At 41.4% G+C, this 72,089-nt stretch overlaps 3 protein-coding genes across 3 annotated transcripts; all 3 read right to left on the bottom strand.

Moving 5' to 3' along the window:
* Positions 1–15,251: 15,251 nt before the first annotated feature.
* LOC121854588 lies at positions 15,252–63,523 on the bottom strand. The gene is made up of 4 exons (XM_042349283.1): positions 63,251–63,523; positions 21,515–21,541; positions 16,401–16,598; positions 15,252–15,296 (listed from the first exon to the last, which is right to left on the bottom strand). Exons 1-4 carry the CDS (start codon positions 63,521–63,523, stop codon positions 15,252–15,254), a joined length of 543 nt encoding a protein of 180 aa, XP_042205217.1.
* Positions 63,524–63,559: 36 nt separating this feature from the next.
* On the bottom strand, positions 63,560–63,988 carry LOC121854583 (protein FAM200B-like). Its single transcript, XM_042349269.1, has one exon. The coding sequence runs from the start codon at positions 63,986–63,988 to the stop codon at positions 63,560–63,562; it is 429 nt and encodes a 142-aa protein (XP_042205203.1).
* Positions 63,989–64,377: 389 nt separating this feature from the next.
* On the bottom strand, positions 64,378–64,791 carry LOC121854575 (zinc finger BED domain-containing protein 5-like). Its single transcript, XM_042349259.1, has one exon. The coding sequence runs from the start codon at positions 64,789–64,791 to the stop codon at positions 64,378–64,380; it is 414 nt and encodes a 137-aa protein (XP_042205193.1).
* Positions 64,792–72,089: the final 7,298 nt, after the last annotated feature.

The raw sequence follows: 72,089 nt of genomic DNA, 5'->3' as shown, positions 1-72,089 counted from the left end.
CTATACGCAGTGTGGACCCGAAGGCAAGGTATTTTACTACAGCAGATGCCTTATGTGGGTACTGGCAGATGGAACTTGCGGAAGAAGATCAGCACCTCACGACGTTCATCACACCGTATGGCCGATTTCAGCACTGCAGAGGACCTATGGGTTTCGCGGCTACTGGCGATGCTTTCTGCCTCCGTGGTGACATGGCCCTTCAGGGTGTGACGAACTGTGTCAAGGTCATCGACGACGTGCTCCTATATGACGAGGATTACTCCACGCATCTTGAGCGTATTCATCAGATGCTCACCAGGTGCCGCAAGTACGGGATCACCCTCAACAAGGATAAGTTTGTGGTCGCCGCACCTAGTGTGAACTTCTGTGGGTACACCCTCTCAGGCAAGGGCATCTCGGCTGATCCTGGAAAGGTCAGCGCGATCCGGGACTTCCCAACTCCTGCCAACCTGACCGACCTCCGCTCGTTCATGGGCCTGGTAAACCAGTTGGCTGAGTTCACCCCCGACATCGCCGCTGCAGCACAGCCCCTACGCCCCCTGATGAGCCCCAAGAGAACATTCACCTGGACAGCTGACCATGATGAGGCATTCCGTCGCGTCAAGACAGCTCTCCTTAGCCCACCTGTTCTCGCTTCTTTCGACCCGGCCCTGCCAGTTGTCCTCCAGACTGATGCCTCTCGCCTCTACGGGATTGGATACGCTCTGCTACAGGACCACGGCAATGGACGCCTTCGTCTGGTTCAGTGTGGCTCTCGGTTTCTCACTGACGCCGAGACTCGCTACGCCACCATCGAACTGGAGCTGTTAGCCGTCGTCTGGGCGATGTCCAAATGTAGGTTGTATCTGATAGGCCTACAACACTTCAACCTCATGACGGATCATCGGCCACTCATCCCGATCCTGAACCACTACTCCTTGGATGCGGTCGAGAATCCCCGCCTCCAACGCCTTAAGGAGAAGATCTCGCCCTACCTCTTCACAGCTGTGTGGCGTGCTGGCAAGCTGCTCTGCATCCCTGATGCTTTGTCACGAGCCCCAGTCAGCCACCCCACACCAGAGGACGAGATCGCATGTGCTGATGCTACTGCACACCTCAGGACTGTAGTGACCGTGAACGCCGCCATCTCAGAAGAGTCTCCACCGCAGGACGCCGACAGGACTCTTCAGGAACTCCGAGCCGCGGCAAGAGCGGACCCTTCGTACATCCGTCTACTGAACTGCGTGACCTCGGGATTTCCCTCCAACCGGTACGACTTACACAGCTCTTTACTCCCATACTGGAAGATGCGGGACGACCTCTATGCTGATGGCGACCTCGTCTTGTATGGAGCAAGAGTTGTGGTTCCTGCCGCACCCTAGCCCACCTGCACGACAGCCACAGGGGTGTGGAAGCTATGAAGCGCCGGGCGAGACAAGCTGTTTTTTGGCCAGGCATCGACTCCGACATCGCTAGTTCCGTTCAAGTCTGCGAGCCATGCCAGGTGCTGCAGCTTAGTCAGCAGCAGGAACCCCTCATGAACAACGACAACCCTACGAGGCCCTTTGAGTCCGTCTCTGCGGATTTCTTCGTTGTGGCGGGAAAATCCTTTCTCGTCATCGCCGACCGGCTCTCAGGTTGGCCTGTTGTCGTTCCCTGCGGAGGCAACACTACTGCCTCTCATACAGTACGTATGTTCTGTCGCTACTTCCGGGAAGTTGGTGTCCCTCTCCGCCTGAGGACTGACGGCGGGCCCCAGTTCACCAGCAACGACTTCCGTGACTGCATGGAGCGATGGGGAGTTTATCATGTGGTGTCCTCGCCACATTATCCCCAGTCCAATGGACATGCCGAGGCTGCTGTAAAGTCCGTCAAGCACCTCATCCTCAAGACGGCACCCTCAGGCAACATTGACTGTGAGAAGTTTGACTGGGGTTTATTGGAATTGCGGAATACCCCAACTTCACAGGTCGCTCCCCAGCACAGATGTTATACGGCCACCCACTACGGTCATGTGTCCCTGCCCATCCTGAGTCCTTCTCGAGGGAGTGGCAGGCCAAGACCGAGGACTGCGATCGTCGTGCAGCCGCCCGTGCTGACCAGGTAAAGGCACAGTACGATCAGCACGCCCGACCCCTTCCCAGGCTGAGTATCGGGCAAACAGTTCGGATTCAAGACCCGACGTCTCACCGCTGGGACAAGGTCGGGGTTGTCATGGGCTGCGGCAAGACCAGGGATTACGAGGTCCGTCTCCCTAGTGGTCGGGTATGGTGGCGGAATCGCCGCTTTCTTCGTTCAGTACCGTCCCCTAGTGGTGAACCCCTCCCCCATATCCCTGTGAACCCTTGCTTGGACGAGAAAAGTAAGTCCTCATTCAGTGACCCCCCAGTTTTCCCACGTCACTCTCAAAGGCTCATGGAAAAAGAGTCCGCTCGAGATTGCACTACGAGCGTGAGGGGGAGGGAGGTGTAGATATATGAGACGAATATGCTGTAATATGTAACTGTACTATTTACCATTATTGATTCAGGTCTCTGTATTATATGTTATAATCATACTCCCTTTTGTCACTGTGTTAGTTCAGACTTTGAGCACATGCGCGCTGTACGCGCATGCGCAGATAGAGATACCCAGAGAGATTCCAAGACAGGACGCTGTTTCCCCTGTCTTAACTCCTTTTGTGTGTTTGTCCCAGAAATGGAACTTACGAACTTGACATCAGTGTGTTTCCTTCACCCCTGATTGTAGGAGCACCTGGGTCTCTCCCACAAGTAACATTAAGCTGGATGGATGGTGGAGGTGTGGCTGAACCAGGGGCAGGCTGAAATAGAATCTGAGTCTTACGCACATTCACCTCAAGGCCGAAATGTGCATGCACATCTGCGTAGGTGTTCGGGATATCCTGTAGGTCGCTTTCATTTTTTTTTTTTTTTTTTTTTTTTTTATTGGGCACTCCCCTACATCCTTGTGTAAGGTGCAGCGCAGAAGCTGTTACGGCGCCCAACAGGGAAGCATGCTAAGTTCATGCTTGCCTTTATGTCTCATGAGTTAAGGGCGTAGAAGCTTGAAGCGTCAAGGGCGTAGAAGCCTGAAGAGTCAGTGGTTTATCAGTGGTTTATGTCATCAAGTTATTGGAAGCTCCAACAACTCCCTGAATACGAATTCGCAACTTTCCACTTACAACAGGTACCTACTTTATTGCTAGGTGAACAGGGACTAATGGGGGCTAGGAAGTAAGTCCAAAGAACTTCCACCGGCCTGGGAATCGAACCCGTGACATCTCGCTTGCGAGGCAAGAGCGGTACCGCTTCTACCACCGGTCCCCCCGTCACGTTCAGTGTGAGAGACAAGGGTGAGGTCGTCTGCATACTGAAGTTCAGCTTGGAAACTGCCGACACCTTTGTTCCTGCCTGGAATCGTCTTATTTTGAATAGATCCTTCATCATCTATGTCCACCCCGCCGACTAAATTGGCACTAGCACGAGTAAAGAAGGCAGAGAAGAAAATGGAAAAGAGAGTTGGCGCCAGTACACTTCCTTCTTTTACCCCAGTTTGGCTGGGGAAGAACTCAGACTGGTTTCCATTGCGCAGGGCACTGCCATTCATGCTGTCGTTGAGTTGCCTCACAATGGCCATGAAATTTGGTGGGCAGCCAACCCGGTTGCCCTGTTGACCGAGTCGAAGGCCTTGGTTATATCGATAAAGGCCATGTACAGGTCAAGACGCTGTTCTCTGCACTTTTTCTGTCTCTGGCGGACAGCAAAGATCATGTCAATGGTGCCACGTGACGGTCAAAAGCCACATTGAGATTCTGGGAGGAAGTTTTCCGCCTCAAATAGTAGTTTGGTTAGGAAGACTCGCGGGATAATCTTGCCATCTACGGACAGCAGCGAGATCCGCGGTAGTTGCCATAGTCTGACTGGTCTCCCTTATTTTTATAAATATTGATGATGAAGGCGTCTCTACGAGCTTGGGGGATTTCCTCTTTTTCCCATATATTCTCCAGGAGAGAGTGGAGACGGATAGTAAGCAGAGGTCCTCCTGCTTTATACACCTCGGCTGGGATTCCATCAGGCCCTGAGGCTTTGTTATTTTTTATCTGTTTGGTGGCAGTAGCTACCTGATCCAGAGATGGAGGATGCCTGAGATGGGTCAGACTGGATGCTGAGGGACCTGTTGGGTAGTTAGGACATCCACATCAGTGTTTCCGTTGGGCAGCGAATGGTAGTGCTTTTTCCAGCATTGACGGATTTTTTTTTTTTTTTACGGGAATTAGCCCAACCGGGTACAGGTCAAACGACCCACAACGGGGCCTAGGGGGCGAAAAAAATCCAGAAAGAAAATGAAAATAAAGAAGGAAATGGTTATACTGTGTTAATCTACACCACGAAAATGCTGGAAAACCAGCTTTTTAAAGTGAGACAGATTGTATAAGTATGGAAACACAGAAGAAGGCAGAGCATTCCACAGTTTGGCTGTGTGAGGAAAGAAGGAGGCACTATAACGGGTTATTCTATTGTGATCGACATCCACAGAGAAACGGTTGGCACCGTGGGCAAGACGTGTGTTACGAGCCCACGGCCTTGCCGGCGGTACACAGGATACCAAATCCACCAAACATTGCCTGTTAAAATACCTGTAAAAGAGAGAGAGTGAAGCAACATTGCGGCGAAGAGAAAGGGAAGAGAGAAAGATCGACTAAAGGAGGAGAGTTAATAAGACGAAATGCCTTTGATTCCACCCTTTCTAATAGTTGGACAGAAGAAGAGCCACCCCAGATATGAGAGCAGTACTCCAAGTTAGGACGAATGAATCCCTTATATACTTGGAGCAACTTCTCAGGAGTGAAGTAGCTACGGCATCTGTACAGCATTCCCAACTATCGGGAGGCAGCTTTAGCTATATTAAGGATGTGTGATTTCCAGGACATATTGGAGGAAATGGTGAGGCCAAACATATTTATTTCAGAATTTGGCAGGATGATAGCGTCCTAAAATGTAATTGGTTGGAGATCGTCTAATTTACAAAGTGTAATTGGTAAATATTGAGTTTTATTACTATTGAACTTAACCAAGTTTGTACCTCCCCATTCAGAGATGCTGCACACATCCGCATTGATAGAAGTAATGATATCAATTCTAGAAACAGATCTAGTTTGAGAGTTAGGAGGAAGGGGAAAATGTGAAGAAGTGTGAAGAGTAGAATCATCAGCGTAAGAATGGATAGAATTAGTTGTAGTGTGAAGTAAATCATTGATAAAAAGAAGGGAGAGAGTAGGTGAAAGAACAGAACCCTGTAGGACACCACAACTGGTAGAGAAAGAGCGAGAGATCGATCTCTTGACAACAACTGCAATGGATCGGTTCTCAAGGAAGCTAGAGATGAGAAAACAAAGTGCGGGAGAGAAACCCTGTCAAATGCTTTGGAGATGTAGTGGGCCACGACGAAAGTTTCCCCATAATCCCTAAGAGAGGATGACCAAAGATGGGTGCAATAGGAGAGCAGATCACCAGTAGATCTCGCCTGGCGAAAGCCATACTGGTGATTCGACAAAAATGAAATGCGTTTAAGGTGGCGGAGAAAATTGGAGTTCAAGATGGTTTCGAAAATCTTAGAGAGGGATAAAGTTAGGGCAATGGGTCACCCTTCTTCGGGATGGGCTGAACCAAGGCAAGCTTCCAAGAAGAAGGAAAAGTTTGGGTTTTCAGACAGAGGCGAAAGAGACAAGCAAGCACAGGGGCCAGGGCTTCAGCACACTTCCTCAGAACACGAGGGGGTATTCCGTCCGGTCCATGTCCCTTACTAACACACTTGCAACCCTGCGAGTGGAGATTTTAGGAAAGTGCGTAGGTTCAGTAGGTGGTGCAGGGGTAGGAGGGATAGAGTGGAAATCGTCTAAGGTGGACTTAGAGGAGAATAAGGTGCCAAAGAGGTTGGCTTTGTCAGGGGGAGAGTTGGCTATAGAGTTATCGGGTCGGAAGAGGGGAGGAAAAAAAGGCGTGTAGAAGTTGTTACAGATGATTTTAGTTGAGGACCAAAAGGATTTCCAAGAGGAAGAATTAGTTAGGACAGCGGTCTTTCTTTTAATAAAATTCCGATTGGCCCTACGAAGAATAGCATTACAACGATTCCTAGAAGTAATAAAAGAGGTGTGGGTAATAGGAGGAGATAGTTCATAGCTCGATATCCCCTTTCTCTCACCCTGCAAGCAAGAGAGCAGGGGCGATCAAATCATGATTGTAATGTGAAAGTTTTGGTAGAAAATGGGATAAATGCACTCATACCTCCCTGTATAACCCCAGCAATGCTGTCAGCACATACCGAGGCGTCCCGAGTGGAAAAGCAACATTCATCCCAAGGAAAGTCGGAGAAGAATTCTCGCAAGAATTGCCAGCTTGCCCGCCGATGGTGCCATAGTTGACATTTAGAGGGGGTTGGGGGAGGTGGTCGTGCCCAGTTTGATTTAATAGAAATAAGGTTGTGATCAGAAGACCCTAAGGGGGCAGAAATTGAGTATGAATAGTGTGAGGGGTTAGAGGAAAAACAAAGATCAAGAATGTTAGCAAGTTGATCGTGTCGATCAGGAACGCGTGTAGGGTGTTGGATTATTTGTCCCAAATCATTAAGTAGGAAAAAATAGAGTGCCTCAGCTCCACCTGGGTCATCCCTTGCAGAGCCAAGCCACTCTCTGTGATGTACATTGAAATCCCCTAGGTAGAGGATCTCGGTGTTGGGGTGTGTGGATAGCAATGGCTCATGGCAGGAAGTGAGATTGTCAAATAGTTCGAAATAGTTGGTAGAGTTGGGAGAAGAGTATAGGAAGCAAAGAAAAATAGTCACAGTTTGTCTAGATATTTTGAGCCAGATGACATCATAAAGGGAAGTTTCAAGATCTGTGAGTCGAGCTATAGGTGTACTTATGTTGCAGTAGGTGCATACACCTCCCTTAGAACGGAAGGAGGTATAAAGGTTGTAGTTGGTGACTTGAAAAGGTTTGGGTGAAGCTGCTTTGGTCAGTTGAAGTTCGGAAAGTAGTAAGAGGTCGGGGGAAGGGGTTAATAGATGGTGCTCCACAGAAGGAAAATTGTAAAAATGAAGTGTGAAAATAGCCGATCCTCCAGTAACCGCAGTGACGTCAGTTGAGGCCCTAGGAGCTTGAAGATGTTCAGGTCGGCCCTGGGGTCCATAACCTTCCCGACCAGTGGGACCCATCCGAGAAGGCCCCGCTTCAATATTAATATCAACTGACATAGGAGAATAAAATAGAATCAATAAAACAGATCAGCAATGAGTACGGTTATATTTGTGGTGTTGTCAATAGTAAGAGAGACAGTTGAGACCCTGCAATTGCGTGTAAATGAGGCAGAAAGATAGATCAGCAACCTGGGACTTGGTCACAATTTTCGTAATACCATAAGACAGCAGGGTCTAACATTAGACAATATTACTATAAGGCATTGGCCGGTAGGGTTAAGACCGAGATAAGAAAAGCCAAGAGGAATAATGAGCTGAAGATAGCAAGGGAGGCGAAGTCAAACCCCAAGGGATTCTATCAAATATATCAAACTAAAACACGAGAAAAGATTGGACCTATGCAGTCAGATACCGGCGAGCTAATTGATAACGATGGAGAAATGAGCAATAATCTGAATAACTATTTCTCAACAATTATCACCACCGAAAATTTAAACATGATACCCGAAGCTCCGACTAGTATTGACTAGTTATGATGTTAGAAAGCAAATAGACAAACTAAAGCCTAATAAGTCACCAGGTCTCGATGAGATATTTGCCAGAGTATTAAAGGAATGTAAGGAAGAGCATAGTATGCCCTTAGCAAAGTTGTTTAACATGTCCTTAAAAGTAGGTGTAGTACTAGAATCCTGGAGAATAGCGAATGGAGATAGATCACTATCCTCTAACAACCGTCCAATCAGTCTAACATCAATTGTAGGCAAATTACTGGAAGCAATCATTTCAAACTCTTTTGGAAATCACCTGGAGAAGCACAAGTTGATCAATGATTCCCAACATGGCTTCACAAGCGGGCGTTCATGTCTAACTAATCTATTAACATTCTTTTCATCAGTTTTCGAATCAGTGGACGAGGGGCACAATTATGATGTGATATATCTCGACTTTAGCAAAGCCTTTGACAGAGTCCCCCACGAAAGTCTAATAAGAAAAGTGGAGGCTCATGGCATCAAAGGTAATATCCTTAAATGGATTATGGCGTGGTTACAGGACAGAAAACAGAGAGTGAGCATTAACGGCATTAAATCCCACTGGAACAACGTCACCAGTGGAGCTTCGCAAGGCTCAGTACTTGGACCATTATTATTTATTATACACATAAGCGACATAGATATCAGTGTAGACAGCAACATAAGTAAGTTTGCTGATAACACTAAAATAGGACGTGTAATTAAATCTGACGAGGACGCCGCAAAATTACAGGAAGATCTAAACAAATTTTTCGAATGGTCTGAAAAATGACAGATGAAATTCAATGTGGACAAATGTAAAGTACTCAGATGTAAAGTACCAGATGAACAACGATGTTATTGAGAAACCCGACTGCGAGAGAGATTTAGGAGTACTGATAAGTAGGAATCATAAGCCAAGTAAACAATGTGTATTTGCTCGAAACAAAGCTAATTAAGTACTTGGGTTCATACAAAGGAGTGTTAGTTACAAGACGAGCGAGGTCCTCTGAAAACTATATCTTGAGCTTGTGAGACCTCACTTGTGTATAGATTATGTATGCGTTGGCATGTATATATCACACATGCCGCACACGGCCAAGTCGCTATCTAGCAGTATCCACCTCTGTGTGTACATACTCTTATCCAGTAATCCTACCACTGCGCCATGTTAGGTATTCTGGGTAATGTTCTATATACAGAGAGAGAACACAAACACCTGTATAGTTTTGTAGGTTCGGTTTACTGGATAAGAGTATGTACACAGAGGTGGATAGCATTGCTCCCTAGCTAAGGTCCTGGTCAACTACCATAGACGACGTATGGCAAGTGATACATTAGCAGCTTCCATACGTCGCCAGGCACATTAATTAAGCGTGTGGGATATGGTAATAACATTGCCACACGCTGCTAGCTAGGCTGAACAAATATAAATGGAGCACATACATAATATACATACATAATACATAATCCAGCATACATAATATACATACAACTTGGATTATGCTGTTCAATTCTGGTCACCGTATTACAGAATGGATATAGAATCCTTGGAAAGAATTCAGAGGAGAATGACAAGACTAATCCCGGGCATTAGGAACCTTGAGTACAGAGACAGGTTAAAGCATCTTAATTTGCACTCCCTGGGTAGACGTAGAGTGAGAGACGACATGATCAAGGTGTATAAATGGAAGTCAGGGTTAATCAAAGGGGACATTACAAAGGTGCTCAAACTATCCAACCAGGAGGGAACTCGTAACAATGGTTTTAAATTAGACAAATTTAGATTTAGGCGCTAAATAGGTAAACATTGGTTTGGAAATAGAGTAGTGGACGACTGGAACAAGTTACCAAATATCATCAATAACTAGAATACGCTGGATAGCTTCAAACATAGGTTGGATGGATATATGAGCAATAGGGGCTGGGTGTAAATGGGACTGCCCAGTATGGGTCAATAGGCCGGCTGCAGTTTCCTCCGTTCTTCTGTTCTTATGTTCTAATACATTATGCTTCCAATATCTTCCCAGGCGGTAGTTCCTCTTTGTTTGGTAGGTGCCTACTACCTACTACCTACCTACCTACCTACCTACTACCTATATGCCTTCTTTATCGTTAATTAAGGAGTTACCGTCGGATGAGCAGAGGGGAGCCTGTGCCATGAGTGATTAGCCCATAAAATGTTTTAGTGGAATTGAAAAATTCGTACATCTTGTGTTGATCTGCAAGTTTTTACGTTTCACATGCTTTGTTTTTAAGCCAGTCGTTCCTTAATTTACGGAGTTCACGCTGGGCCACTGCTTTCTTCTTATAGCATTAAAACCCTTTACTTATCAATATCTAAACGTGGCCAATTGTAATCATTTTATCATCTAAGGAAATATTTTTTTTAATCTAAAATAATCAAATATTATATTTTGACCCAAAATTATTCAGAACTCCGATTATTTGCCTAATTTTTTGCTGGCTTTTATACTGTATAGAACAATTTATTTGGTCTCAGCATTCACCAAATTGCTTAAAAAATCCCTCTAGCTCGGCCTCCTTGACGAATTTCTGGGTACGTCCATGGCCTCCAGGACCCCCCCCTTTACAGAATTTCTGGGTGCGCTACTGTAGTGGTCTGAGCCACGCATTGCTCGGGTGATAAGGACATCTCGACGATCTCTTTCTCTGATAATGATGTAGTCAATGAGATGCCAGTGTTTCGATCGTGGGTGTTGCCACGAACCCTGCTTAAACAAGGTATTGGTGATAGTGAGGAGGAGTAGGCATAATAGGCATCCTTGGTGTCATCCTCTGCATCCAGTGTTGGGGCGTATGCACTGATGAAAAAGGCATATATAGTGTGGTATCCCTCCTTGCTACCCACAACATTGAGGAAAACCAAAGTTGACAAGTATAAATACAGAGTGAATAATCTAGGCAACACTGTAATAATAGGGTGTGTCATAGGAGGGAAGATCAGGTAAAACTAATGGCCTATCACTTTTTTGGTAGATTTTAGTGTATATAAACAGAAAATAATTTCAGTTTCAATATTTTGCAACCTTTTGCTAGGTAAATTTTAGCGTGAAATTTATCGAAAATCTAACGTACAGCTGCATTAGTGCATTACAATTAAATAGTGAACATTGCTTTCTGACTTCATTCTTTAACAAACCAACAAACAATATTTTTTTCTGTTTCAGATTCTGATGCATTTATAAGTTGATAATATTTGCGATGGCTGCTTGTGTCAGGACGAGGAACCAAAAATCCAGCCATCTCAGTCACTATCTTGGGTCTGGGAGAGAGCTCCCTGAAGTCGGAGCGTTTACATTGAGAGATGCTTTTGAGATACGGTGTTTTAACTAGGCAAATCAGTGAAAAGAACCAAAGAACTTACACAAACAAAGACATTGCCAGTGATATGACCAAAGCTGTTCTTGGAGACAGTACACTCTTGCTAACGCCATTCAAGCCTCCAGTCATAACAAGTCGAAGAAGATTAGTGAGAGACTGCTAGCCAGTTGGGGAAAAGGCAAGAGATATCTCTCTTGGGGAGAGAAACGGCAGTTAAGGACAGCTTTGCCAAGCAACTGGACCAGTTATTTGACATAATTACTTGCAAGTGCCCAATTGTTCTCTGTCCTGAGTTTGGATGCGATCGTGACTGTAAATCCGAGACCCACATCTGCTGTATTTGCAAGCGTGAACTGAAGATTCCTGTGATCGAACTGGCATTTGTCAAAGCACAGAGAGAGAAGACTGGCAGTATAGGGGCTCTCATGATTTCTAGCCAAGATATTCCGGAGTCCAAGAGACAGGAAGCTGCCACAGAGAGACAGAAGAGGAGAAGAGTTGCCGAGGAAAAGAGACTTGAGAAGGCCCAGGGTGAGGTAAAAAAGGCCGATGATTGGAGTCAAGCTGATTCAGAGTTTAATGACTTTCCCATGGCTGATCCGAGTGCTGACCAGGAGAATGGTGACTTTGTCCCTAACCCAGAAAATAATGATCCCAAACCTTCCAGGCATAAGATTCGAAATAGGAAAGATATCCCGAGCATAGCTTCACAGCATGCGACACCACACCGGTCTCAGAGAAACTGCAGAGATAGCAACAGCTGCCTGGATTGACGGTGGTTTGATAACACCGATGATGTTCACCTGGTGATCATAACAAAGTATGAGAGCTCAGGAGAAACTTGTCAGTAACCTAGAAGAGGAGTTGATAAGGGATAAGAGAAATGGAATCAATTGTTTGTTCTTTGATGGGAGAAGGGAACACTAAAAGTGTTCATGAAAGCTGGAGATCTCTGGATGTTGTTCCCCTGCCATGCAGAAGGAGGAACACTACTCCCTGCTGCAGTGAACTGGTGAGGGAAGTATTTGTGTATTTCACTCCAGAGAAAGATGACATCAGGAAACCAGCTGAGATAGTAAGCAGATAACATTGTGAACTGGCTCAGAGAGAGAACGTAGACCAGACCCTGCAGGCCAGCTGAGGGACAGCACCAACACGAACACAGGGTGGCAAGGGGGCATACAGTGGATAGAGCGGAAGATTGGGAGGAAGCTGGTCTGGATTGTTTGTGACCTCCACACCAACGAGTTGCCACTCAGACATCTGATCCAGGAGCTGGATGGCAAGACTTTTTCAAACAACAGATGGTCTGGTCCTCTTGGCAAAATGCTGGACTCTGCCACTGAGTTAGAAATAAATCCGAGCTTTGAAAAAATCACAGTTGGCCCCCCACTCGTTGAGCTTGCACATACTGTCATTGACGACCTGAGTACTGACCAGTACTATGGTTACATGATTTGCAGCCATCAAACTGGGGTCATGCCTGATAGACTTGCTTTTACCCGCAGATAGGTCCAGTCTCACATTCTAGGTGGCTCACAACGGCTCTCAGGTTCTGCAGAATTTGGGTCGCTCATCATAAACTGGAAAGGAACCAGCTTCACAACCTGAGACCTTATTGTCCAATTCATCGTGAGTGTCTACTTCTGCCAATTTGGTTCAACACCAAGGTCAAGTCATCGTTCTCCGAAGGTCCGAGGCATGTTTTCTTCCAGCTTGAGCTCCTGAGGAGTCAGCCAAGGAAGGTTGTTCAGATTGTGGAGCAGACTGTGAGGAGATATTCCTGGTATGCTCATCCTGAGGCAGTTCTGCAGACAATGCTCTGCAGTAAGGATGAGGAGGAGAGAAGAGTGGCAGTCAAAAAGATCTTGGATATGAGACTTATGAGAGGATCTGGGCATGACGAATCAGTTGGTGACGATTCCTTCAGGGTCAGGAAGACCTACTGATCTCATAGATCTGGATAACATCCAGGCTGGCAGTGAGTTCCTCTACCTGCAGCCTCACCAATGTTCAAGCTGGGAGCTTTCTGACAACCCCATGCATGTCCCTGCCTGGCCCTCGCACACCCAGAGTATAGAGCGCTGTGTACAGCAAGTGAGCGAGGCCAGCAGTCACGTGTACAGCCAGGAGAGGAGGGAAGGCTACATCCGAGCTCAGGTGGTCAGCAGGGAGGTGATGAGTAGAAACAGAAGCAAGAAAGACATGTTCTCTATGGTGTGCAGCAACACCGGGTCGTAGTAGTAAAATCGGTTTTTGTATTTGATGATTTTGTTTTCTAAAGGAATAATAAATTTAATAAATGTGTCAAGATCATTCGTTTCACTATTCTGGATCATTTTCATCCTAATAAATTAACCTGATACATTTACTTTACTTTAAATAAGCTATTTAGTGGTGTTGGTAAAAGGGTGGGAATACTGAATTTTCATAAGATTTCAAGTTAAAATTTACCTAGCAAAAAATGAAAACTTTTCAAATCTGAAGATATCACATGATTCTGCACATAGAACTACATCATTAATACCATGGGCCGATTTTTCAAACTCAAAAAAAAAATTCGCCTCCGTATGACACCTACTGTAATAATAATAATAATAATAATAATAATAATAATAATAATAATAATAATAATAATAATAATAATAATAATAATAATAATAATAATAATAATAATAATAATAATAATAATAATAATAATAATAATAATAATAATAATAATAATAATAATAATAATAATAATAATAATAATAATAATAATAATAATAATAATAATAATAATAATAATAATAATAATAATAATAATAATAATAATAATAATAATAATAATAATAATAATAATAATAATAATACAGTAATAATGAAGAACCATAAAGAAATACTAAAATGAAAAAAAGATCAAGAGTGAGAAAGAGATATCCTACTGGCAAATACGGTGACCCGATCCATCTGGCCAAGGCTGCTGGGATGATACGACGGGACATGCTTCAGCACAAGTCACACTTGAGCAGAACATTTCATGAAGGATGCATTTAACAGGCTGTTCCACCATCACTGCTTCAATTTGTATGCATGATCGAACATGGTACAGATATCAAATCCCAACTCCAGCATGGCGCATCGAAGTCTGACCTTGCTATGTCACAGCTCTTACAGTACAACTGCTTTGCCAACTATAAGGTAGGAACACAAATCCACAGACACTCGAAGGACCATGAGACATCTTTTGCTCTCTACGTCGGCATGTCTGTGTTTGCTAAGACAAGAAACACGCAGCTCATCGACATGCTGCATGAAAATGGGGTTAGCATTTCCTATGACAGAGTTCTACAATTATCAGCCCAGCTAGGAGAAGCAGTTGTATGCCAGTACGTGGAAGATGGAGTGGTGTGTCCACCAATCTTGAGGAAGCAGTTGTTCACGACTTCAACAGTGTACAACATTGACCATAACCCCACTCGACTACGGCCAAAACGTCCTTCCATGGGACCAGTGTATCCATCCTCCAACATCCAAGCCCTGAGTAGGCTGGTAAGGAGCGTGAGCCACTCAGACGGAATGCAGATACGATGGCCAAGAAAGTTCCTGAGCTTCCAGAGGCACTCACCAATGTCCGACCAGCTTATAATATGAAGAATCCCAATCCTTCTTTGGGAGCACCTCAGTCATTGCCAGCACCTGAGTCACTCCAGTCACACCTGCAGGAAGAGTATGCTTGGCTGGAAGAGGTCTTGCTCACTGAGGATGTGGCTGATGAAGTCTGCATCACCATGCAGCACAGAAGAGGAGTCAGCCATTTGAAGTGAGCATTACGTCTCTGCTTCCCCTGCTTCGAAATCAGGCACACTCTGTGGTAACCATCATGCATGTCATGGAAAAGGTTCGTGATACAGTGGCTTTTCTGAACCCAGGTCAGATCCCAGTCATAGCTGCTGACCAGCCACTGGATGCCCTGGCAAAACAAATCCAATGGCATTGGCCTGAGTATGGAGAAGACAGGAATGTTATTATGTTCGGGGGACTTCACATAGAGATGGCTGCACTGAGATCACTAGGAACGCTACTACAAGACTGTGGTTGAACCGGTTCCCTTGTTGAAGCAGAAGCGGCTTCATCTGGTACAGCAGAGTCTTTTCTGTCTGTGTCAAGTGTAACTAAGACAAGACTAGCACATCAAGTCACAGCATGCATCTTGTACAAACTGATGAAGGAGGCATACCAGGTCTATTGCTCTGATGAGTCTGAAAGGTCAACTTTGAGCTTTGAACACTGGTGTAAACAACGGAGGCTTGAGAGTTCACAGTTCCAATTCTGGAACCTTGTGCTAGACATGGAACTCACCATCTTCATGTTGATCCGCCCATTCAGGGAAGGCAATTTCAAACTCTACCTTGAAGCACTCTGAGAGCTAATCCCCTACTTCTTTGCGAACAACAATGTTAATTATGCCCGAAGGCTTCCAATTCACCTTCGAGACATGATGTGCCTTGAGCAACAACATCCAGAGGTAGCGAGGGAGTTCTACAAGGGGAACTTTGTTGTCCACATGTCATGAAGAGAGTTCTCTGCCATTGCTATTGATCAAACCCATGAACAAAACAATGCAGTGATTAAAGGCGATGGAGGAGCAATTGGGTTGACTGAGGACCAGAGATGCAACCAGAAACACAAGAAACACCAGAAAGACTGCAACCAGAGAAGCAAATGCTTTCGCTCTGGACTTTCATGCACAGCACTTTGCAGCTGCATATGTGAACAACAGTAAATGCACAAAGATGTACTGTCAGGTGAAGTCATAGGAACCAGTGCTAATAGTGAGTACTTTTTTTAAGTAAGTTTTTGTTTGTTATATTTTTTTACTAAAAGTGTTATGTTATGTGGTTAAAAATGTTACAATGGACTTCAAACTATAAAAAATCATCAGAGCATGCGTGAAAACATACATATCGACACCAAGATCACACAGATTGACCAACTACATCAATTTCTATAAGAAAAATCAACTTTTCGAGGTCAATATGGAGGCCATCATGAAAAATGGCCGCCATCTTGGATTTTTAAATGGCCAATCAAGCACACTTGACTAGTAACCATTAGAGATTTACCATACCAAATTTGGTGCTTGTATCACCATTTGCACGATTCTCTTCAAAAACTGCATTTAGCTGCCCCACTATTTATTGCATGCAAATTCAGATGTCTGAAGTAGTGTTTACAGACAAGCCCCAAGATATAGTTGGTCATCTGGTAGGTGGTCCTTTACTTTGTTGGGGTCAATTGAATTTATGTCATGTCTATTCAGGCGGTCATGTCTATAAAAAACATTTCAGGTCGCAAGTTTAATTTCAGCTCTGCCTACCATGTGTCACCAACCTCAGGAGAGTCCATTTCCTGGTCCATTGTTTCCATCCTCTCAACATTTCTGTTGTGCATATGCGAGATTTTATTCCGTTTCAGAGATGATATTTCGGCAGACAGATCTGTACGGCATGAACGGCAGTACGCTCTATTGGGGTTGCTCTCGACCCTCCAGTGCCAATCCTTGAATTCCTCATAGTGAAGCCACGCAGCCTAAATGTTCGTTTTGGCGGCATTGTTCATCAGGTTTTTTGAAAAATAGAGTAAATGGGTTAAAAAAGGAACTGAGGGAGAGAGGGAGAAACAGAGAGCAAGACAGAAAAACAAAGGAAAAAAGATAGAGGGGGATGATGGGATATAATGAACAATCAAATTCAATATATACCCATTATATTGACAATGAGAACCAATGTATGTACAGTCTCGTTCAAGATTCTTCGAACACTGCTGGAGACAACTGGCAACTCAAGTCCGTTTGTTAACTATAGTACGTAGTAAAAATTATGAATGAATGTAAAAGAGATCTGTGATTGGTTACTTAGTTCCCCGTTGCTTAATTAATGGTTGGGCTTTGTTGTTTCGTATTATACTTCTCTGCTGGTATATACTATTAATTTGACTTAAGAATGGATAGAGCAATGAGGCAACCTATATGAAATCATGTTTAGATAATTAAACATAAGTAGAAATCGGTAAGTATATTAAAAAACATCTTGCATCGGGCACAGCTGTGTGCAGGTTGCTTATGAGGTTGCCTGTTATCATTAATTTATACTAATATTATCTTCAAACGTTTAATAAATTTTGGGTAATTAATCCAGTTGTATGTAACCGATGCTAAACAGATTTCTTTCTAAAGACGCCGATTTCATGCAACGCAAACTGCTGTTTTAATTCGCTGTGGGACTAAGCAGAATCATCGGTTCACTGCTACTTATAGTAATAATAAAAATAATAATAATAATAATGATAATTAACGGTTTATTGAAAGAGCTTGGCAGCCAGAAGGCTGAAAATATACAGTTATACAGTTATACACATAATAATAATAATAATAATAACAATAATAATAATTAACGGTTTATTGAAAAAGTTCTGCAGCCCGAAGGCTGAAAATATACATTGGACATAAATGACTGATTACATACATTGGTGGTTTAACAAAAGCCTTCATTAGAGAAAGGTAAAGGAACATACAGTGAACATACAGATTAATGTAGGATTGTGCGTGTTGAATAGCTAACACGTATTGTAGTAACTCCCTCCCAGATGGTGTTAGGAGGGACCTCACGTGATGTAGTAGTTCCCTCAGATGGTGTTATGAGGGACCACGTGGTGTAGTAATTCCCTCACAGATGGTGTTATGGGGGACCTCACGTGGTGTAATTACCTCACAGATGGTGTTATGAGGATCCTCACGTGGTGTAGTAATTCCCTCACAGATGGTGTTATGAGGGACCTGACGTGGTGTAGTAATTCCCTCACAGATGGTGTTATGAGGGGGCCTCACGTGGTGTAGTAATTCCTTCACAGATGGTGTGATATGAGTGAGGTTTGGTCCCAGGCCTTCCTATCGTAGACGGATTAACACATCGCTAGTTGTTGTTGGGTCTCATGGGCCGTTATCACTGGGTACTTGGGACCTCACTGTGTGAAGGTTAACTTGGGTACGACTGTTACTGTTGAGTTGTTCTCACTGACTTAAGCACTGTTCACCACTGTTCACCTCTGTTTAACACTGGTTCCATTCCTTTCCTAAATGAAATTGTAACTTCTGGCGAGAACTTGTTGATATTCCGGTGGGGAGGAAGGTTCAGGGGAAGGGGTTGGTATGGGCCAACTTAACAGTTGATCTGGCTGCTCCGAGAGGAGCGCCAGGTACGTCTTGACCCTTCGGTGGTCAAGGATGTATACAGTGTGTGTGTGTGTGTGTGTTTAATAATGGCGTTGTTTAAGTGAAGGTGATGGCAATTTATCTTACCAACCATCCGCCTGATGGTGTGAATTGGTGAGGTAGCATATGCCTAATACTTTTACAAGCCTTTATCTAGCAATATCATTGTCATTCCAAGACTCTGATTATTGTAAACAGCAAATGGTATTTCTTTCGTTGAGTGACTAATCCCCCCTAAATCATTGTTTCTGACTTGTGTAGATTACATCACTTTTAGTTTGGTGTCTTTTAAAAACAAATATTCTATATTTTAAAAAATGTGTACGGTGTATCATAAATTTTTATCTTATTTACTAATTTATTATTATTATATTTTTTTATAAATACCCAATAAAATGTAAATCTAACTCTGACGTTATTGGCGGAAAGGTGACGGAGACAGGTGTTGTCAGTGCTGACTACCCTTCCACTCCCTCAATTGTAGAAGACCACTGCCAACATGAAACACCACACGCATAAAATCACTGAATGTGGAAGATTAAGCTGCATGAAGGAGGCTGGGTTTTCACCCACTGAAATTGCCCAAGAATTGGGTATTTCTCGGTCAACTGTATATTATTGGATTAAGCGATGGGAAGAAGAGGGAAGTTTAAAGGACCACCACATGACTGGAATGCCGCGCAGAACAACACCTGCACAAGTTAAAGCCACCCGGTGATTCGCTGAGGCCAACCCCTTCAGGACTTCAGTTTCAATAAGAGAGGATCTCCAATTAAATATTTCCCCTTTAAGAATGAGGCGGAGACTTCACGAAGGTGGCATTCACCAAAGAACTCCCGCCACCAAGGAGAAGTTAAGTGACCGACATCACGAGGGCAGGTTACAGTTTGCTCGACGGTATGCTGAAAAAGGGCTAGATTTCTGGGGAAGAGTAATAGTCACTGACGAAAAAACTTTCTCATCTACCTCTCACGGAAGGTTGCATTGCTGGAGGAGGAACAACACCCGATATGCTAGACAGCATTTTTATAAGGAAGCAAGGAGTGGCCATGTGACTTGCAATATTTGGGGATGGATATATTTGCACGGAGTTGGAGAGCTGATTGACATAGAAGGAAGATTCACAGCTGAACAGTATTTAGAAATACTAGAAGAAGTTATGCTTCCCTCGGTGCGTGCATACGCTTTCCCGTTTCCCGAAAACATATTTTTCATGCTCGATAGGTGTCCTATCCATACCGCATGAATTGTAACGCAGTGGTTTGCAGAACAAAGAAATTTGCATGTTTTAGACTGGCCAAGTAAGAGTTGTGACATGAACCCCATAGAAAACATTTGGCCCAATATTGTGAACGTATGAGTGTCAGCTGATGAGAGAACCAGGGTGCAGCTACAGGAGCATACACACCGTGAGTGGGAGGTGTTGAGGCGAAAACCGCAACTGATACACAATCACGTTGCCTCCGTTCCTAACAGGCTGCAGCAAGTAATCGAGAATGAAGGTGGCTGGACTAAATATTAATGTATCAGAAATAATTTTCCAATGTAATCAATGTTACATACTGAATGCACATCGAAATTAATTTTTTATATGTTAACTGAAATAAATAAAATTTTCATGACTATATGCCAAATTGTATAATAAATGTAAAGAAAACAATCTTCTAATATCCTCACTTATGCAGTATGTATTCAGGATGATTTAAGTCAAACAAATCATAACATTACACTTATAATTATTATCATATATGATAAATATATTGCATGCGAAATAATTACTATATCTACCACGGAAAAAATCAGAGAGGGAGACGGAGACAAAGAAACAACTGTATAACGACACAATTCCTGTAATATGTAATGGTCCGATCACAGCTGTCCGATCCGGCTCTTGAAGGCACCTGTGACGAGGAAATTTATCTTTCATATTTCAATCTCATAATCTCATATTTCACAAGTTCATGTCATGCCTTTCACAATATATTTATGTATTCTTGGATAACGTTTACTGTAATGGTTGTATTTGTATATATTTTTCTCTTTTCATTTATTATAACAAATGGGAAGAAATCCTTGCCAAAATACCAAACTATGTTACAACGTTACCCCACAATTATTTCATAACTTACAATAATGCTCTAACACTCAGGCACGCTTGCATAGACAAATACACATACGCACGCGCTCGTGAAGAAAGTCGATTTCAACGGAGTCTCTTGCTGTTTTTATTAATAATAAAAACATGATTACATTAATTAGTGAAATCTTGTACTGAAGGTGTAGCTAATGCGGTAGCATATGTATTGCATTGTATTGTATCCATTACGATTGTCCTCCGAGTAGACTTAGCTTATTATATATTTCAAATGACATTTCTTTCGCTAATTGCTTGTTTGCCCGCAAAAAACCTTGTTTTTATACTGGTTCATCAAAGGATCGCATTGGAAAGTCTTTCATTTCGTGAAAACTGATTAGTACCCATTTCATGAAATATAATTTAAACATAAATAAATAGATAAAAAATAAAACATTATATATAGATTTCTATTTCCAGTGCCTCACAGGGAATATAAAATAAATAATTTCATTAAATAAACTGAATAATACTGTTTCATTTATACAACTGTTTTCACAGACAAGCATTGACACACAGAGGCTAAGGCACACACGCACACATAAACACACACTAGAAGTAGCAGCGAACCGATGATTCTGCTTAATCCCACAACGAATTAAAACAGCAGTTTGTGTTGCATGAAATTAGCGTCTTTATAAAGAAATCTAATTAGCATAGGTTACTTACGACTGAATTAATTAATCGAAAGGGATTAAACGTTTGAAGATAATATCAGTATAAATTAGTGATAAACAAGCAATATCATACACAACCTGCACACAGCTATGCACGATGCATGATGTTCTTTAACATACTTACCGATTTTTACTTATGTTTAATTGTCTAAATATTATTTCATATAGGTTGGCTCATTGCTTTATCCATTTTAAAATCAAATTAACAGAATATACCAGCAGAGAAGTATAATATAATACTAAACAACAAAGCCCAACCATTAATTAAGCAGCGGGGAGCTAAGTAACCAATCACTGATCACTTATACATTCATTCATAATATTTACAACGTACTATAGGAAACAAACAGCTTTGACTTGCCAGCTGTCTCCAGCACTGTTCGAAGAATCTTGAACGAGACTGTACATGTTGCATATAACTTACCTTTAACTTCTTGTATGCTGAGTCTGACTAAGGAATTTCCAGGGAAAGAGTTAAACATATACAGAATTATATTATTACTTTTACAAGTTCAATATTTAAGTTTTGAGGGTACCTATCATACTGTAAAATAGCTTTTATGGTATTGATTAACATATATAAGACCGTCTATAATTTTAAAGTAAAATTGATGATATTATATTATTCTTAAACCAGTGGGTGATATTACCTCATTGTTGCGGTATGCGGTCACCACATCCACATGAAATAAGGTGAGCCATACGTTGAGTCATTACCGCGTAACAGACGAAATATCCTCACTTTGGCATCACTGTTCCCACGATACCTCGGTCTAGTAGTCAGATGGGAAACTGGTATCATAGTCGGATGGGAGACTGGTTCCGAAACGGTGCTCATTGGGGTAGAATAGCTTCGTGAAGCAATTTCTTCTCCTGGTGTCAAGCTGAAGCAAAGTGATGGTTATAGGGGTAGAGTGTGGAGGAGACAGAGTCGTCACAATATATATATATATATATATATATATATATATATATATATATATATATATATATATATATATATATATATATATATATATATATATATATATATATATATATGTAACCGGTCGGAATTTACTGGACTTTAATTTCTCACTTGACTTGGGGTTTATTAAAAATTAATAGATGGTAATGGCAGTGGAAGCGCCCCTTTGAGAAAAATCCCGAACCAGCACAAGAACACTTAAATCTACTAAACAAAATGAATTGTCCGTGACCCGTGGAAGGATAGCGTCTGTGACTGGGATGAATGAGACACACTGTAAAATTTAGACACTTATATTCCCTCCAACACTACAAACACAATCAAATAATGGTACACCAATATGTGCACCTCTTAACTTGAACTTAAAACACTACTCTGGGGAATAAAAGTTATACCTGATATAGAAATTATTAGAAACTCAGGCAACAATAAATTTGAAGTAGTAAGAAATGTTGCTTGCACACATGAAACAGGCCTTAAGGGCTTTCACAAAATAATATCAGTCACTTAGGAAATGGTATTAAAAAAATAGAAATTAAATACTCTACAAGGAATAGGCCTTAAGGGCTTTCAACAAAATAATATCAGTCCCTGAGGAAATGGTAATAAAAAATAAGAAATTAAATACTCTACAATGAATAGGCCTGAAGGGCACTCAACAAAATTATATCACCCCAATAGATGCACTCTTCCTAACCTAACTTAAACACTACTCTGGGGAACAAAGGTTGTACCTGAGATCAGAATTATGGAGAAAAATTAGATGCATTAAAAGAATCAAATCACAGTATCACTCTGGTTCCACTTAATGACACAACCATTCAAACAATACTATCAAAATTATTTAGGAACTATTAAACTACACACGTGAAGATAATATCAGTCTGAGAAATGGTATTAACTACACCCGTAATAAGGGAGATAAAATGTTCCTTTAGGTTTCTCCTAGAGTCCTAGACTCACGGTCTCAGTGTGTGACCATTAATTTACTCAGATAGCCTCAGTGTACTCCCAGTGCGTCCATAAAGCGGAAGGGAGTGAGCCAATCAGACCTTGTGCAGTTGAGAGGAGCTTTAGCTTCCCGTTAGCAAGAGGGTTTCACTAAGCGGCTCGGGACATGTGGTGTTGTGAGCCGACGTCAGCTGGGCCCCCAGACGGCTAGATTCCCTCAAGAGATCCTTTGCTACCCCGCTAAACAATGACAGGCCTACTCTGATCGGTCCAATGGCGACAATCGCCACCCTCAATCATCAACGGCAGTCTCAAACGGCAGTCAATCTCTCGCAGTCAAACTCCGGTCAACTCCGGTCAAGTGGGTTCTGACGGAAACCCTGAAATGAACTCACTGTTAGCTCTAGTTTACTTTACCACTGCCCTATCTAACCCTGTCTGAGATCGAATGAGACTTACTTGTTATACTGCAATAGCGCAGCACAGGTGACTAGGCCACGTGACTATTTCTGTGACGGACGCGCAGGGACGTCTTGTATGTCTGACTGCTCCCCGTGACTGAGGACTAACCAGCGTCGCGTCTCCTCTCAAGGCGTTAGCTTAGGCCTACGTGACATATTTTCCGCCAAACTAATAACTCCTTGGGACACCCGTAACATTATTCAGACTGATAAACGATCTATAATAATTTCAAATTCAATAATAGTCCCTTAACTTCATGAATCGCATCATTAATAATTCGGTAAATTACATTTAATATCATATAGGCCTAGTTCCGCAATCTCTCGCTATGAGCAGGCAGCGCTCTCTTCCCTCAGATGACCTTGAACGCTCAGTATCGCTAATGGCGGGGCATTTGAAATTACTCTGAAATTTCTGAATATTACAATCGACCCCCCTAAAAAAAGACAGCACTGTCCTCATGTGCTGAGAAAACATGCATACGACCCCCCTAAAAGAAAACAGCACTGCCCTCAGGTGCTGAGAGAACAACTTAGAAGCCACCTTCAACTCTGTACTATTCCCCTCGCAGCCAGCAACTCCATTTCTTCCAAGCCCAACTCAAAACCAACCAGAACATCACGCTCCCCTTTTGCCTGGCCCTTAACTAGAGAACCAATGTCAAAATTAATACCAGCCCAAAACAAACATGCTCTCCTTTGCCTGGCCCTTGAACTAAGAAAACCAATGTCAAAATTAATACCAGCCCAAAACAACCATGCTCTCCTTTGGCCTGGCCCTTGAACTAAGAGAACCAGTGTCAAAACAATACTCAGTCCATCTCAAACATGCTCTCCTTTGCCTGGCCCTTGAGCTAAGAGGAACCAGTGTCAAAACAATACTCAGTCCACGTCTCCGAACCTCATGCCGGCAGACCAACCCTCTGACAATGTACCAGTCCATATTAGTGAGGCCCTGGACATTACAACCGTACTCTCAATCCCGCTCATGACAGCAACCACTACTCAACGCACATCTCTGACCTAACCATCTCTCCAATCCCCTCTGCCCTACTCACAACTCCTCCAACTCACCCTCTACAACCTGCCTTTTCTCATTACCATGCACCCTAAACTGTAATTTGTCGGCTTCGTCTTTCAGTTGGAGGCTCGATCGACCTCTCTGAACTACTTCTCTTCATCTTGCTCATCTGGGGTGGGGGCTCCTCGTCTTCATCCTCAGATTCATCCATCGCTGGGTCTCCCGGATGCCTTAGGGTTGGAGCAGCCTTCAAGTTGCTCCGGTTTTCCACTCTCGCTTCCAGGTCTTCTCCCCCACTGGGCTCAATGCGATATAAACCAGGCCTTGGATTTAGGACCTCAACAATGTGCCATCTCGTATCAAACCAATGGTTTTGCAGCTTACACCGGCCTATTTTTACATTGTTCCTCCGCAAAACCTCCTGGCCCACTTCCCAGCTACTCTCGTGGACTTTCTCTTCTCTTTTTCTTCTGTTTATTTCCTTACGTCTCCCCACATTGATCTCCACTGCTTCCTGCAATCTTCGTTGCCGGTCTCTAATCACCATCACCCACTCATCTACCGGCTCTGGGTCTACTTCCGGCCTAAGGTCAAACGGCAGGTTTGGTTCTCTCCCGTAAAACAACAGGAATGGGGAAAACCCTGTCGTGGCATGCGGAGTCGCGTTATATTGTGACACCACTGCCTGCAGATGCTCTGGCCACCTATTCTTTTCCTCTTCCTCGAGGGTGGCCAGCAGACCGTGCAGGGTTCGATTGAACCGTTCCACCATACCATTTCCCTGTGGGTGATATGCTGACGTCCTTATTTTCTTCACCCCAAAGGTGGCACAAGTTTGTCGGACCAATGCACTGCCAAAATTCCTTCCCTGGTCGGTCAATAGTCGCTCAGGTGCACCCACTGCCAGGAAGATCCGATTCACCAGGATCTTTACAATCGTCGAGGCTTTCTGGTCTTTGGTGGGAAAGGCCCAAGTGTAACGACTGTATATGTCAACCATTATCAGGACATTCTCCAATCCTTGCCGCTTGTCCAGCAAGGTGAAATCTGCGGCCAGTGTCTCTAATGGTTTGGCCGCTTCAATCGTCCCTAAATGCAGTTGGGGTTTCGGCACTTCATCTTTTGCTACTCCACACCTCTCGCAGCTGGCTATGTAGTCTCGCACTGTTTCTCCCATGCCTGACCAGAAACCTCGCTCCTGCACCAGCGACAGGGTGCGATCTCGCCCCTGATGCCCAAACTCGTCGTGGCAGGCTCTAGTCAAAGCCTCCTGCAAGTTTGGAGATAACACTGGCACCTCCCTCCATAGATTCTTCCCTTCGGGTCTTCTATGCCAGACAACATCTTCTCTTACGATCAGGGATTTCCTAGCTCGGTACATCTTGCGGAAATCATCATTTTGGAGCTCTACCTGTACCTCATCCTCCGGCAGCTCTCCCACCAACCATCTTCGCAGTTTTGTCATATAGTCCATGCCTTCTTGCTCCTTACGCAGCCCATCCATCGTCCACAGTTCCTTCCTTCCTGCCCCGTTCTCCTCTAGTACATGCATCGCTGTATACTCTTCTTCACTATCTTCCTCCTGTTCCGCCGGGATTCTAGATAGAGTATCCGCCACAATGTTGTTCTTCCCCGGCTTGTACTCTATAGTAAAGTTAAACTGCTCGAGATCCGCATTCCACCTACTTTCCACGGCACCTAGTTTAGCCTTCTCGCGGTGACTGAGTGGGTTGTTATCTGTATAGACTGTGAAATGTTTCCCTGCCAAATAATCCCTGAATTTATCAACTACTGCCCATTTGAGTGCTAACATCTCTAACTTACGAGAACTATAGTTGTTCATGTTACGTTCTGATTTCCTCAGGCCCCGACTCGCATAGCACACCGGATGCAACCTGCCATCCTTCCGCTGGGACAGCACCGCACCTAGCCCACGAAAACTTGCATCTGTTTCTAATATAAACTCCTGAGTGAAATCTGGGCAAGCCAACACTGGTGTCTGCGTCACCTTGTCTTTCAGTTTCTCAAAAGCCTGTTGCTGTTCCTCTCTCCATTCACTATCTACCCGATCCTTCGATTTCCCATGCATCAACGCATGCAGTGGAGCAGCTATTTGGGCAAACCCTTTAACAAATTTCCTATAAAATGATGTGAACCCAACAAAAGACCGCACATCTTTCACCGTCTGAGAGACTGGCCAATCTCTTATTACCCTAATCTTCTCAGGATCAGCTGTGATGCCTTCAGCTGACACCTGATATCCTAAATAACTTACTTTTGAAGCCATTATTTCACACTTTTTAGGTTTAAATCTTAAGTTATTCTCCCTCATCCTGCAAAATAATTCCCTCAATCTGACTATATGCTGATCTATTGTACTTGAAAACACCATCACATCATCAAGGTATACAAGCAACGAGGAGAAAATTTTATCCCCTAAAATCCGCTCCATGTATCTCTGAAAGGTTCCCGGACTATTTGATAATCCTATAGGCAGTCGCCTGTACTCAAAGTGTCCGAAGCTTGTGCTGAAGGCAGTCTTTGGACGGTCTGAAGGTTTTACTTCTATCTGGTGATATCCCGCCGCCAGATCAAACGTTGAGAAAAACTGGGCCCCCGTCAGAGATTCTAGAGTTTCATTTATCCTAGGCAGAGGAAACGCATCGCGTACCGTGACCTTATTTAAGTCACGATAGTCAATGCACAACCTCAGCGTCCCGTCCTTTTTCCTCACTACTACAATGGCGGCAGAGTACGGACTCTCACTATGCTGAATTACTCCCTGATCTAACAGCTGGCTAATGTGCTGCTTCACCTCTGGTACCTAGTTTGGAGGGATCCTCCGATATGGCACCTTAACTGGCCTGTCTGTGGTCACTGGGATCTCATGCTGAACCCCAATAGCCTTTCCTATGGGCTGGCCCTCTCCTTCAAAAATATCACTAAACTCTTCTATTAAACACCTAACTACACTCTCTTGTTCCTCATTCATTTCCTCCGTGTGCACTTTGACCTCCGTACGGGCATCCGGTTGAACTGTCCTCACATACACCTCTTCACTGATGTGTTCCTCGACTTCCGTCCCAGAAGCCACTTTCCCAATCCGCCAATTGCCCCTCAAGTTCTTACGACTATCAGACAGATTTGCCACCAACACCTGGGTCATGCCTCTCACCACTCTTACAGCTGTCGGCAACACTATCACACCCTCAGGCATCCAACCTTCATCCTCTATTGTTAGAGGTTCAATCACTACTTCTTTGTTAGCTACCTGGCTTAATGAGGGAACACATACTGACAGCAACCGAGTACTCCGGGGAGGAATGGTTGGGCTTTTCTTCCTCTCTGTCATACAATACCCCAGGCTGATGGCCTCTATTGCACATAACTGCCTAACCTCATGCAAGCAATTTTCCCACTGAGCGGTGCTCCTGGCTTCCCTGCACAAGTGATACATGTGTGGCCAGATCTCCGCAACCTCCCCCAGCACATTCATCCCCAACAACCCGACATGCGATTGCCCCTTACCCTGGGTCTCAATCCCTGGACAAACCAACATCCCCACATCAGTGACTTCCACCCCACATACGACCATAGTGACCCGAATACACCCCACACACAGCACTGGAAACCCTGACGCCCCTTTTACCCTTATTCGAGTGGGCTGCAACACCACGCCTGCAGGCTCCAGCTCCCGACGGTAGAAAAGTTCATCAATTAGCGACACTTCTGCCCCAGTATCTGCTAAACCCCACATTTCACGACCCGCTACCAGCACCGAGACCTTAGGACACTCTGCTTTCAGCCTTAAGGTACCTTCTGTTGTGATTAAATTTGTCATGCGAACCACGCTTGACCATGGGTCCGCTCTCTCTTGATTCATAACATCGCCGGTGGAATCTATTGGTGAGGCCAGGAACGGTTGGCGGGGACTGCCTGGCCTTGACCATTTCCCGACCGCCAGTTCCGATTGTTATTTCCAACTCGATACTGGCCATTGGCCACGTATCCCCTTGGGACACTCTCTCCTGGTCCGGACCTGTTCGTGCAATTGAAACTGAGGTGGCCCTCTTGTCCACACGCATAGCACATCGGGAGAATCGAGCCTCCAGTCTGCGGCTCGTTCTCTCTTCCTTTAGTCAGCGGTACCTCCCTCAAAGCCTCTCGTTTTTGTTCCGCCTCTCTCAGCCCCGTGATCCACTCGTCTAGACTATGGTGAGGATACTTCTTGATCTCCTCCAATAACCACATACGGCTTTGTTCCTCCTTGAGCCCCCGAGTGATTGCATCTCCCAACAGGGCCTTATCATATTTATGACCATGGTGGTTCAACTCATCGTTTAAATCGAGCATAGCATCATAATATTCAAGAAGCGTTTCGTTGCTCCCTTGTTTCCGATTCATCACCTTCTGAATGGCGTCGTACGTGGCCGTCTGCCCGCCGTATTGCTGCTTCAAATAACAAGTTAATTCATCTACGGTTTCCCAGTCTCTGCGTGCATTGTATACGCGATCTGCCGCAGGCCCCGCAAGATGCCTTATTATGAATTGGATTCGACTGACTTCGTCTCCGTCTAGCAGCTTGAGGGTTCGGTCAACCTCTCTTAACCACTTTCCTACCTCTATTCCTGGCCTACCGTCGAACTTAGACATGGTCAACCCGGCCCCGAGACTAGTTCCCTCTCTACTATTGTGTCTCCTCATCTCCCACATTGTCTCATCGTGCTGTATTTTATACTGTGTCTTTACCCTATCTAGTGCATCCCCCAACAGAACTAGGTGTTGTTGATGTTCCTTCTCTAACTGTTGCAATTGTGTGTGGTACTCCCCCCTTAACTGTTGTACATATACTCCATACTCCCCCCTGATTTGGTTCGCCCATGCCTGACATTCCCCATTGATCTTCCCTTCTAACTGTTCCAATCGTTCCTGGTACTCTCCCCGGATTTTCCCCTCTAGCTTCCCAATACGTTCCACGAACTCTTCTCTCAACTGTACCAAACCCGGGCTGTCTCTCCTTTTCTCCGAGTAACCCCGCACCGTCAACCACAACAAACCCATTCCCACGGCGAGCATGAGTAGAGTTGTGGTCACACTCTCTACCGTTTCCATCCACTCCATGATTACGCTCATTATCCCAACCACAGAACTGTCAGTCACGAAGTAAAAATAACTACGCTCTGCTACCATTTGTAACCGGTCGGAATTTACTTGACTTTAATTTCTCACTTGACTTGGGGTTTATTAAAAATTAATAGATGGTAATGGCAGTGGAAGCGCCCCTTTGAGAAAAATCCCGAACCAGCACAAGAACACTTAAATCTACTAAACAAAATGAATTGTCCGTGACCCGTGGAAGGATAGCGTCTGTGACTGGGATGAATGAGACACTGTAAAATTTAGCCAATTATATTCCCTCCAACACTACAAACACAATCAAATAATGGTACACCAATATGCTCACCTCTTAACTTGAACTTAAAACACTACTCTGGGGAATAAAAGTTATACCTGATATAGAAATTATTAGAAACTCAGGCAACAATAAATTTGAAGTATTAAGAAATGTTGCTTGCACACATGAAACAGGCCTTAAGGGCTTTCACAAAATAATATCAGTCACTTAGGAAATGGTATTAAAAAATAAGAAATTAAATACTCTACAATGAATAGGCCTTAAGGGCACTCAACAAAATTATATCACCCCAATAGATGCACTCTTCCTAACCTAACTTAAACACTACTCTGGGGAACAAAGGTTGTACCTGAGATCAGAATTATGGAGAAAAATTAGATGCATTAAAAGAATCAAATCACAGTATCACTCTGGCTCCACTTAATGACACAACCATTCAAACAATACTATCAAAATTATTTAGGAACTATTAAACTACACACGTCAAGATAATATCAGTCTGAGAAATGGTATTAACTACACCCGTAATAAGGGAGATAAAATGTTCCTCTAGGTTTCTCCTAGAGTCCGAGACTCACGGTCTCAGTGTGTGACCATTAATTTACTCAGATAGCCTCAGTGTACTCCCAGTGCGTCCATAAAGCGGAAGGGAGTGAGCCAATCAGACCTTGTGCAGTTGAGATAAGCTTTAGCTTCCCGTTAGCAAGAGGGTTTCACTAAGCGGCTTGGGACATGTGGTGTTGTGGGCCGAGGGAGAGGAGGGCTGCTGACCCACGATCGTCCCGACGTCAGTTGGGCACCCAGACGGCTAGATTCCCTCAAGAGATCCTTTGCTACCCCGCTAAACAGTGACAGGCCTACTCTGATCGGTCCAATGGCGATAATCGCCACCCTCAATCATCAACGGCAGTCTCAAACGGCAGTCAATCTCTCGCAGTCAAACTCCGGTCAACTCCGGTCAAGTGGGTTCTGACGGAAACCCTGAAATGAACTCACTGTTAGCTCTAGTTTACTTTACCACTGCCCTATCTAACCCTGTCTGAGATCGAATGAGACTTACTTGTTATACTGCAATAGCGCAGCACAGGTGACTAGGCCACGTGACTATTTCTGTGACGGACGCGCAGGGACGTCTTGTATGTCTGACTGCTCCCCGTGACTGAGGACTAGCCAGCGTCGCGTCTCCTCCCAAGTCGTTAGCTTAGGCCTACGTGACATATTTTCCGCCTAACTAATAACTCCTTGGGACACCCGTAACATTATTCAGACTGATAAACGATCTATAATAATTTCAAATTCAATAATAGTCCCTTAACTTCATGAATCGCATCATTATTAATTCGGTAAATTACATTTAATATCATATAGGCCTAGTTCCGCAATCTCTCGCTATGAGCAGGCAGCGCTCTCTTCCCTCAGATGACCTTTAACGCTCAGTATAGCTAATGGCGGGGCATTTGAAATTACTCTGAAATTTCTGAATATTACATATATATATATATATATATATATATATATATATATATATATATATATATATATATATATATATATATATATATATATATATATATATATATATATATATATATATATATATATATCTAGGTATATGCTGATAACCACAAGGAAAGAAGAAAACACGAAGTTCCCAACAGTCCATATACACGCAGACTTCCATATTCAAACAATATCTCACTAGTCGAGGAATCGAACACTGGACCTCTCCGTGTGAACAGGGATCCCTACCTCCACGCCACAAGGACAACAAATAGCAATTCTTGACTTTTTTTATTTCACACAAAGACTGTTTATTCGTATTATTCTTAAACACTGGACAATCTCCGATGAAGGTTCACGTTGCTTGAGAATAAGGCGAATGAGCAATCTTTGTGTGAAATAAAACAAAGCCTAGGATTGCTTTTGTTGTCCTTGTGGCGGGATGGTAGAGATCCCTGTTCAGAAGCGGAGGATCAGGGTTCGCCTAGTGAGGTATTGTTTGTTAAGGCTGTATAAAATGGACACGAAGTAGTACCTTAAGCTGTGTATTCTTATCTTACTCTATTAATTATGTATAGTAAAGTATTACAGAACATTTATTAATCCTATGTAATATTTCCATTTATTATGCACCATTTTATGTATGTGAATTATCATATTTACATATTATGTATTCAGCTTGTGAATGCTGGCATCTGTACATGCCAGCACGGAGTGATACAGAGAGTTGAGATCACTAGTCCTTATGGTATGGAAGCCAGTTTCTTTGTTCCTCTGTATTTATCACCCTTATGAGAATAAGAACCTATTTTCAAGGTAACAAGTGTTTGCATATACCCTCCATAGTGTAGAACATTTTCGGGGTTTCAAAGAAAAACATAGATGGCGCAGTGAGATTTCTCAGTGAGATTCAGAGTGAATTCAGCCTTCCCGCTGGACTGTGTTAATGGCGTCTCGTCTTCAGCTTCGCCAAGGATTTACAGCCAGACTACAAGCCTCAGGACTTACAGTGTTGTGAAGTGCTGTGTTGTGTATTTTAATCAGAATTGTCTGTGCAAACTGCAGTCAGATGACTGAGGGAGCTGCTCAGCAGTACATCCCTTCCTGCCTATGGTCATTGGGTGACTGAGCAGCACACAGTAAGACACTTCAGTTCCGTTGCGACTTGCGCCGAGCTGCCTCTACGTCTGGCAGCGCGCCAAGCCTCCCGGCAAGGAGCCATACACACACACACACGCACTCACAGACCCACCTTATATTAAATTCTTGTGCATTACTTTAGACTTCTGTAATTCTGTGCATAGATTACGAGGGGTTGACCCGGTCTCTTGCACAGATAGAGTACAGAAGCTGTCAGCATGTCTCACAGGGATCAAAATGATACCCTGGACGATGGGGTTATGAGTTTAAGTTTGGGTGATCTCTCCCCACCCACACTCAGGCCCCCACGCTCCCCACAGTGACAACGCCCAATCACCCACAGAATCTCCTCGTTCGTCGCTAGCAAGATCTCCTGCGGTGCCTGCGTCCAAAGATCTCCTTCAACTGAATAAGTGTATGGAAACTTCTCGACGCTAGGACTATGTTGCAAGAAGAGAAGAGGAAGAAATTCGGTACAGAGAGTCTGAAAGACGACGCCACGAAGATGAACAAAGACGCAGAGAACTAGAAAATATACGTAGAAGTGAGGATGACCTGAGAAGAAGAGAGGATCAAGCCAAATTTGAAGCCTTGATTTCCCTGTTAGCCTCCCCACAATGATCTACTCTACAAGATTCTTCTGCTACTACTAATGCTGATACGACTAGAGGTACTGGTACCTCATTTCCCAGAGTCGGTTCAACAATTCCTCAAAAGGCTGCAGCACAAACGCCTCCCTCTCTGAAGTCTGACGCTTCTTATCAGATATTTCGGGAATGGCGTCGACGTTGGCAAGACTATGCAACAATGGTTGACCTGTCAAGTTTACCACAGCCTAAACAGATGATACAGCTTCGTATGTGCTTGTCCTTAGAGACACAACGTACTCTCGAGCACACACTTCAAGTGCCTCCTACGACAACTCGGACTGTAGAGGCCGTGCTTGACAAGTTACAGGAACATGTTAAGAGACAGCGCAATGAAGCACTTAGAAGAAGAGAACTCCTCCAATGTAAGAAGCTTGATGGAGAATCTTTTGATGCATTTTTTGTAAGACTGAAAAGATATTCAGAGGAAGTTGATGTTTGTCCTGGAAATTCTCAAGTCTGTGAAGAGACACAACTCAAGACAATTATTTTAACGGGTATTCGAGATGAAGAGCTAGTTCAGCGTCTCATTTCACTTGACCCCACTTCCTCCCTTCAAGATGTTGTTACAAAATGTCGAGTTTACGAGGCCGCCAGGTGTGCGACTTCAGCTTTACGTTCACAACCTGACCAGGTGAGGGCGGTGTCTTCCTACAGAAAGGGTAAGAAGCAGCAAGGTAACCCCACCCCTCACCCTCCAGCTACACCTTCAGCAGCAGCTTCGTGCAACAGCTGCGCGAGACAGCATGATGCCTCCCAGTGCCCAGCTGCTCAAAGCGTGTGCAGAAGTTGCGACCGTCAGGGTCAATGGGCTTACACAGTCAAGTGCCCTGCTAGCAAAGTTCAGTGCAGACTTTGTGATCGTGTGGGCCATTATGACAAATGTTGTCGTAAGAAGACACAGAAAGGATACCACCAAGGATCCAAGAAGTCATCCTTAGGTAGTGCTGGCACGCCCCCTCCTTCTGGCAAGCATCAAGGCGCTATGTCCAGTCGCTCCTGCCGTCGTGTACATTGTTCCACAGACACGACACCCCAGCACATCAGTGTCATCATTTCTCACGACATTTCCACAACACTTAGCAAGTTTGGGAATACCCCGAAGCAACCTACAGCCCCCTCCTCAGACAAACGAAACTGACAGCTGATGGTTCCAAGATGGCTCCAGCTTTGGGATCTTTCTGGGCTACTCTTACTTTTGGCAAGCAGTCTTGCTCAGCCCGGATTGATGTTCATGATGGGATCCCGACTCCGCTATTATCATATGGTCATTGTCAAGCGTTGGCCATTATTTCCAAGGAATTCCCCAAACCTATTTTAAGGGTTACCCATGTCAACAGGTTGAAGGAACTCCCTATCTCTACTAACACGTCCCCTTCCGATGCAAGAGCTTACCTTCTCAAGGAGTTTGCTGACGTGTTAGTTACGAAGAAATCTTTAGGATCCACACCACTCAAGCCGATGGTGGGTCCACCTATGAAGATTCATCTTAAGGATGGTGCCACACCTTTTGCCATCCACACCCCTCGGTTGATTCCTCACGCCTACAAGGAGCTAGTTGGACAAAAAGCTTGACTCCATGGTTGCTCAGGGAATCATCAAGCCGGCCGGAGACGAACCTTCACCTTGGTGCCACCCTCTCGTCCCCATCGCCATACCTCGTGGTAGAGTACAGATCACAACCGATCTGTCAAAACTTAACGGGCAAGTTTCCCGTCCAGCCCACCCTTCACCCACACCCTTCGTAGCTGTTGGAAATGTGGACCTGAAGGCGAAGTTTTTTACAATGATGGACGCCTTATGTGGTTATTGGCAGATCGAGTTGGCCGAAGAAGACCAGCATTTGACTACATTCATCACACCATATGGAAGATATCAGTATTGCAGAGGCCCCATGGGATTTGCCGCTACGGGCGATGCATTCTGTCAACGTGGTGACGCGGCCCTTCAAGGAGTCACGAATTGTGTCAAGGTGGTTGATGATATTTTACTCCATGACGAAGACTACTGTGCCCACCTCTCCCGAATATATGAAGTTCTCACCAGATGTCGAAAGTACGGGATTACCATCAACGCTGACAAGTTCGTAGTCGCCGCACCATCAGTGAACTTCTGTGGGTACACTCTCTCAGCATTAGGTATCGCAGCTGACCCGGAGAAATTAAGTGGAATCAGGGATTTTCCAACCCCTGCCAACCTGACAGACCTCCGTTCTTTTTTGGGTCTGGTCAATCAGCTGGCTGAATTCTCACCTGACATCTCCGCCGCAGCCCAGCCGTTACGCCCCCTGCTGAGCCCCAGGAGGACATTCCTGTGGACCCCAGATCATCAAGAGGCCTTCCAGCGAGTCAAGCAGGCCCTCTTAAGTCCACCTGTCCTCGCCTGTTACGACCCAGCCCTACCCACCGTCCTCCAGACTGACGCCTCCAGACTCTACGGCGTTGGTTACGCCCTTCTGCAGGACCATGGCGGTGGACAACTCCGCTTAATTCAGTGTGGATCCCGGTTCCTGACGGACGCCGAGACCCGATATGCCACGATTGAGCTGGAGATGTTGGCTGTTGTCTGGGCGATGGCGAAGTGCCGCTTCTACCTGATAGGACTTCAGCACTTCACCCTTCACGGATCATCGCCCTCTTGTACCTATTATCAATCACTACTCTTTGGATGCAGTAGAGAACCCTCGCCTTCAACGTTTGAAAGAGAAGCTCTCGCCTTATCTCTTCACGGCTGTGTGGCGTGCGGGTAAGCTGCTGTGCATCCCGGATGCTCTGTCCCGCGCCCCTGTCAGTCGCCCCACCCCAGAGGACGAGATGTTGTATTCTACAGCTGCTGCATCCCTCAAGTCAGTAGTCTCATTGAAGGCCGTCTTCACATCTGAAGAGTCTACAGCACCGGATGCAGACAAGACACTTGAAGATCTCCGCACAGCAGCCCGGGCCGACCCTTCCTACATCCGGCTCGTCGACTGTGTGTCCCAGGGATTTTCATCTAACCGATACGACCTTGATGAATCGCTACTCCCGTACTGGAAGATATGCGAGGACCTCTATTGTGACGGAGACCTCGTCTTGTATGGTCCACGAGTAGTCATTCCTGCTGCCCTACGCCGCCGTACCTTGACCCGCCTTCACGACAGCCATCGAGGAGTGGAAGCCACCAAGCGACGGGCGAAGCACACTGTATTTTGGCCCGGAATCGACGCGGACATTGCAAGTACCGTCCGTGCCTGTGAGCCGTGCCAGATTCTGCAACCCAGCCAGCAACAGGAACCTTTAATATGCGACGATAACCCTTCAAGACCCTTCGAGTCTGTGTCGGCCGACTTCTTTGCAGTGGCAGGGAAGTCCTTCCTCGTCATTGCCGACCGATTGTCTGGATGGCCTGTTCTCGTCCCCTGTGGTAGTGATACAACAGCTACTGCTACCCTCCGGAATTTCAGACATTACTTCAGTGAAGTTGGTGTTCCCCTCCGTCTCAGCACTGATGGAGGACCCCAGTTCACCAGCCACGATTTCCCTGACTTCATGGACCGTTGGGGAGCCCGTCATGTCGTGACCTCGTCTCACTACCCCCAGGCGAATGGACACACTGAAGCCGCAGTGAAGACTATTAAACACCTGATCCTTAAGATGTCACCCTCAGGAAATGTCGACTGCAAGGATTTCGAACGAGGTTTCTTAGAGTTACGCAACACCCCGAACTTCACCGGACACTCCCTAGCCCAGGTTCTATATGGACATCATCTCAGGTCTTGTGTTCCTGCCCACCAGAAGTCTATTTCTCAAGAATGGCAAGCCAAGACTGAAGAATGTGACCGCCGTGCAGCAGAACGAGCCGCAGATGTTGCTGCTCGGTACAACTGTCATGCCCGCCCCCTTCCCAGGTTGAGTATCGCCCAGCAGGTCAGGATTCAAGATCAGGTATCTCACCGCTAAGACAAGGTTGGGGTTGTCATGGGTATTGGCCGGTCCAGGGACTACCAAGTGCATCTTCCTAGTGGAAGAGTATGGTGGAGGAACCGCCGTTTCCTCCGACCTGTGGAGCTGCCTAGTGTTGACCCTTCCCCAGTTGAGTCCCCTAATGTTGATGTCTTTACAGTAAATCCATCCCCACCTTGTGTGTCTGCCCCGGTACTCCGCAGGTCCGAGCGACTCGGAAACAAAAGGTCCGCTCAAGATGAAACTATGAGCGTATAGGGGGGAGGGATGTGTATAATATGAACACGAAGTAGTACCTTAAGCTGTGTATTCTTATATTACTCTATTAATTATGTATAGTAAAGTATTACAGAACATGTATTAATCCTATGTAATATTTCTATTTATTATGCACCATGTTATGTATATGAATTATCATATTTACATATTATGTATTCAGCTTGTGAATGCTGGCATCTGTACATGCCAGGCCAGAGTGATACAGAGAGTTGAGATCACTAGTCCTTATGGTGTGGAAGCCAGTTTCTTTGTTCCTCTGTATTTATCTCCCGTACGAGAATAAGAACCTATTTTCAAGATAACAAATGTTTGCGTATACCCTCCGTAGTGTAGAACATTGTGGGGGTATCAAAGACAAACATAGAAAAGCGAGACATTTTTCCATTATTTTAGATATCTTTAGATACTGGGTATTAATACTGGATAGTCCATTTATACTTTAAAGTTTTAATAATTCTGTTTGCACATAAGATGGAAATGGTAAATTTGACAAAGTTTTACCTTAGTTATTGTACAAGTGATCGCGGGCCCTTCGTGCCCGGTGAAAGTTTGAACGCTCGTGCTTGGCTAGCGCGCAACCGCCGTCCAGCTAACAGCGTACAGCAAATGAGGGTGTGGCAAGTCCGTTGACTTGCATGGTTAATTAGGGGGCGCCAAATTCTTAGACTTGCATCGTTTTCCATCGTAAATAAAATGGTTAATTAATGCCTTCCTGAAGAAACCATCAACATGGGATCAGGTTTGTTCCACTCTACGAATTTTTTGCGATTTTTCCACCAAGTTTGATGAAAAAGGAGCCAGCTGTTTCGGCTGGCCAGAACAGACAGACAGACACACAAACAAACGGCTATTCCTATTGTATATTAGATACATTTCTAACTATCAACATAACCATCTTTTATTTGATACGGTACATGTTTATACAGGTTATAAGAGCTAAACAACGGCAGGGTAACACCGTATTCTTTGCGTTATATTTGTTTTTGCCTTACTTTATTTCAAGGAACAAAGATAAGTAAAAATCAAATAGGAAGAGTCAATGAGAAAAAAAATTATGTAACAATATTTTGTGTGAACAACGTTACTAAGGTTTAATTAAAAGTACACACCAGCCTGTGAATATAGCACTGGTAATCCAGGAGTCACCTCATTTATCGTAAAAGTGGACAGGGAGAGATTTTTCGACCAAGAGGAGGGAAAACAAGGTGTCCGTTGGTCAGGGTGGTTCATAACGTACACACGAGCAGGGTTGGCGAAACGTTCTTTACGAATCTCCCCTCCAGGTCAATCTTTTTACCAGCAGTTTTATGTCCCCTGTCAACAACTGTTCCTGCCTAGCTTACTACGAACGCTTCTGCACATACTGTCAAAATACACAGCTGTACACAGCTGTCCCTGTACATCTTGTCAACACATGCAACTCACAACCAGTGCTCTGCAAAAACTGTCAACATACTCAACTCACTACAAGGTTTCTGTACATACTATCAACACACACACTAACTACCATTGCCCCTATACAGCAGGGTTGTCGTAATTCCGACTGTGTTTTACCGAACGCTCTGATTAGTAATTTTCCTCGTGTTATGACTGACTACAAGACCATGACGTCATAAAAACGTTTCTTTGTTAAATGTGATACATATATAGGATGTCAGTAACAATTAATTTCCTTTTTACTATTATTATGCATACATATATTGTATGAAATATTGCACAATAGATTCTTTAAACAACTTTAAAATCAGGTGCACTTCAAGAAGTAGAAAATGGAGTGATACCACGGGTGAAAAACATAGAAAATGCACTGTTTAAAAAGGATAACTATTAAATATATATAATTTTAAAATGTTTGATAAAATAATAACAAATAAAGAACTAACAGTAAAGCACTCCCCCGAAAGTCGAGTATAACGGGGTGTAGATGCTTTTGACAAAGGCTCCTAAGGCGGATCCAGCGGGGTTCCCCCTTTTCATCAGAAAAATCCAATACTGTTCCTTATTGCAGTACTGTACTGAGGCATTTTTGTATAGTAAAAATTAATTACTATTGACCTCAGAGTATCCCCTAACACCAAGTGCTTCAAATGGCCTAAAAATGTCCATGATATTGGTCAGATTTAAAAACAAATTCTGGGGGGGGGGGGGTCTTACAGCTACCCTCCAGATGGATGGGCTCGCTTTGCTGGGCAGGTTCCCTCACCCAAACTTCTTGGACCCTCTCCCTTTTGATATTCCTGAATTCACCCCTGGAACTCAAACATGAAACAGGACGAAATGACTGTCTTTATGTTCCTAGAAGACGCCATCTTCTCGTGCCAACTCATCATAAGGCAGTATTGCTAGGCTATCAATTATAAAATGAAGGAATTAAAATAAAATACCTTCATAAATATTCTGTGTATTGTTTAATTATATTTTTTGCATTTGACTCCCTAAAAGGCCTAATTAACAATTTCGGTATTTTTCCGACGTCCCCCTTGAAGCCGACACTACCTACATACACGCCATCACAATGACACTAAAAGTTATGTCCCTCAATACTGTTAATGCCTATGGCTATGGCCTGTCACTTGACATTGTTAGGGACCTGCCACGCTTTGCCATAAACAGATAAATTGTACCGGGATATTTCCCCCACACACTCATCATTCTGTCATTTAATGTAACTTGCTGACAAAACCCATGACCCTTCAGGCTTTTACGCCCTAATGCATGATCATAAAAGGCAAGCATGAACTCTGCTTGCTTTCCAAATGGGCACTGTAAACGCTTCTGCGCTTCACCTTGCACAGGATGTAAGGGGATGCCCAATGAACTAGCCCCCTCCGGGGAAATCTAATCTGACTCTGACCTATATGCAGGGCCGTCCCTAGGGGAGTGCGGGGCCCGGGGCAACTCAGCCACTGCGGGACCCCAGAAAATATATATATATATATATATATATATATATATATATATATATATATATATATATATATATATATATATATATATATATATATATATATATATATATATATATATAACCGGTCGGAATTACTGGACATAAATTTCTCACTTGACTTGGGGTTTATTAATAATTAGATGAAAATTGCAGTGGAAGCGCCCCTTTGAGAAAAAACCAAACCAGCACAAGAACACTTAAATTTACTAGCAAAATGAATTCTCCGTGACCCGTGGAAGGATAGCATCTGTGATTGGGATGAATGAGACACACTGTAAAATTTAGACACTTATATTCCGTACAACATTACAGACACAATCAAATAATGCTGCACCAACATATGCGCACCTCTTAACCTGAACTTAAAAACTACTCTGGGGAATAGAAGTTATACATCATATTGAAATTATTAGAAACTCAGATAATGCCTCATCAGACAACAATAAATTCAAAGTATTAAGAAGTGTTGCTTGCACACATGAAACAGGCCTTAAGGGTTTTCAACAAAATAATATCAATCACTGAGAAAATGGTAAAAAAAAGAAGAAATAAGAAATTAATAACTACAGTAAATAGGCCTTAAGGGCACTCAACAAAATTATATCAAACACTGAGAAAATGGTATAAAAAAATAAGAACTTATTAACTCCACCCTGAATAGGCCTAAAGGGCACTCAATAAAATAATTTTACCCCAACAGATGCACACCTCCTAACCTAACTTAAACAGTACTCCGGGGAACAAAGGTTATACCTAAGATTGAAATTATAAAGAAATATTAAGTGCATTAAAGGAACTAAATCACAGTATTACTTACAACAGAGGAGGAACCTCATCTGAAAAACAGTTCCCGCATTCTCTGGCATCAATTAGTGACACAACATTAAAAAACAATACTATCAAAATTATTTAAGAGATATTAACTACACACAGCATACATCAATAACTGAAAGAATAGTATTAGCTGCACAAAAAATTATTACCACTATTATTAAGAAGTTACTGAGTTCACCAATACCCGTGAACCATGCTTCCTAACCTAACACACACAGAGATTCCACCTGCACTCCGTAGTTTTTTAAGGCACAACCAACAGGCACCCGTAGTTTAAGGCCCAAACCAGCCTTTCTTCACCTTGGAAAATGTACCTCTAAGTTCCACTAGACTCCTGGGCCCAGTGTGTGGCCCTATATTCACTCAGCTTGCTTCACTTTACCCCCAGTACATCCATGAAACGGAAGGGAGTGAGCCAATTAAACCTTGTACAGTTGAGAGAAGCCTTAGCTTCCCATAAGTAAAAGGTTTTCACTAAGCTGCTTGAAGATATGTGGTATTGTGAGCCGAGGTAGAGGAGAGCTGATGACCCCAAACGATCGTCATGTCGTTAGTTGGGCACCCAGACAGCTGGTTTCACTCCAACTCTCACCATTCTCAACAGGTGGCTCAAACCCAGGTCAGTGGACGGTCATACAGCTTGCTTCACCACTCGTCTCATACCGCCAGTGGACGTTATCATACCGCGTGTGCTCTACAGAACCCTGAAAAAGCCCGAGCTGTTAGCTATTGTCTCACTTCACCGTTTGTTCTTACCGCCCTATCTAGCTTTGTCTGAGATTGAATGAAACTTACTTGTTAATACTGATGTTAAATGAATGAAGGAACCAGTTCACGAGGTCCGTCTCTCCTGGATACAGAACAGAGATGGTCCTCTGGCATGACCTCTCTCACAACTCCCCAGCCAGCTTGCTCACTGGTTCACGCTTTCACGGGTGACTTATTTACCAGACGATTAACAGCTTAAATAGGACGTTCACAACATTTTCAGACTGGGAAACGATCTATGATTACATTAATTTAATAACCGATATTTAATTTCATAATTCGCGTCCCTATTAACTCGGTAAATTACATTTAATATCGTATAGCCCTAGTTCCAGAAAAACTCACTACGTGCGGGAGCGTTGTCTTCCCTCAGACGACCTTGAACTCAGTATCACCAATGGCGCGGCGTTAGAAATTACACTGAAATTTCTGAATATTACAATCGACCCCTCCAGAAAAGACTAGTTCTAAATGCTGCATTTCACCCCTGTAATGTGCGAACGCAGCATTCCCGTCTTCTCTTCTCCCCTTTTCTCTCCTGCTAATATATATATATATATATATATATATATATATATATATATAATATATATATATATATATATATATATATATATATATATATATATATATATATATATATATATATATATATATATATATATATATATATATATATATATATATACTGATAACCACAAGGAAAGAAGAAAACACAGAAGTTCTAAGCGCTTTCGTGTAATTCACATCTTCAGGGGGTGAGTACAGACTAGTGTACTCACCCTGGCATGGCACTGGCTGCCTAGATGCACCTACAGTGATTTACTTGCATATATATATATATATATATATATATATATATATATATATATATATATATATATATATATATATATATATATATATATATATATACTTCATTTTTAGTCCATATAACACGCGGACTTTGAACATATAATCAACGACCTCACCAGCAAGAGGCACGGGCAGTTTCCCAGTGAGGTTCACGGCGCCATCAGCTCGATGAACAGGCTTTGTGTGAAATATAACAGAGTCTAGAACTGTTTTTAGTGTCCTTGTGGGCTAGCCGGTAAGCGTTCCCTAGTCCCACCCAGTAGGTCGAGGGTTCGATTCCTTGCTGCTGAGGTCGTTGATTATATGTTCAAAGTCCGCATGATATATGGACTAAAATGAAATATATATACATATATATATATATATATATATATATATATATATATATATATATATATATATATATATATTTCATGTAAATCCACAATGAAAACGTGGATAAGATAAATCTTGATAAAATCACACGGGAAAATGGAAACAACGGAGTACCTTAGCCTTCGTCTTTATTCAAGACATCTTCAGAGGCAACTGGATTACATGGACAGAGAGAGGCTTAAATATACAGGGTGACCTTAAAAACAGGAGGACAGGTCATAATGATGACATCCACTAATCCACACACCAACACACACGTAGAGGAGCTTAAGAGAAGGGTGGTGACGTGACTAACCAGGTCAGAAAAAAGGACCCACAAAATAACTATCCATCAAGATCAAAAGGTTTTCAAAGCATTTTTTAACCTTGGGCCACTGACAAATAAATTTATGTAACATATTATCAGTTTTGAACTGACCATCAGTAAGGTTTTGTTGATTTTAATTCATAATCAAACTAGCTTCAACCAGAATCTTTCTGTGACACAGATGATTTAACTTGAATACTTCTAAGCTTTTCCCAAGCAATGGGGTGATTATTATTCTAACAACATGAACAGAACAAATTTTTCTTTCAGATGCAGTTCTGATATTATCACCTGTTGTTTGATTCTGAGCTGCAGTGTTTTCCTGTCTGACCTACATAATTACAATTACATTTGCTACATGGAATACAATAAACACTTCCATTTACATTCAAACTTGAGCTATTCCTTATTAACATATCGGTAATGGTTGAGTCATACTTGAAAACAACATTAATATTTAGAAGCTTGAGGGACCGAACTAACGGGACAAATTCATTACGATAGGGCAGAGTCAAAATATTCTTAAGTGTAGGAACTTGTCTGGTTTGAGAGGAATGAAAGGATTTTTTAGCCCTTTTAAAACAACGCTCAACATACACAGAAGGGTACCCGAGTTTCTGTGCAATGGAAAGAATGTGTTTCAATTCATCGTCAATAAATTCAGAGTCACAAATACGCAGACATCTTAAGAACATAGCAGAAAAACTGACATTTTGGTAGACTCAAGGTGATTCGATAAAAAGTGAATGAAACTGTCTACCTGTGTGGGCTTTCTATATACCTTAAATTTATAGTTTTGGCCATTTCTCATGATAGGCATATCAAGGAATGGAAGGGATCCATTTATTTCTCTTTCAATTTTGAATGTGATACTTGGGACAAATATATATATATATATATATATATATATATATATATATATATATATATATATATATATATATATATATATATATATATATATATATATATATATATATATATATATATATATATATATATATACTAATAACAAAGGAAAGAAGAAAACACAGAAGTTCCCAAAGCTTTCGTGTAATTCACATCTTCAGAGGTGAGTACAGCTAGTCTGTACTTTCACCCTGAATGAATACAACTTTCTAGATCACTACAGTGATTTACTTGCATATATATATATATATATATATATATGTTTTTAACCCTCAGATGCTTTCATCTGAGGGATAATAAACATTGCATTGACTGGGATAATGCCTCCTCAATATTACCTTGTAATTCAATTGACAGTAGGAACATTATAGAATCTAGTCTCATTAAACATACCGAAGCCGTTTACATGAATTTGAGTAATGGTATGTACAAATTGGACAATTTTGTAATTAAGAAGATTTGTAACCAGGTTGAGAAGGTATGGGTCAGTTTCTCCCTCTGACCTGACTACCGACCGCTGCGGTGCTTTTGTAAAGATTAGTTGGGTCATTACCTATACTTGACCTTTTTGGACGTGTTCTCACCCTCCTCTGTATATATATAACTTGTTCTGCACTTCTAATTTAGTCGACTGCTGGACCCGGAGCTGCGAAGACTTGCCTCTTCTGCTGCATGTTTGAGCAGTCTGCAACTTCGTTGTGATAGGACACTCAATCCTAGTGATTGTACTTACCCAATTTTGCGACGGTGCAATTACCATCACAGATTGTACGAAACATTCCAATTTCTGAAAAAAACATATCTTTGGGCTCCCCAAATTTTGACTACTACCCGTGCGTCTACGTCCTGGATTGGCCAATCAGTGGTGCCCCACGGTGGCGTGATACATGCTCGTTTACTGTGGTGCTCTGATTGGCTAACCGAACGTGGCGTGGTAGGTAGGATGTCTCTACTCTCTAACTCCTCTTCTTTCCGTCATAATTCACACGGACTCGAAATCGGCCATGCAGGCGCTGCAACACAGTCAACCAAGAGACAACGTCCACATCATCACCTCGATCCTCGCACAGCTACAGGAATTCCAAAGCCAAAACCGACCAGTCGTCTTACACTGGATTCCCAGTCATGTATGGATCGGAGGAAACGACGTGGCAGACGAAGCAGCCAAGGCAGCTACACGTTCTAGTAGCGTACACATCCAAGTTCCAGCAAGTGTGCAACAGATCAAGAATCACCTCAGAAAGACTACCAAGCTCCACATCAAAAAGAGCTTCCTTCATGCACTCAACGCTGGTTCCCAATCAGCCAAATGGTACCTGGCGGCCACAAAAGGGGAACCACCTTTCGCTGACAAGAAAATTCCAAGACAAACCCAAGTCAGCCTACATCGACTACGACTAGGGTACAAGTGCTCCTGGCAGATGATCGGAAATGACGTCATGGAATGCACCTACTGTCAGGAGCCAGCAGCCAACCCACTTGAACACTATCTCCTCGATTGCGAGGTCACACAAAGCCTCCGAAACAGAACTCAAATCTCCCAAGAAACACACACAACACCAGCGGCCACTCTAACCCGAAAGGCCCATACAGACCACATTCACCACCTACTCCGGGTCATCACACGATACCCACCACCCAGATTGCTTAGAAAGCATCCTCTCCCAGCAAGTGCGGACCCCAGTTCGGGGGGCGCGCCACTCCGAAACTGACCACGTCCAAGAGTGGGGGTTGGTGGTAAGCGTCCACTGATCGGGGGTCCGCTCACACTTGCAACCTGCAGTATCCTTCCAATCTGCAGGTGGGACCACCTCTAATCCCAATCCGATCTGGCTGCTCCTGGAGCTCCAGCCGGAACCACCAAACGGGCCGCCTATAGGCAAAGGCCCGTGTCGGACTGCGGTCCGACAATCTCAACAACAAACAACACTTCTATTTTAGTCGACTGCTGGACCCGGAGCTGCGAAGACTTGCCTCTTCTGCTGCATGTTTGAGCAGTCTGCAACTTCGTTGTGATAGGACACTCAATCCTAGTGATTGTACTTACCCAATATAGCGACGGTGCAATTACCATCACAGATTGTACGAAACATTCCAATTTCTGAAAAAAACATATATTTGGGCTCCCCAAATTTTGACTACTACCCGTGCGTCTACGTCCTGGATTGGCCAATCAGTGGTGCCCCACGGTGGCGTGATACATGCTCGTTTACTGCGGTGCTCTGATTGGCTAACCGAACGTGGCGTGGTAGGTAGGATGTCTCTACTCTCTAACTCCTCTTCTTTCCTTTTTTCATCCCCCTCATGCACTCCGTTCCTTGAACGGGAGGCGGGACTTAGCGATACGGTCAATCCGGCAAGGGAACCTGTGATAGTGCAGGGCACCCCTTGTCCGGTTGTCACCGGTAGGTGGCAATTTTTTAGACATAACTATAGTCACAGGTAACCTGGGCGCAGAACCCAGACTGCTGGACCCGGAGCTGCGAAGACCTGCCTCTTTTGCTGCATGTTTGAGCAGTCTGCAACTTTGTTGTGATAAGACACTCAATCCTAGTGATTGTACTTACTCAACATAGTGACGGTGTAATTACCATCACAGATTGTACGGGAAAGTCCAACTTTTGGAAAAAACAAATATTTGGGCTCCCCAAATTTTGACTACTACCCGTGCGTCTACGTCCTGGATTGGCCAATCAGTGGTGCCCCACGGTGGCGTGATGCATGCACGTTTACTGCGGTGCTCTGATTGGCTAACCGAACGTGGCGTGGTAGGTAGGCTGTTTCTACTCTCTAAGTCCTCTTCTTTCCTTTTTTCATCCCCCTCATGCACTCCGTTCTTTGAACGGGAGGCGGGACTTAGCGATACGGTCGATCCGGCAACGGAACCTGTGATAGTGCAGGGCACCCCTTGTCCGGGGGTCACCGGTAGGTGGCAACTTTCTTAGATATAACTATAGTCACAGGTAACCTGGGTGCAGAACCCTACGAGCCCGACGCCCGTCCAAGAGGGTGGGGCGGGGTCACTGCTCCCAGGCAGGAGCCCTGTGTTATAGGTAGGATTAGATGTAATCAAGAAGATGACAACTAGCATTAGAATAAAACATAGAGATAAGGGACACTCTATTGGAAGGGGAAAAGTGGCAGAAATCACTTACAACAAACTGCAAGTCCCACTAACAAGAATATTCAGCACCAATGAAGGTTTTAAAGTAATCTGTAAAGATGACTTTGATTCAGATAAAATCCTTTCAAAAGAAGCAAGAGATATATTTTACAATGAAGGCTTTATTGTTGTCATGCCACCAGAACAAAAAGCAAAAAGATCAGTTTTTGTTCGTCAAGTCGACCAAGAGATCGGGAGGAAGACATCGGAAGACCTGAAAGATGAACTGGAACGCCAAAATAGGTGGATGAAGATTGAAGAAGTCATTAAGATAAAGGACTATACTCATGTTTTTAAGATTACTTTTGAAGAAGTGTCAATGGCTGAGAAAGTTTTACAACAGGGCTTTCTAATATTCAACATGTCAGTCACACCACATCAAATAAAGAAGGAGACATTCATCAGTCTGCAAACTTGCTTCTCCTGCTACAAATATGAAGAACACACAACGAGAGACTGTCCGGAAAAAAAAAAAAAGTACTGCTCAGATTGTGCAGGCGACGACCATACCTACACTGAATGTAAGAATACACATGTTGGCTGTCTCAACTGTAAGAGAAACGGGAATGCATACATAGGACATAGGACGTTAGCAATGGCATGCCCAATAAAAAAACACATGATAAAGTACAAGGAACAAGAAACAAGGAAAAAGGAACAAGACAAGAAGGATACGACATACGTCGAAATAGCCAAGAGAGCGGTCCAAGAGGCTCATAGACCAGAATCCACCATATTAAACTTAAGTGAGCCAATACATGACAAGGTAATGATTAGTATGATCCATGCACATTTGCACAATATCATTGCACCCGGATCATACAATGAGGAATTAAGGAAAATGTTTAAATTGAATAACCTACCAGAGATGATATTTCCAGAGAATCCACAATCCGAAAAACTATTTCAGGCAACATACGCAAGCGAACTGAGAGAAAGACTACAGCTAGACAAACAAAGGTTTGAGCAAGGAGCAACAGCTGATACACAAGGAACACAAGCGACTGATAGAGATCCCAGACAAATGACTAGAAGTGACAAAGAGAAGATAGAAATAACAAAAAGACACTTTACACAAAGGAGAGAGGAGAGAAGATGTATTGAAACTGATCACAATATACAACCTGAATCTGCTGAAGAAATTGGATTAAAAGTTATCACTACAACAAAACATGGAATCCCAACATCGAGACCAACAGGAGGGTCAATAGTAAAAAACTGTGAAGGAGGGATATACAAGTGGACATATCAAGAAAAATCCCTAAGTGAAGATTATGTCTGGTCACTAATTACTACGGACAAACTAAAGATTACGACCAAAGACTTCAAAATAGTAGACCCGTCAGAGTTTAGAAGAGTCAGAAGCGGGAAACAGGATGATAGGTCTCCACTTCAACAGTCACAATCCAAGTATAAGAAATAATGGACAATAGACAAACAGTAAGAACTTTAAGAATAATACAACACAACGTAAGAAACTGGAAGACCGAGAGAATTAACCTAAGTAATATATATATCAAGAAATTGACCCTGACATTATACTAATAAACAGTCACGGTGAGACAGAAAACAACAACATAAAACTCTTTAACTATTATGTAAACCAAAGAAATAAATCGGGCGAGAAAAATGACGGAGTAGCGATAGCGGTTAAAAGAAACTTAAAATTTAAACTAATTGATGACTTCCAGGATGAATTTCTAGCAATAAAAATAAATACAACTCAAGGAGATGTAATTATTGCTACTACTTATCTCCCACCGAGACGACCCTACTTACCTATAGAAGACCTATTAAAATTGGCTAACAATAGTCATCCGATGTACATCTTAGGAGACTTTAACGCCAGACATAGGATTTTTTACAATACAAATAATAACGTCGTGGGAAACGCCCTTAATCAATTAATAAATTTAGGGAAAATCAATCATCTGGGTCCTAACTTTCCAACCTGGAGAAATCACAATACACAATCGACACCAGACAAAATTTTTACCAACAACAAAGCCTTTTTCAATTACCATATAATACAGGGACCTCTTACAGGCAGTGACCATCTGCCAATTATACTAACAATGTCAACAAGCCCCATACAGATACCAATAAAAAAGAGACTGAAAATGAGTAAAACAGACTGGGACAGCTTCAAAGACGACTTAAGTAATCATCACTCGATTAACCTACAAGGGAAAACAACAGAAGATATAGACTCTTAAATGGACAGACTGCACTCAGCAATAAAAACATCTATAACCAAACACACTCCTACTTCACACTTTAGAACATTACCCAACAACAGACTACCAGAAGAAGTTAAATTAATCCAGACCTATTACAATGAAATAAACAGGTATATGGAAAGACACGGCAGTAACAGATGGGTATATACGACACAGATAGCACTACAGATAAAATTAAGAGACGCATGTAAGGAAGCAAACAAAAAATGGAATGATATTATAATGGGGGCTGACATGACTAAAGACACAAAAACATTTTGGACTTCCATAAACAAGATGATGGGGCACAACAAGCAAAAAACACCATACATTAAAGACCAAAATGGAACAAAATTGCACGAGGAAAATGAACAAGAGTCAGCATTCAAAAGGGAATGGGTAAAAGTTTTTAAAATATCAGATGAGGAAAATGAAGATTTTGATAGTGAACACGAAGAAAGTTGATAGAAGAAGAAATGGGAAGACAAATACATAGAATCACCCCAAGGCAAATATATATAGACTATAACTTATTACCTAATAATCAAATAATAACCATGGGAGAAATGATGCACTGTCTGAGGAAATTTAAGGAAAAAGCCCCTGGGCTCACAGGTATTACACGAAATATGATCATGAATCTACCTGAAAACATTTTAAATACACTATTAAACATTTATAACGCATGCTTAATAACTGGTTACTTTCCAGACAAACTAAAATATGCTAAAATTATATTTATTCCTAAGGAGGGTAAGGACAATAAGGAAATATTAAACTACAGGCCAATATCTTTATTAGAAATTACCGGGAAACTATTGGAAAAAATATTAAATTCAAGACTTATAGCCTTTTTAACACAACATGGGAAAACTAACAACAGACAACATGGATTTATGCCCAATAGAAATACCCTAACTGCAATAGCTACAATAACGGAAATAATTGCAATAGAAAAAAGCAAGGGTAATCAGATCAATATAATTTTAAGGGATGTTTCTAAGGCTTTTGATAAAGTTTGGCATTTAGGCTTGAAATATAAAATATTAAAACTGGGACTTAACGAATACTTGCTAAGAATATTGTGTAACTATTTAGATGATATGAGAGCACAAATTCAAATTGGAAACTTTTTAGGAACTATGTTAATCTTGAGAGTGGAGTACCTCAAGGAGGATGCCTTACTCCAACACTATATACAATTTATACTTCAGACACACCTCAACCTACCCCCTTTAGCGAATATGTAATGTTTGCTGATGATATTACTCAAATAGTATCATACCCAGGAAAATCAACTCAATTTATGGCACTCTACACGGTAAGAGCGATAAAAAACAAAAATGATTTTGAGAAAAAATGGAAAATCAGGACAAATAAGAACAAATTCAAGATAATACCAATAGCCAAGATTAAAACAAGTCCAGTAATAGTCGACCAGGAACTATACCCATACGACACTGAAGGTAGGATGCTTGGATTAAAACTAACAAAAAGAGGATATATAACATACTTAAAAGATAAAGAACGACAGGCAAGAATAAGATTATAAAAAATAAAACGCTTTAAGAACCTTAGCATTAATAACAAAAGAAAGATTTATATTGCCCTTGTTAAATCAATTATGGACTACGCACCCATCCCATTGAACACCCTTAGTAAAACGTGCATTAAAAGGTTACAAACAGTACAAAATATAGCCCTCAGATTTATATATAACATAAAATATACAGACCACATCAATAATGAACAGCTACACAAGAGAGCAAACCTCTTGGCAATCAATGTAGATATACACAACAAAGCAGTAAATATTTGGAAAAAAGTGACTGAACTTAACACAGAAACATATCAAAACTGGATAAATAATATAGACAACGAAGAATTCCAAGAACACAGCGGTTTAAATCAGCTAGAAGCAATTAGAACCATCTCCTGCCCCAATATACATATAAAACATTAATAGAGAGAATAAAAGATGAGTGACCTACCAGCTCCACAAGAACCTGGCAGGCCTCTCCATACAGTGTACCTTTAGACTAACATAACTAACATTTAACATTTAACATTGAACTAACATCTTAGCAAAAAAAAAGAAAAAAAATGTGACTACCCTCCCAGCTACACAAGATCTAAGGGCTCAATAACTCAAAAATTATATATATATATATATATATATATATATATATATATATATATATATATATATATTAATAATAATATTAATAATAATAATGTGATTACCCTCCCAGCTATATCAGCCAGGAAGAAGTAATTGAACCACCTCCTGCCTCAACATACACATTTCTACATAAAACATTACTAGAGGAATAAAGATGAGAGTGACCAACCAGCTCCACTAAGAACCTGGCAGGCCTCTTCATACAGTGTACCTTTAGACTAACACAACTAACACTTAACTAACACCTCAAAAAATAAAAATAAAAAAAAAATAAAAAAAAATGTGACTACCCTCCCAGTTACACAAGGACCTGGGCGGGCTCACTAACTCCAACAATAACAAATAATAATAATAAGCAGCATTATATAAATAAACCAATATTAATACAAAGGTCTGACGACCCAAGGGAGCAGAACAAAGACAAAACACCAATAAGATAGATGAAGCGATCTGGTTGATCCCAGATTCTTTCTACTCCTACTGTATTTCAGTTTCACCACTTTTCCTTCAACTCCTAATAATCTTCTTTCACCTCTTAACTAAAGACTTCGTATCGTATCGCAGAACCCTACGAGCCCGACGCCCGTCCAAGAGGGGGAGGCGGGGTCACTGCTCCCAGGCAGGAGCCCTGTGTCATAGGTAGGATTGGGATGTAAACAAGGAAGATGACTACAAGCATTAGAATAAAACATAAAGATAAGGGACACTCTATTGGAAGAGGAAAAGTGGCAGAAATCACTTACAACAAATTGCAAGTCCCACTAACAAGAATATTTAGCGCCAACGAAGGTTTCAAAGTAATCTGTAAAGATGACTTTGATTCAGACAAAATCCTTTCAAAAGAATCCAGAGATGTATTTTACAATGAAGGACTTGTTGTTGTCATGCCACCAAATCAAAAAGCAAAAAGATCAGTTTTCGTTCGTCAAGTCGACGAAGAGATCGGGAGGAAGACATCTGAAGATCTGAAAGCTGAACTGGAACGCCAAAACAGTTGGATGAAGATCGAGGAAGTCATCAAGACAAAAGACTACATTCACGTTTTCAAGATTACCTTCGAAGAAGTTTCAATGGCTGAAAAAGTTTTACAACAAAGCTTTCTAATATTTAACATGTCAGTAACGCCTCATCAAATAAAGAAGGAAACATTCATCAGTCTGCAAACTTGCTTTTCCTGTTACAAATATGAAGAACACACAACGAGAGACTGTCCAGAAAAAGAGAAAAAGTACTGTTCAGATTGTGCAGGCGACGACCATACCTACACTGAATGTAAGAACACACATGTTGGCTGTCTCAACTGTAAGAGAAACGGGAATGCATACATAGGACACATGACGTTAGCAATGGCATGCCCAATAAAAAAACACATGATAAAGTACAAGGAACAGGAAACAAGGAAAAAGGAAAAAGACAAGAAGGATACAACATAAGTCGAAATAGCCAAGAGAGTGGTCCAAGAGGCTCAGAGACCAGAATCCACCATATTAAACTTAAGTGAACCAATACATGACAAGGTAATGATTAGTATGATCCATGCACACCTGCATAATATCATTGCACCCGGATCATACAATGAGGAGTTAAGGAAAATGTTTAAATTTAATAACCTATCAGAGATGATATTCCCAGAGAATCCAGAATCCGAAAAACTATTTCAGGCAACATACTCAAGCGAACTGAGAGAAAGACTACAGCTAGACAAACAAAGGTTTGAGCAAGGAGCAACAGCTGTTCCACAAGGAACACAAGCGACTGATAGAGATCCCAGACAAATGACTAGAAGTGACAAAGAGAAGATAGAAATAACAAAAGGAGAGACTACAAGACAAAGGATAAGGAGGAGAGAAGATAAGATGGAAACTTATCACAATATACAACCTGAATCTGCTGAAGATATTGGATTAAAAGTTATCACTACAACAAAACATGGAATCCCAACATCGAGACCAACAGGAGGGACAATAGCAAAAAACTGTGAAGGAGGGACATATCAAGAAAAATCCCTAAGTGAAGATTACGTCTGGTCACTAATCACTACGGACAAACTAAGGATTACGACCAATGACTTTAAAATAGTAGACCAGTCAGAGTTTAGAAGAGTCAGAAGCGGGAAACAGGACGATAGGTCTCCACTCCAACTGCCACAATCCAAGTATAAGAAATAATGGACAATAGACAAACAGTAAGAACTTTAAGAATAATACAACACAACGTAAGAAACTGGAAGACCGAGAGAATTAACCTAAGTAATATATATCAAAAAATTGACCCTGACATTATACTGATAAACAGTCACGGTGAGACAGAAAACAACAACAAAAAACTCTAACTATTATGTAAACCAAACAAATAAATCGGGTGAGAAAAATGACGGAGTAGCTATAGCGGTTAAAAGAAACTTAAAATTTAAACTAATCGATGACTTCCAGGATGAATTTCTAGCAATAAAAATAAATACAACTCAAGGAGACGTGATTATTGCTACTACTTATCTGCCACCGAGACGACCCTACTTACCTATAGAAGACCTATTAAAATTGGATAACAATAGTCATCCGATGTACATCTTAGGAGACTTTAACGCCAGACACAGGATTTTTGACAATACAAATAATAACGCCGTGGGAAACGCCTTAATCAATTAATAAACCTAGGGAAAATCAATCATCTAGGTCCTAACTTTCCAACCTGGAGAAATCACAATACACAATCGACACCAGACAAAATTTTTACCAACAACAAAGCCTTTTTCAATTGCCATATAAAACAAGGACCTCTCAAAAGCAGTGACCATCTGCCAATTATACTAACACTGTCAACAAGCCCCATACAGATACCAATAAAAAAGAGACTGAAAATGGGTAAAACAGACTGGGACAGCTTCAAAGACGACTTAGGTAATCACCATTCGATTAACCTACAAGGGAAAACAACAGGAGACAGACTCAGAAATGGACAGACTGCACTCAGCAATAAAAACATCTATAACTAAACACACTCCTACTTCACACTTTAGAACATTACCCAACACCAGACTACCAGAAGAAGTTAAATTAATCCAAACCCATTACAATGAAATAAACAGGTACATGGAAAGACACGGCAGTAACAGATGGCTATATACGACACAGACAGCACTACAGATAAAATTAAGAGACGCATGTAAGGAAGCAAACAATAAAAAATGGAATGATATTATAATGGGGGCTGACATGACTAAAGACAAAAACATTTTGGACTTCCATAAACAAGATGATGGGGCACAACAAGCAAAAAACACCATACATTAAAGACCAAAATGGAACAAAATTGCACGAGGAAAATGAACAAGAGTCAGCATTCAAAAGGGAATGGGTAAAAGTTTTTAAAATATCAGATGAGGAAAATGAAGATTTTGATAGTGGACACGAAGAAAGGATAGAAGACGAAATGGGAAGGCATATACATAGAATCACCCCAAAGCAATATATAGACTATAACTTATTACCTGATAATCAAATAATAACCATGGGAGAAATGATGCACTGTCTGAGGAAGTTTAAGGAAAAAGCCCCCGGGCTCACAGGTATTACACGAAATATGATCATGAATCTACCTGAAAACATCTTAAAAACACTATTAAGCATTTATAACGCATGCTTAATAACCGGTTACTTTCCAGACAAACTAAAATATGCTAAAATGATTTTTATTCCCAAGGAGGGTAAGGACAATAAGGAAATATTAAACTACAGGCCAATATCTTTATTAGAAATTACCGGGAAACTATTGGAAAAAATTTTAAATTCAAGACTTATAACCTTTTAAACACAACAGGGGAAAACTAACAATAGACAACATGGATTTATGCCCAATAGAAATACCCTAACTGCAATAGCTACAATAACGGAAATAATTGCAATAGAAAAAAGCAAGGGTAACCAGATCAATCTAATTTTAATTGACGTTTCTAAGACTTTTGATAAAGTTTGGCATTTAGGCTTAAAATATAAAATATTAAAACTGGGACTTAACGAATACTTGCTAAGAATATTGTGTAACTATTTAGATGATAGGAGAGCACAAATTCTAATTGGAAACTTTATGGGAACTATGTTTAATCTTGAGAGTGGAGTACCTCAAGGAGGATGCCTTTCTCCAACACTATATACAATTTATACCTCAGACACACCTCAACCTACCCCCTTTAGCGAATATGTAATGTTTGCTGATGATATTACTCAAATAGTATCATACCCAGGAAAATCAACCCTATTTATGGCACTCTACACGGTAAGAGCGATAAAAAATATAAATGATTTTGAGAAAAAATGGAAAATCAGGACAAATAAGAACACATTCAAGATAATACCAATAGCCAAGATCAAAACAAGTCCAGTAATAGTCGATCAGGAACTATACCCATACGACACTGAAGGCAGGATGCTTGGACTAAAACTAACAAAAAGAGGATATATAACATACTTAAAAGATAAAGAACGACAGGCAAGAATAAGATTATCAAAAATAAAACGCGTTAAGAACCTTAGCATTAATAACAAAAGAAAGATTTATATTGCCCTTGTCAAATCAATTATGGACTACCCACCCATCCCATTGAACACCCTTAGTAAAACGAGCATTAAAAGGTTACAAACAGTACAAAATATAGCCCTCAGATTTATATATAACATAAAATATACAGACCACATCAATAATGAACAGCTACACAAGAGAGCAAACCTCTTAGCAATCAATGTAGAAATACACAACAAAGCTGCAAATATTTGGAAAAAAGTGACTGAACTTAACACAGAAACATATCAGAACTGGATAAATAATATAGACAACGAAGAATTCCAAGAACACAGTTGGTTTAAATCAGCCAGGAAGAAAGTAATTGAACCATCTCCTGCCCCAATATACACATAAAACATTAATAGAGAGAATAAAAGATGAGCGTGACCTACCAGCTCCACTAAGAACCTGGCAGGCCTCTCCATACAGTGTACCTTTAGACTAACACAACTAACATTTAACATTTAACTAACATCTTAGAAAAAAAAAAAATGTGACTACCCTCCCAGCCACACAAGGACCTGGGCGGGCTCACTAACTCCATCGGAAAAAAAAATAATAATAATAATGTGATTACTCTCCCAGCTACATCAGCCAGGAAGAAGTAATTGAACCACCTCCTGCCCCAATATACACATAAAACATTAATAGAGAAAATAAAAGATGAGTGACCTACCAGCTCCACTAAGAACCTGGCAGGCCTCTCCATACAGTGTACCTTTAGACTAACACAACTAACACTTAACTAACACCTCAGAAAAAAAAAAATGTGACTACCCTCCCAGTTACACAAGGACCTGGGCGGGCTCACTAACTCCAACAATAAAAAAATAATAATAATAAGCAGCATTATATAAATGAACCAATATTAATACAAAGGTCTGACGACCCAAGGGAGCAGAACAAAGATAAAACACCACTAGGAAAGATGAAGCGATCTGGTTGAGCCCAGATTCTTTCTACTCCTACTGTATTTCAGTTTCACCACTTTTCCCTCAACCCCTAATAATCTTCTTTCACCTCATAACTAAAGACTATACCGTACCGTCTATTTTAGCCTGTACTCACCCTTGAAGATGTGAATTACACGAAAGCTCTTGGGAACTTTGTGTTTTCTTTTTCCTTGTGGTTATCAGCATATATATATATATATATATATATATATATATATATATATATATATATATATATATATATATATATTTCATTAGCCCAATATAGTATATATATAGTAAGTGAGTTAACGCACCGTTGAGTCCTATCCTGTTCGGATATTATAAAAACTTTATCTATATCTCCTTTATTGATTCCTTTCACCCACTTAAATACTTCTATCATATCTCCTCGCACTCTTCGTCTTACTAGGAAATGCAAGTTAAGTTTCTTTAATCTATCTTGATATGGAAGGTTTCTAAGTCCCGGAATCATATTCGTCATTCTTCGCTGCACCGACTCCAGTGAATTGATATCCGTTCTATAATAAGGGCACCAGAACTGAACAGCATAATCGATGTGTGGCCTGACTAACGCAAGATATAGCTGCACTCTTATTACTTAAACTTCTAGATAAAAAAACCTAATACTCTGTTTGCCTTATTTCGAACATTAACGCACTGTTTTTTAGGCCGTAGGTCTGGGCTTAGAAGTACCCCTAAGTCTCTTTCACAAGTCGATTTCTCTAGGTTGATGTTGTTAAGGTTGTATACATTGACAGTATTTGTTTTTCCAATATTAAGTACGGTGCACTTTCTGGTGTTGAATTTCATTTGCCATTTTCTGACCACTCCTGCAGTTTATTTAAGTATTGTGCAAGTATTGTGGAATTCTTGAGAGTAATATAAAGTGCAAAGATTAAGGAATTGTACAATGGAAGTGTGCTGACTACAGTATATGCATACTCGAAATGAGAAGCCTAGTTGTGAAGACAAACCCTGTGAACGGTGTTGTGAAAAATTAGTGATTATTAAAGAGGATTACAGTACATAAGTGTGTTTCTGTGACATGGTGGAAATCTATCTGCCCGTTGGTTGTCTGTGCACTGATACCAATCGTCGGGAAATTACCGGAAACTGGCGGGACAGCCAGTGGTAATTTGACGGCACTTGTCATATATCTACTGCGTCTGTACATATGATCTGGCCGCTGGTAACCAGTGGTGGAAGCTGGGTAAGGCGTGAAAGTAGGGTCGTAACACTGATATCAGATATGGGATAGCCTGGCAATGAGTTATTAGGCAAGATGGAAGGTGAAGGTGTCCATACCAGAAGCTAGAAAGAGCAACAAACAGCTTTGCAAGAACAGCTATAAGCACAACAAGAAGAGCAGAAACATGAAAATTCAGGAACAACTGCAGGAACAGAGAGAATAACATAAGCAACTACTGCAAGATCAGAGAGAAGAACAGAAATAACAAGTACAGCAGATGCAGGAAGAAATTGACAAGAAAATTCATGAACGGGATGAGGCTCTGCAGACTGCAAGTGATGTGTAACAGATGGAATGATGCGTTTCATGAGGTGCAAGTTGAAGTGGAAGAAAAATTTAAATAGCACAAACAAAAAGTGAGTGGTGAGATCACAGAGGTACAAGAGGAGAGAACAGTGGTGAGCAATGAGCTACAGAAAGTCAGTAGCAGGATGGAAGCTCTGGATAAGTGTCTAACAGCAGGGTATCAGTCAACATCTAGTGACCCCTATAATTGTGAAGGTGTGCGTGAAACATCGCTTGTTCACGCTCAGAGTAGAGTGAATAGTGTTAAAAAATTATGAAAATTACGATGAACATGTGGGAAGGGGAAGTGTTGAGCTGAATTATAGAGCACCTGAGTTCAGACCCCGAGCTACGACAATTGAAGTGATGAACTGGTACCACACGGTTTCATGATCTCCACACCCCAAAGTTGAGTTTTAGCTATGCAGCCAAATGTTACCCGTTTGACCTGACCTACTCGAAAACTAAGGAAGGTACTTTTGGGACTCTTGCTCCTGGACTAATAGCGGCTCATGTGTAACGCCAAGTTTATTAATATTTCTTTTACTCGTTGTTACGAGTTGGGGATTTAGAATATAGTTATACGTCTACCCAGATCCCAACAGGTAACAAAAAAAAACAAAAAAACAAAGACAATCGGACTATAAAAGGGTAGACAAAGGATGCGAGTTTTCTTTGTGTATAATAAAGTACCATAAATTCCTTAACAAAATATTCAGCTTATAAATTACCCTTAACCAAACTTAACCTAAACATTAACAGTATATACATATTAATACAACAAACCATTTTGAAGCAAGTGGACGTGGGGGAGGCAATACAAGATAAAAGTACTTGAGTGAGGAGCTGAGATGGCTGACGAGTAAGGCCGAGTATTGTAGAAGACGGTAGGTAGTCACTGCACGTAGGTTTAGAGGATAGATGATCCTGTGGTCACTTCCCAGAGCCAAGTCCTCTCTCCTCGAATTGGAGCTGACAAAGAAGACTTTGAGGAGGTGACGCAACAACCAGGATATGGAGAAGGGAAACCCCGGAGTGTTAACTAAGACGAGTCATACTCGTGTCTCGTCCCTAGATGGCGTTGCTCGTGGTGCTGGGTAGGTAGATCAGGACAATAGATGGCGTGGTTCGTAGTGCTGGGTGGAGGGGTTCGTAACACTCGTCTTAGAGGTCTTGTACCAACCTTAGTTAGACTAGTGTGAAATAAGTGACGAGACAAACGAACCTTACATATTTTCCTTTACTTACTTATTCATATGACTGTCGCAATGCAAGTGCATCTTACCATAACCTCATGCGGTTCTTGGTGCCAATACCCAGAGGACCACGTTATATCATTCTTACACGTGTTAATAGTGTACTTGTGTGAGCTCAATATGATTGTTTATATGTAAATAAGTATTTTTAATTATACTGTCACTATTCGTTTTACCTATCCTCTACTACTGTATACTAAATTGATAACTATCTAATTTAATGCTATTTCCTTGAGTACACTCCGCCTTGTCTACAGTTTTGAAACTTGTAGTTGGCAATATTGCCTAATTATTAAGTGATCATTGGAAATTCGGGACCAAATCACCATATTGCTAACTAAAGGTTTAATAGCCTTAGCAATATCCATGAAAAATACGTTTTTAATTTTTTTTTTGCCTAAGGCACCCTCAGGGCCCTGTTAGCTTGGCAAGTGGCAGGCATGTCCCTTTGTTTCTTAACTGAATTTTTATACATATTTTCTCTAAAACAAGATATAATTTACTCTAAAATCATGGCACTTTTACAATGGTAACATATCTAAGACGAGTTTATTAAGAGTTTTAAATATTAAAATAAGATGAAAAATATAGCTTGAACAATTTTAATAAAATACTTAATATAAGTAAACTGGAACAGCGCAAATTTTAATTATTAGCGAAGTAGGAATGCTGACAGGATCCTAACGCCAGTCTGTCAGTGAATGGGACAGTGCGAGTTGCCATTTTGATATAAAATCTCATGAAGGAAACGTATAGTTGTTTTCACTCTGATGGTTTTCATAATTTTAGTATTAATAACCCAAAGAGATGGTAAGATGTAGTTTGTAATATTTGATACAAGTGAATTATTAAGTGATATATTTAAAGTTTTATAAGACCCAGTTTGAAAAAGGCGAATTTCTTCACACATGTTAGGATGTTTTGTGTAATAAGTCTTAAAGACAATACTGAGTTATATAGTTTATAATTATTCATGATATAATTAACGGTCACCATGAAAGATATTACCTAATAGGAATTATTTGGAATGTTATATCTGTGAATTCATTAGCTGCTTAAATGATTCTGTGTAAAGCATTTTTCAGTGTTTGAAGTGAATTATTATTATTTATATTAGCAACTGAATATAAACATTATTTTTTGAGGTTTACGTCTTGGAGGAGATTCTGTGTAGAGCAGTTATTTACACAGTTGTAGAATGGAGCTTTTAAGATTGCTACCAGATTTAAGATTGAAGCTCTATATGCCCCAGAGGTTCCAAGTATTTTGAAAGAAACCAGTGGAAGAAGACTCGGTATAAGACTTGAAGCAAGAACTTGGAAGTTCAGCAAAGTGTGAAATTTATGTGCTAACCATAGAATGTTAATTGAAAAGTAATAACATATATAATTTTTGTTTTATTAATTTGATCGTCTGGTGAGAAATTATCACTAGATAGTGTATGTGTGTGATTGAATTTTTAATATTTATGGCTATGTATAATTACTGCAAGTAAAGAATTTCTTAAAGTCATAACCCTGTATTTGTTTTTGTTTTATTCAGATAGGGTAACTTAAAGATTTAATATTTTATAAGTTGGTGCTATCATCATTAACTACAGTACAGTATATGCCTATCGCTCAGAACTACTGTAATGCACGAGTTGTTGGTTCTGGGTAAACACAAGAAATACTCTCTGTCACGTTCGTAGAGTGATCCGGTATGTTTTTAAATAAGTTTAAAGTCCTGCTATAATAGTCGAGTTAAGTTTATTTCTCTAGAAACAGGGCCGCCATTTGCAATGAGGTCACCACATTCCCCGCAGACAATGTTTTCCAACAAACTCATCGCTGCAGTCGGAGGTAGTACAAGGGATGGCCTCTTCAGATCCCAAATGCCAAGTTCAGGTAATTTTAAGGGTGATTTTTTTATGGTCTAAGTCATGGACATCTCGTAAGTGAAGAAATGTGCCGTAAAGAGAAGGTTATGGACATAAAAAACAGCTCATCTGTCATGTATTCTTACCTGGGAGACTTTCTCTGTTTTTTTTTCCAGTGCACTTACAGAGTATATCAGTACTAGATGGAGATACGAGTCAATTTAGTTGTAATGACAATGTCTGGACTTTTTGAGAATGCCTGTTGCTAGGTAAACCTGACAGCATAGAGCTGTTTTTGTTTTGATGATACATAATTTTTATTAATTAATGGGTAAAATTTTACTTTAACTATCCTAAGTATTTGGATGCTTAGATTCGAGATAGGCTATATTGGGTAAATTTAAAATTTTGGTCATCCCTGTACTTAAATATGCAGACTGTGTTTTTTCTAATGGTTTGAGATGTGTTATGAACGGTTTAGACCTTCTTTTCCATCGGAAATCACTAGGTTTAAATTACTACCCCCCCCCCTCCATACCTGTGTGCCTTAAGCTAGTCTTATAACTTATAATATAACTTATCATACCCCTAACCCAGTGGTTCTCAACCTTTTCACTCCATTCCCCTTGAGGAATTTTCAACATCCTCGTGGCCTCTTTCATTTTTCTCCCAACCCCCAATAATGTTGAAAAATAAAATGCAGATGAAGAGAATACCCTTATTTTATTTCAAGGTTGACAATAATCATTATCTTATATTTTGATAGACTTACATGATTTACATAACTGACGTCACTAGACTAGAGTGACAAGCCTCACAGAAAACTTGAAATTGGTTGGGAAAAAGTTCATATGACCTCTGCATATTTTGTCACAGCTCAATGGGAAGGCTGACATTGTTTCCTTTCAGTCAGGTGACTGATCCGAGGTTGTGTCACTGACAATGCACATCTCATGTCTGGGTCCACATCCAGTCGGTTCCGGCTTTTACTCTTTATATGTAAAAGGGTGGAGAAACCAGATTCGCATAAATAGGTAGTTGAAAAAGGGAAGAGGACTCGAAGTGCTATCTCGCTAACTTTTGGATATGACTGATACATTGAGGACCAGAATACAGTCAGAGATCTTTCTTCATAGAGATCTTTGGCAGCAGAATCATTCTTGAGATCAAGAAATTCGTCCTGAACATCATTTGGAATGGTAGCAATATCAAGAGTGCCAGAGAAAGGATTCCTCACCAATTTCCCATCTTCCTCCTCGAAATCTGGGAAATACTTTTTGAGCTCACTTTCCAAGGATTTCAGGTGCTGAGTGATTTCAATTTTGAGTGATGGATAAAGCAGATGATCTTCATTCTCATCAAGAACAGTTGAAAGATTCTCAAACATGGCAACATTTCCTGCTTTGACTTTCCTTTGCCAATTCTAGAGCTTGGCAAGAAATGCACGAAGACAATCCATGAGGTGAAACACATTTCTGTCCTTGCCCTGCAGCTTGAGATACAGCCTGTTTGGCTGCTCAAATATATCTGCTAAATATGCAAGACGTGGCTCCCACAATACCTCATTGAGGTGACTTAATAGATCATCTTTCCCTTGCACTTCCAGGAACAACTTAAGCTCTCCCCGAAGTTCAAACACTCGATTCACAACATTGCCCTTGGAAAGCCAGCGCACTTTGGAGTAAAAGAGGAGGGCTTCATGCTCTGAATCCATGTGTCTACAAAGGTTCTGGAAAAAGCTAGAGTTCAGGTCTCCAGCTTTCATAAAGTTGACACATTTGACCACTGCCTCCAGAATCTTGCGAAGTTCATCAGGGAGGGTTTTCGACGCCAGTGCAAAACGATGGATCATTCAATGGATCCCTTTGACACGCTTCCGGAACCCCGATTTTGATCCCAGCATCGCCGGAGCCCCATCCGTACAGACTCCACAACAATTTCCCAGCTGATCCTGTTAGCTGTGAAGAAAGAAGACAGCTTTTCCATCACATCTACAGCTGTTGTGGTGGTCTCAAGCTGTGTACAGAACAGATATTCCTCCTTGATGTCACACAAGAAAACATACCTAACAAACACGAGTAGCTGTGCACAAGAACTCACGTCCGTTGACTCATCCAGCTGTATTGCAAACATACCAGTTGGAGATAATTTGATCCCCTGTATCACTTTTTCCTTTTCGTCATCTGGCATTTCATTAATTCTCCGTTTCACTGTATAGTTTGACAAGGAAATTTGTTAAATTTAACGTTCACTTGCCTCTCCAAGAACCCGTTTGACCATTTTTAAAGCACATGGCTTAATTAAAGTTTCACTAATTGTATGGGGCTTCTTTTGCTTTGCTATTTCGAGGGAAACCTCGTATGATGCCTCAACTACACTTACGGTCTGTTGTTGGAAAGCACCACTCTCGTCCAGTTTCTGTTTTCCCAAACTCCGTTCATGGCGCCTGAAGAAATCGGTGTCTCTCTCCGCATACTGTGGATGGATCGTCATCAGATGATGCTTCAGCTTACTCGGCCTCATAGAATTGTTCCCCAGCACTTTGAAGCGCAGCACACACTGATGTTTCTCAATGCCATCAGTGAGGATTGATGTAAATCCGTAGTTAATGTATCCATCGATGTACTTCCGCTTCTTAGCAACACTAGTAGCCATCACAAATCTAGAGAAAATAATGAAGACAGAATGTCAGAACAGACAAACAGACAAGTGATAAAGACTAAAGAATGATAAAGAAGGATAGATAAATAGGACAAGAGTTAGAATGGCAAACACACACACACACATTGACATACATAACACGCCCATGAACTCTCACATAAAGCACACATACAGTCATACACAAACATGCGCACAGGTAAGCATTCACACTCAAGCTAGCAAGCTGAAGTGTGCTTCCTGTAAGCAAGAACACGCCTCCTTTGACAAGCAGTGCCCAACTTGGAAGAATAATAAGAATAGTGAGTCATACCAATTTGGCACTAAAAAGGGTAGGATTATATAAGTAAAGAATGAGTATGAACAACAATTGCACCAATAAATAAGGAAATAATTAATAAAGGAAGTGTACAGATATTTCACCCACGTAAAGCAGCGACCACATGAATTATGAAACAAAATAAGTAACACCAATTACGGAGTATATTATGCTTGAGTCAAGCTCAAACACAATATATGGTTCAGAGACAATACACTCCACTGTTTTCGTGATGTTATCCCATGCCAGACTGAGATAATTCGGTCCTATCACCACTTGCAAAGGGATGACATACGGACACGTACTGAACAAGTCAGTTCAGCAGCTCGGTCCAGCGCCTGTCACACAGACAGGGACTGGACCTGTGAAATCTTAAATAGTCCGTAAAAAAAAAATATATATATCACCAGAGTATGTAAATATTAAATTTGTATTGTCGTTATGATTTAACAAAATGACAAAAAAAGAATGAAAATTCTCTTCTGCCAAGTCAAAATAAGTAATACAAGTTTTGTTTAAATCAGATTCCCAACATTATTTGGAAACGTACAATTTATAGCAGCTCGCCGTGGCTCCCTTGGGGGCCGTGGCCCCCAGGTTGAGAACCACTGCCCTAACCTAACCTAACTCATGATTTGAATTTTCTTATGCGATAGAGAAATATTTTGCGACATAAATCCCGTAGAGATAATGTGTCTTATTGTTTAAAGTACTTAGTCCCATAGTTAGAATCTTAAGGTTCCCCAGATGACCAAAACCAAAATAATAACAATATTGTTTGGAATGTTTATACTGCGAAATTTGGAGTAGAGGCAGCAAATATCCATAGTATTACTGTGTTGTACAGTAAAGCACAATTAATTATCTAATAATATTTACTTACAGAGCCGTTCAGCCGAGAAAGTTGGACAACTACTTCCATAGCAAGGTAGATGAAAAAAAAAATACCCAAAGCAGATGTCTTTATGACTGTAGAGTATTATTAAGAACTCGGCCATCCAGCTATGAAGCACGTTAAATTACGTCTGTCATCTGATCATCTCAAGCCCATCCGCTGGCCATGGTCGTCCCTAGTCCACCCAAAACAATAAATATAGACATCAATGACGAAAATTGTCTAGGTATAATAATAGCAACATAGCAAAATAAGTGAGACTCAGCTCCCAAACGAGGGTAAACTAACAGAACGGGGTAACGGATATATCTTCTACTGGGAGGGTAACTCTGCTGTGGAGAGAAACTGCATTCATGAAGTTGGCTTTTCCATTTGCCAATCCATCCTACATAGGCTAACTGAAATGCCTATTGGGATCAACAAGTGCCTCATGACGTTCCGAGTACCACTGTATTACTCATGCCATGCCTTCTTCATCAGTGCATATACCCCAACACTGGAAGCAGAGGATGACATCAAGGAGACCTTTTACGCCAATCTTAACTGAGTGCTAACCTTTATCCCCAGAGAAGATAAGATTGTGCTCCTGGGTGACTTCAATGCCAGAATTAGCAGACACTGACATATGGCAGGAAACCATAGGAAGAAACGGAGAGGGCAAGTGTAATCCCAATGGCCTACCCTTCCTCAGCAACTGTACTGAGCACAACCACTCTATCATCAACACCTTGTTTAAGGTATTCAGATAAGTTCAAGGGTTCTTGGCAACATCCACGAATTAAACATTAACAACTAAACCGACGATAACTCCCTATTTAAAGACGAAAACGGAATACGTTAGCACTGGAAAGAACACTGCCATTCGCCGCTTAACCGAAATAACGATGTGGATGTCCTGACTACCCAGTTGGTCCCTTTGCATTCAGAACCGACCCACCTCAGCTATCCTTCATCCCTGGATGATATAGCTACAGTACTGCCATAAACCAGATGAAAAATAACAAAGCCACAGGGTGTGATGGAATCCCTGCCGAGGTTGTTACGACCCTAGGGTAGATCGTTACATAAACACGATTCACTGAAGTCTTTCAAATATATCAGTATTATTTATTATATTATTAATCCCCAGTTCCCCCAACAAAGGTCAAGTTAACAGGTCAAAACTTAAACAAGTCAATAAATATATAAACTTTTAATAACTTAATCCCATCATCACATATGTACACAAAATAAAATAAATCACACAAAATCAATATCCAGCAATAATAAATCTCAATGATCAAATGCCAACTCCCAAAACACCAGTGACTGACAACAGTGTACCAGCCAAAGATATTCTACTCAAGATAGGCGGCGGCGGAGTCATTAGTTATGAGGTAAAAGAAGAATATTAGGGGTTGAAGAAAATGTGGTGAAACTGAAATACAGTAGGAGGAAGAAGGATCTGGGCTCAACTAGATCGCTTCATCTTTCCTATTGGTGTTTTATCTTTGTTCTGCTCCCTTGGGTCGTCAGACCTTTGAATTAATATTGGTTTATTTATATAGTCCTGCTTATTATCATTATTATTTTTTTTTATATACTGCGATGAAGTTAGTGAGCCCGCCCAGGTCCTTGTGTAGCTGGGAGGGTAGTCACATTTTTTTTTTTTTTTTTTTTGCTAAGGTGTTGGTTAAATGTTAAGTGTGTTAGTCTAAAAGTACACTGTATGGAGAGGCCTGCCAGGTTCTTAGTAGAACTGGTAGGTCACACTCATTTTTTAGTCTCTCTATTAATGATTTATGTGTGTATTGGGGAAGGAGGTGGTTTAATTACTTTCTTCCTGGCTGATTTAAACCAACTGTGTTCTTGAAATTCTTCATTATCTATATTATTTATCCAGTTTTGGTAAGCTTCTGTGTGGAGTTCAGTCACTTTGTTCCAAATATTTGCTGCTTTGTTGTGTATTTCTACATTGATTGCTAGGAGGTTTGCTCTCTTGTGTAGCTGCTCATTATTGATGTGGTCAGTATATTTTATGTGATAAATAAATCTGAGAGTTATATTTTGTACTGTTTGTAACCTTTTAATGCTCGTTTTACTAAGGGTGTTCAATGCGATGGGTGGGTAGTCCATAATTGATTTGACAAGGGCCATATATATCTTTCTTTTGTTATTTATGCTAAGGTTCTTAAAACGTTTTATTTTTGATAATCTTATTCTTGCCTGTCGTTCTGTATCTTTTATGTACGTTATATATCCTCTTTTTGTTAGTTTTAGTCCAAGCACTCTGCCTTCAGCGTTGTATGGGTATAGTTCCTGGTCGACTATTACTGGACTTGTTTTGATCTTGGCTATTGGTATTATCTTGAATTTGTTCTTATTTGTCCTGATTTTCCATTTTTTCTCAAAGTCATTTATATTTTATATCGCTCTTACCATGTAGAGTGCCATAAATTGGGTTGATTTTCCTGGGTATGATACTATTTGAGTAATATTATCAGCAAACATTACATATTCGCTAAAGGGGGTGGGTTGAGGTGTGTCTGAGGTATAAATTGTATATAGTGTTGGAGAAAGGCATCCTCCTTGAGGTACTCCACTCTAAGGATTAAACATAGTTCCCCTAAGGTTTCCAATTTGATTTTGTGCTCTCCTATCATCTAAATAGTTACACAATATTCTTAGCAAGTGTTCGTTAAGTCCCAATTATAATATTTTATATTTTAAGCCTAAATGCCAAACTTTATCAAACGCCTTAGAAACGTCCCTTAAAATTATATTGATCTGGTTCCCCTTGCTTTTTTCTATTGCAATTATTTCCGATATTGTAGCTATTGCAGTTAGGGTATTTCTATTGGGCATAAATCCATGTTGTCTATTGTCAGTTTTCCCCTGTTGAGTTTAAAAGGTTACAAGTCTTGAATTTATTTTTTTTCCAGTAGTTTCCCGGTAATTTCTAATAAAGATATTGTCCTGTAGTTTAATATTTCCTTATTGTCCTTACCCTCCTTGGGAATAAATATCGTCTTAGCATATTTTAGATTGTCTGGAAAGTAACCGGTTATTAAGCATGCGCTATAAAAGTTTAATAGTGTTTTTAAGATGTTTTGAGGTAGATTTATGATCATATTTCGTGTAATACCTTTTCCTTAAACTTGCTCAGACAGTGCATCATTTCTCCCATGGTTATTATTTGATTATTAGGTAGTAAGTTATAGTCTATATATTGCTTTGGGGTGATTCTATGTATGTGTCTTCCCATTTCGTCTTCTATCCTTTCTTCGTGATCACTATTAAAATCTTAATTTTCCTCATCTGATATTTTAAAAACTTTTACCCATTCCCTTTTGAATGCTGACTCTTATTCATTTTCCTCGAACAGTTTTGTTCCATTTTGGTCTTTAATGTATGGTGTTTTTTGTTTGTTGTGCCCCATCATCTTGTTTATGGAAGTCCAAAATGTTTTAGTGTCTTTAGTCTTGTCGGCCGCCATTATAATATCATTCCATTTTTTGTTGCTTGCTTCCTTACATGCGTCTCTTAATTTTATCTGTAGTGCTGTCTGCGTCGTATATAGCCATCTGTTACTACCGTGTCTTTCCATGTACCTGTTTATTTCATTGTAATGGGTTTGGATTAATTTAACTTCTTTTGTTAGTCTGTTGTTGGGTAATGTTTTAAAGTGTGAAGTAGGAGTGTGTTTGGTTATAGATATTTTTATTGCTGAGTGCATGTCTGTCCATTTCTGATTCTATGTCTTCCGTTGTTTTCCCTTGTAGGTTAATCGAATGGTGATTACCTAAGTCGTCTTTGAAGTTGTCCCAGTCTGTTTTGCTCATTTTCAGTCTCTTTTTTTATTGGTATCTGTATGGGGTTTGTTGACAGTGTTAGTAAAATTGGTAGATGGTCTCTGCCTGTGAGAGGTCCTTGTTTTATATGGTAATTGAAAAAGGCTTTGTTGTTGGTAAAAATTCTGTCTGGTGTCGATTGTGTATTGTGATTTCTCCAGGTTGGAAAGTTTGGACCTAGATGATTGATTTTCCCGAGGTTTATTTATTGATTAAGGGCGTTTCCTATGGCGTTATTTTATTTCTATCTTCTCTTTGTCACTTCTAGTCATTTGTCTAGGACAGTGGTTCTCAACCTTGTTTGCCCCATGCACCCTTTTCACCATATGTCAGAATGTCATTCCCCCCTCCTTTCCAAGATTGTCTGCCTCAAAAAGTGCATTCCAAATAATATGCATATAATACTGAAAATCCTTTATTTTTTCCATATTAGTACATATACATTTACAATTTTACATGGATTATTTTTATAGTGGAGTTTTACAAATTAAATGCCAATTGAAAATGTTGATGGATTTATAAAACTTGAATAAAAGTAAAATAGTTTTTGTTATATTTATAATGAATTACTTAACAGACCTAACTGAAGCATAATGCAATAAACAAAAAGTTCAATAGAATACCAGGATATTGTAAATTTGTAATTAATTTTATTCGGATGACGATTACAGTCAATGAGAAACCTGTGATTGTTTTTTCTTCGCCAATTCTGGGATACGCGGAGGAGTGCTTGAAAGGGCACAACGCAGTTCATTTTCTACCTCTAATCTACTACGTTGCTTCGTTTTAATTTGCAACAGAGTTGAAAAGCCTGACTCACAAAGATATGTCGACACAAACGGAAGCAATACACGGATAGCTCTTTCTGCCACTTGTGGGTAGGAATCGCACATCAAGGCCAAAATTCTGTGATTGATTTCTCATCGAACATATCTCTTGCTCCCGAATCAGTTCACCCCCCCCCTGAAAACCTGAATTCCCCCCCTGGGGGGAATTCCCCCCTGGTTGGGAACCCCTGGTCTAGGATCTCTATTAGTCGCTTGTGTATTAGCTGTTGCTCCTTGCTCAAACCTTTCTTTGTCTAGCTGTAGTCATTCTCTCAGTTCGCTTGAGTATGTTGCCTGAAATAGTTTTTCGGATTCTGGATTCTCTGGGAATATCATCTCTGGTAGGTTATTCAATTTAAAAATTTTCCTTAACTCCTCATTGTATGATCCGGGTGCAATGATATTGTGCAGATGTGCGTGGATCATACTGATCATTACCTTGTCGTGTATTGGTTCACTTAAGTTTAATATGGTGGATTCTGGTCTGTGAGCCTCTTGGACCGCTCTCTTGGCTATTTCGACGTATGTCGTATCCTTCTTGTCTTGTTCCTTGTACTTTATCATGTGTTTTTTTATTGGGCATGCCATTGCTAACGTCCTGTGTCCTATGTATGCATTCCCGTTTCTCTTACAGTTGAGACAGCCAACATGTGTGTTCTTAAATTCAGTGTAGGTATGGTCGTCGCCTGCACAATCTGAGCAGTACTTTTTCTCTTTTTCTGGACAGTCTCTCGTTGTGTGTTCTTCATATTTGTAACAGGAAAAGCAAGTTTGCAGACTGATGAATGTTTCCTTCTTTATTTGATGAGGTGTTACTGACATGTTAAATATTAGAAAGCCCTGTTGTAAAACTTTTTCAGCCATTGAAACTTCTTCGGAGGTAATCTTGAAAAAATGAGTGTAGTCTTTTATCTTGATGACTTCCTCGATCTTCATCCAACTGTTTTGGCGTTCCAGTTCATCTTTCAGATCTTCAGATGTCTTCCTCCCGATCTCTTGGTCGACTTGACGAACGAAAATTGATCTTTTTGTTTTTCGATTTGGTGTATGACAACAACAAGTCCTTCATTGTAAAATACATCTCTGGCTTCTTTTGAAAGGATTTTGTCTGAATCAAAGTCATCTTTACAGATTACTTTGAAACCTTCGTTGGTGCTAAATATTCTTGTTAGTGGGACTTGCAATTTGTTGTAAGTGATTTCTGCCACTTTTCTTTTTCCAATAGAGTGTCCCTTATCTCTATGTTTTATTCTAATGCTTGTTGTCATCTTCCTTGATTACATCCCAATCTTACCTATAACACAGGGCTCCTGCCTGGGAGCAGTGACCCCGCCCCCCTTGGACGGGCGTCGGGCTCGTAGGGTTCTGCGCCCAGGTTACTTGTGACTATAGTTATGTCTAAAACGTTGCCACCTACCGGTGAC

This window comes from Homarus americanus, unplaced genomic scaffold (genome assembly GCF_018991925.1).
Source record: "Homarus americanus isolate GMGI-L3 unplaced genomic scaffold, GMGI_Hamer_2.0 scaffold15712, whole genome shotgun sequence".
Lineage (NCBI taxonomy): Eukaryota > Metazoa > Arthropoda > Malacostraca > Decapoda > Nephropidae > Homarus > Homarus americanus.
Note: the sequence above shows the minus strand (reverse complement) of the source record. Positions and strands in the feature narration are given on the sequence as shown.

Coding starts and splice junctions, on each gene's coding strand:
- LOC121854575 (XM_042349259.1), bottom strand. CDS start 64,791: ATGGCTACTAGTGTTGCTAAGAAGCGGAAGTACATCGATGGATACATT.
- LOC121854588 (XM_042349283.1), bottom strand. CDS start 63,523: ATGTTTGAGAATCTTTCAACTGTTCTTGATGAGAATGAAGATCATCTG. Junction 21,542..63,250: donor ATGAAGAAAGATCTCTGACT/GTATTCTGGTCC, acceptor GAAATTCCTTAG/TCAGACTCAGCATACAAGAA. Junction 16,599..21,514: donor CAGCATACAAGAAGTTAAAG/GTAAGTTATATG, acceptor ACGAACATTTAG/GCTGCGTGGCTTCACTATGA.
- LOC121854583 (XM_042349269.1), bottom strand. CDS start 63,988: ATGATCCATCGTTTTGCACTGGCGTCGAAAACCCTCCCTGATGAACTT.